We start from the raw sequence: 72,089 nt of genomic DNA, 5'->3' as shown, positions 1-72,089 counted from the left end.
AAAGAATCGGCAGTTCAAGAGTTAAGCAATATCCATCTTCAAATTAAGTAGAGACTGTATTCAACTAGAGTTAGGAAACAATGAGTCAGCTGGCATCTCCAGTGGTGCTTTAAACATAGCTGTGTGGTCGCAGGAAAACTACTTTGCCTCTCTGAGAGAAAACGTCAACCTGACATCCACGCCCAGAAGCCCTAATGGTTTCGCATAGTTGTGCATTTTCCATTAGCAACAGAGGACCTATGTCACTGATGGAGGATATGATGGTGCCAGGGATGGTAAGTACTGTATCCACGGCAAAATCTCTTCGTAGCGTAGTTTGATGGAACTATTTCCCAGGTTTTAAAGTTTGTCGACTGCGCAATGGCACTAACCATAGTTTTTAATATCTAATTACTGCTGTTCTGAAGAGTACATTATATAGTCAAATAATGGACTTTTGCTTCACATGTTATTTCTTGTTAAAAAGTAATTCAATTGGTCTTTTGACCAACAATGATTCATACAACCAGAATAACTAGTGTTGATGTACAATCAGTTATTACTGAAGTCACGAGTCCCACAAGATGCTATTTTTCCATAAATAGCATATACGTTACACCCCTCAGATGTTGAATTGTCAATAAAATGTAGAGGAATAGCATTGTATACTGACCATACTGCCTGTTGCTGCCATGGACATATCAAACGTCGTCTAGACGAACGTCCTACGGAATTTTAACGTGCTAGAATCCAGGCTAAGTAGATTCAAACGCTCGAAAAAGCCATCTGATCTCTCAAGACAATTTTCAGTTTATTATGCGTACTGAGAGGTTAACTTAGTCACTGAACAAAACTTATTCCGAGGCATTTTACGGTGTTACTGAGTAATATTTTTTCCCTTCAGAGTGATTATCGGCCTGTATGTCAAGGGCTGAGAAAGTAGTCCGAAGCGAGGCCTACACGTAAAACGTTGGAAGGCAAAGTCACTGTGTAGATAACTATTGAGGAGCCAGTTTCCCCATACTGCCCGAGCTTGGGTGACGTCTAAGGTATGTATGGGTGTGTATGTATGTATGTACTACATGATTTTAATTCCGAATGTGTCGACTAGCAAACTAGGTCAGAGTCGCTGGAAGAAAGCTTTTTACGCTGATCAGAAAATTACAGGCTGTCCAGACTGACAACAGGAGAAGAATGGGGGGGGGGGGGAATATAATTGAACAATAAGCTTTGGTGACATACGCCAAAGATTTCGTAGAACAAAATACTTCTGTCTTTGTCTGGTCTCCTTCCCCAAACAACCCAACCCAACTTCTGTCTTTGTAATTCATGATCTATTTGGCAGCTAAGATACAGTTGTGGTATTAAGATAGTTTCCTTTATTTCAGTTATTTGTAAGTTGTATTATCACAGCGCCATGATCACTCAGCATGTGAGGAAGAGAGGTAATTTTAGACATGGTGTCGATGGCCTAAGTAGTATTTGCAGCTAGAAGTAGTGAGTAGGCGAACTGTGTGTGTTGAATCAGTTCTAGGCCTTGGGCGATGGAGGTGTGGATGTGTGTTCATTAATTTCCATAATTTGAGGACAATTCATCTTCCTTACTTTGTGGACGTGATGTAATAGTTCGTGTTTCGCCTTGTAATTATGGCCTTCTTTAAGCATGTGCCCTGCAAAAGTAGAGTCTCCTTTCTAAGTTCCCAGGGTCTGTGGTGTTCCTTGAAGCACACAAATATTACCCTGAGTGAATGACCTAAATAGAGTTTGCCGTAGTTGCAAATCATTATATATATTCTACTCTTTTCCAAAGCTGGAGTGCTGTCTTTCCCATTGGGCAAACTTTTCCAATAATGTTGTGCACATATTTTACATTCCTACATTTATATCATTAATCTCTCTGGCTACAACCAGTGAGACTTTTTAAGACATGACATTGTTCATCATTTATTGCATTCTTGCGGTGGCGGATTATGTGCATGGTGAATACGGGTACTGGCCAGTTTTTTCCTCTTTTTGTGAATTATGGGATCCACTAAGATAGGATAGCCATTGTTTGAAGCAAACTCTGATGGTATTTAATTCCATTTGAGACAGATGGCATAATACCCATTCCCATGGTTGATGCAATCTATCCTAGAACAGCCAAAAACTGGTTCATGTAACAAAGAACAATGGTGTAATATACTACAGTACACATTATGTGCAATTCATTCATAATGCAGAAGATACCGATTTACTAATCGGTCAGATTTAAGTTACCAAGGTCCAAATATCCATATCCAGCCAATAGTACGGCACAGGCTTTATGAACAACATTCAGGACTTTGTTCAAATGGTTCAAAAGGCTTTGAGCACTATGGGACTTAACATATGTGTTCTTCAGTCCCCTAGACTTAGAACTACTTAAACCAAACCAACCTAAAGATAGCACACACATCCATGCCCGAGGCAGGATTCGAACCTGCGATCGTAGTGGTCGCGCAGTTCCAGACTATAGCGCCAATCCGGCTGGCGAATATGTTTTCACCAATGAAACATACATTGGAGTTTGTTTGCAGTCCTACATCGTGAACAATTGGTTGGTTTAATATTTTTGGTTTGTATCAGTGGAATGTCAGGATTTGTCCCCATGTCGCCTATATTGGGGTGAACAGTGGGAGTGAGAGTGAGAGATTTAGTAATATTCCCCGTAAATGTCTTCTGGCAGTGGAGTCCCAGGCAATTTACTCATTTTGTTCTACACAGACTCCCTTATGTTACGACTGATAACTTTGCCTGGTTGGTATTAGTTGTGTAGAAAACACCAGCCATTGTCAGACGTACAGCGACGCAGTCGATACCACCTTGGATGGAGGGGCTTCGTGTAATAGTCAATACAGTAAGGATTATTCTGCCGTCAGAATCACCAAATTACTCTTGCACCATGTTGGTGCCCAAGGCTGATGGGTTTACACCAGTCTTCCATTACATGGTCATGAATAAAAACTAAATAAAAAAGAACGAAAGAGAGCATTGCATTTGTGCCACAGCCCGATTTGCACTCATGGAACTACAAAAGCAATAATTCTAGGTATTAAATTTCTGTCCTAGATGTTACCAGATTCGGATAGCTGAAGAATCAGAACCACTTAACCCAGTTTCTGTATTATATTTCCTGTTACACAAATTTCCAGGTTGTTGCTCACTGTCTAGCTGGTTCTTTTCAGCAAATCGTCTGATAAAAAATAACGCATCAATTAAGCCTATCGAAGATTAATAATTCAGGTTTTCCTGTCCGCCTCCCCCTTTACCCGTTACCATTTCCCTCCCAGGGATGTCTTTTAGGACGCTTTGTCTCCAGGGAGAGGATTTAGATAAATAAGTCATCAACTAATGCGGCACGTAGTAATACATACTGACAGAGTAGACAGCGTCATACAAATGTGATACTTATGGACTACTTCGCTGACTTCGCAGTCAGCATACATGGAACTGCAATATCGACATATGACAAACAGACCCCGCAAAAGCACATCAGTTACTTAAGCCGTTCGTTACACGTCAGTGTACACTGGAGGGAGTTCGCGGAAATGAAGTGGTTTGGTTCTAGTGAGATTTATTACATGTATCACATCGCCCATACACCAGTGCTTTCTTTTACATGAAGCCAACACGCAGCGTTCATACTTTACACAATGGCACGATTTCAAAATTTGACAACCTCCCACTTCACTTCACTTCACTTCACTTCACTTCATGGGACTAACATTTGATCATCATGTACTACTGTTTTTCTAAAAAAAAACACATTGCGACATTGCTTAGAAATGCACGTCAACTGATGTCGAAATGCAAACTGTTTCCGTGCCACATGCTGCGGCTAAGTAGTTTGCATTTCGACATCAGTTACTGCTGGTAGTATCTTAGGAACTGTCCGTCATTTCCAGGCGCAAGACCCGGACACTTATTTTACACGTCTAGTTCCGTAGGACCAAACTGAGAAGCAAATCTTCACGGGCATAGAACGTGCCAGTACATGAAATTACAACATGAAAGACAAAACGGATTAAATGTTTATGTAAACTTACCGCTTGCGTTTTTTTTAGGTTCATAAACTCAAACAATAATTTCACACAGGAATTTGATTAGTTTTTCCAGGAACTCTTCGACAGAGTAATGGGAGTGACCCATGAGGAAACACTCGTTTCGATTTGAAGGTTAATGGATAGCTGCTGAGATCTTTTAAATTCGTGAGGCACCTTAATAAAAATGGATGAAAACTAATGAATAGGCACCACAAGAAGTTCATGAACTGACACCACTTCTTGCCCAAACCGCCCCTTCGGGAGCCGAAAATATCTGTGCGATTGAGAAGCGTTACCACAAACTAGAATACCATACGTTATAAGTGAATGAAAGTCAGCAAAATAGTTAGACTTCTTTTTTAGTCTATCACTACACATACCGTTCGAATAATAAAAATGGCAGCGTTAAGTCTATGAACAACATACTGAACGTGGGGTTTCCACAACACTTTACTACCAGAACACCTAGAAACTTGAACTGTTCAGTTTCACTAATCATATGTTTACTCTGTGAAATCTAAACGTGTGGCTATGTTGAATTGTTCGTTAGGAACTGTAAAAAAGTGAGTCTTCCTACAATTCAAAGTTACTTTATTTTCTACAAGCCATGAACTTATGTCTGAAACCGTGCTATTTGCAATGGTACCAACGTTGCAAGCAGCATCCTGTACTACCGAACTAATGTCATGGGCCGACAAATATTTTACGATCACCTGCAATACGAGAGAGCATATCATTTATATTGTCACGCAGAAGATTGTGTAATTAGACGAATGACGACGAAGCCTTCGTTAATTGAAGTTAGTGTTCATCACTTGCACATACAAGAGCACGCAGCGAACTGTCTCCGGCCAGAACACACACAGTGTAAATATACAGCAACAAAATAATCCAGTGCAATGATTCTAGACATTTGTGGATATTTTAGAATGTACTAAAACTAGAAATTAAAACTGTACAGTCCAGGTGAGTTTTGAACTCATGATACAAAACTATTGCATAAAGTTTCGTACTCACTACACCACTTTTGTCTTTTTAATATATGTTTTATAAAAAAATGTTACACATTCCACATACATACTATTCATGTACTAACCATGTTATACATGAAGTTAACTTTAATCTTTCTGGTAATTTAGTCAGTAACGCCATATTCTGTTGTCTTTAGCATCAGCGTAACTGAAATGATCAAACCGTTTTGTTTAAATTAAACATCAAGGAAAGTTGTTTTTTAAAGACATTCAAACTTCAACCTGAAGAAATAAAATCCGCACTTACAATTACATGAGCTTCAATTTTTACAGAAGCATAATTAGTTCTCAGCAAGTTGGTGGGATCATTTTAAATATAAAACAATTTAATAGTCATATTAGACAATGCATGAAATACTTGAGAACAGCGGAAAGGAGATATATATATATATATATAACGTTGACTAGCCTTCCGTCTACACTTTTTGCACATTAATTGAATGTTAAGTATCTGAAGTGATCAGACCTATATCAGTTCTCATAGAAATGTCCATATCATTTGGGTAAAATCATAAGGTTCTGTCTATTTCCAGATTTCTAATAGAAGCCAATAATGCACCTTTAATGTTTTGTGTTTTGACACTATTAGACACAATCTCTGAATGACACAAATAGTTTTTGAAATTTATAAGCTAATGTACAGAACTTATGATGAGTGATTTTTCTACTTCAGGGAGTATACCGTAAAATCTTGAATAATATCCTTAAGGTAACTACAATACATCACTGTCCACACAGTCTTTTTTATATTAACCAATGCCCATTCTTTCATATACCATTTTTAGCATATTACCGAGCTTTTTCTTGTGATCCGACTACCTTCCAATTTTGTGGAATTCACACAGCATGTGTACCTTTAACTCTATGATGCCATCGGATCATAATTTTTTAAAGACGTAATTAACAAAATTTCCCAGCAACCAGTACAAAGCGTTATTTTTTGCTTCCGGGAAATAGCGTGCTTCAGGCCTGTTTATCAATGACAGCGATATATACTCAGCTCTGATCAGAGGAACATCCCCTATTTGTTCCCGTATCCACCCCAAACTATTCATGTGACCGCTCTAAGTATATCTATGAATTAGTGTGTCAACTAGATGGAATTGTTGACATAAGTTTGTTTCACAGAGTCCGATTGCGTGCAGTCTTTCATTGGTGCTAACTATGTTGTTAACTGTCTTCTACCACGACGTTTTTATATTAGACGTGAGCACATTAGAACTAATGCTTTTCCATATCTCAGTCCACTCAATGTTTGGAAACTGTCGTTCTATTTTGTTCCTTCCTTTTCTTTCCTTTCGTTCCCGCATTATGGCTCTCTATGTTAAGTGTCGTGACTGCCTGAGCTCGACACTGACATAACTAACTCAACACAGAAAATCCTCACATGATGTAAGCGACTGTTAATATTCTGCACGTCAATCGGGGGAAGCAGGCTTCGAGGTTTAATGAACTCGAAAAGTTGGCTGGTTATGCTTTCTCATACTCTCTTACTAAATTAACTTGCCTTTTTATCAAAAAGTGCAGAGGCTTTATCCGTTGCATCAGTTAATCCTAGTCCACCATTTCTACGATTTGAAGTGGCTACTTTAGCAGGTACTCTGAACACCTCTCCACAAACAGTATTGGAAACACCTGGGCAGTAAAATAAGCTTTAGCAAGGACGCATGAGTTGGTTCATATATCAAGTTCAAAGAACACAGTATATCGAGTTGAAGTGCAAGGAGCCATTGTGGAGAATTGACGGCTTTAAATTGGAAAGTTACAGCAGATAATTTTCGTAGGGCATGCTGTCACAGCGATCCCAAGTGTTTTATGTTGTCTGACAGATTTAACAACGTCGAGTGGGCAAAATTAGAGGTTTTGATAATATATTACTTTTTTCCGTTTGCATTGGCTCCAGATGCTCTACAGTACGAATCAGTCACTACTGCTATACGGTTAATTACAAGGAATAATGACGAGGTAACCACGCTAGCGTCAGCATAGGCTCTTTTAACTATTTTATTTCCTTATAGTGTTAAGCCTTTTAATCTAGCATGGACATGTTGGAGGAAAGGTTCCAGCAAAATGGTGAAGAGCGACATGGACAGAGGACTTCCTTGAGGAACATCTTGCTGTATTTGCATCGGTCTGGATTGTTGACAATTCACCGCTACTTTAGCATTTATTCCAGTTGCTATGGTCTTAATAAACTGTATGACCCTATAGTTCAAACCTATTTTCTTCATGTTCATGATTTACTACATCGAAAGCTTTATAAAAATCTAAAAACAGTAAGGCACACTTTATATTTGTTACGTAAGTTTTTGCAATGATATTCCTGAAAATTTCTAGATTTTGAAAAATGGTTCTGCCTGGCGCAGAGTTCTGATGTTGACTAATAATTTTATCTGTAAGGCATGAAATTCTCTTGTTTACTATTTTAGCTATTAATTTATAATCAATTTTCGTCCAGTTTCATTGCTGAATTCAATTTAAATCTTTGTTCTGGTGCCACAAAATAATGGAAACAATTTTTCTCTCCTAAAATTCTGCCGGAATCTTTTTACCATGAATAACCTCATTTACAATGTCCGTGGTCTTCGCACTCACTATTGGCCAGTAACGGATGTAAACCTCTGCTGGCAGACCATCCGGTCCTGGGATTTTTTTGGTGGTGAGGCGCACAGACACTCTTACACGTTTTCTTCACTGACAACCTCGCGAAAATTTTCGTTGTCATCTTCTGTGACCTGCGGGGCTAGGTTGTCAAGGAATTCTTCCAAGGAAGAATCACTACTTTGATGTACAGAATATAGCTCGCTATAGCAACGATAAATCTCGACCATGATACCATGCTGGGTTCTGAAAATCTTACCGTGTTTTGTTCGAATGTCATCAGTAAGTCGTCCTCCCGTGTTTCGTATGCTTCACTAAATGATATAGGGAAGTAGTTTCATCTTCTGACACCGAATTTGCCTTCGATATTATTTTCAACCCCTCCATTTGATTTCTCTTGATATTAAGTAACTTGGCTTTGACTTTTTGATGTCTGCTATCCAAAGAGAGGAACCTGCTGACTTGATAATATAGATCTCTAAAAACGGAATAGTGATATTCAATACAGTGCCCAGAGCGCAAGGGAAATGAAACGCACTATAGAATACGAACCGTCCTCAACTTTAGCTTTGCCATTTTAATCCACCAGTCAAAAGCAGTGGCATATGTACTACGGGCGCACAGGCATATTGCCCATGTTTCTATAATAAGGTAATCTAAATCATGTTTTACTAACAAGGAAATGTTAGACGGTTCGCCGATTCAAGAATCAGTGGAAGTTTGTCTTGTTAGATTTATGCAATTTAAGACACTTGAATGGTCTGGAAAGTATGTAGGAATGGATTCCACTTCTGTCACGGAAGTTTCAAGATTTTTAGAAATATATAGTCTATCAATCCTGCTACGTCATGTTGCCGTGACATAAGTGAACTCAACAATGGAGGGGTAATTGATTTCCCATATATCCTTTAATTGTACCCCGTAACTAGTTGTTTTAGTTCACTTGAGAAATTAAAATTAGTTACCTAATTGTGGCCGGCCGGTGTGGCCGTGCGGTTCTAGGCGCTTCAGTCTGGAACCGCGTGACCGCTTCGGTCGCAGGTTCGAATCCTGCCTCGGGAATGGATGTGTGTGATGTCCTTAGGTTAGTTAGGTTTCAGTAGTTCTAAGTTCTAGGGGACTGATGGCCACAGATGTTAAGTACCATAGTGCTCAGAGCCAACCTAATTGTGTTTTAAATCTAAATAATCAAAATAACCTCCCAGTACTAACTGTCTTGAACTTGTGAAGGAAAAATCCATCTGTTCATCTTTGAAGAAACGTGCCCTGTCAGCTCGATGAGAACTTCCTGAAGGGACGTACAAGTTGATGACAGTCACATCATAGATCTTTAGTCCTATTCCCCTTCCGGATTCCAGTAGTTCCACCTCGCTTACTGTAATCCCTTCACTCACCAAAACAGCTGTTCCAACAATTGTCGCGGGAGACGCATTTATGTAACTGACAAAACCGGGAATTACTAAATTCGAAATTAGAACTTATTGCAACAGGGCAATATCAGTCTCGGATTCGTGCAAAAAATTTTTAAGGGGCGATAATTTAAAACCGGTCGTAATTTTTTCTATGTTTATACTGGTGACACTGACACCACAAGGACGCAATCTTGCTCTATGTTGTTGTTGTTTTGATGAAGTAATAGTTTTTTCGGAAGGCTGAACATGGAATAACACTTCAGAAGTAGAAAAAAAACTGGACAGTAACTAATAAACTGATGTTTTCTCTTGTCCCGCAAGCAGACTGATATCCTGGAAACTTTCTGATTTTTCCTCCAGTGATTCGTGTAGGACCGTTTCGGACCGGAAAGTCTTTGGGATTGGGTCGCCCCTACCGGATTTTCCCTTCCCTTGGTTACGAGCTACATTCTCATTTGGTTGCGTTGGTGTTTTACTTCGCGGCTTATCCGGAGTAGCAGCAGACGCTTTAGCAATTTCGGTTGCCGGCGCCTGCCCTGAGGTGCTGACCGTGATTTCAGTTTGGCCACCACTTCCTCGTTCTTTATTAATTTCACTCACTTCCTGATCGAGGGAAACAAATGGAGACTGCAGTTTCGCAACCTCTCCCTGAATTTGTTTATTAACAGACAGCTGCTGATCTTTGCAATCGGCTTTTGCACCTGTTGTTTCTTGCAAATAAATGCTGATTACACCCCCTTTATTTTCTGGTACCGCATGTGTATTATCTTTCTAGTCATTAGTTTCCATTCACGTTTTGCCTTCTGGTTCCTCTGCCTCCTCATCGCACTGTTTTTGCTTGCGAAGTGAGGGAGTGAGACAAAACACCTCGTCCTCTGAACAACAATCAGTTATCTCCAGAGGTCGAGTTTTCGGTTGCATTTCAGTTTCACGAGTAGTGGCAACAGTTTCCTTTTGTTGTTAACGGGGTAAATTGACTTATTGAGAAAGGAGACATCAGCTTGGCCCGCTGCGTTAACATCCTCAACCAGTTGTTCCGGGCTATTCTTTGGTAACCGATCATTTAAGGTAAGCTTCTGACGCTGTATCAAATTACTTTTAAGAACAACATTCCGCCGCGGACATTCCTGTCTGTTTATACACGTCAGGAATCTACATGTCATATATGTAACGAAACCGGCCACTTCAATTTGTGCCTTATACCCACAAACAGTTATGTGAGATGGACAAAAACGGTTTTGTAATGAACGTCCGCCCTATAGATGGAAACCTTACTTTTGTAACTATTTCTATGCACAAAATTACTTCATAGTCCCAGTTTCGTAACACTTTATCAGCAGTTGAAGCACTGATTTTGTCAAGTTAAACAGTACTTTTCCTGATCCAGTTGCCAGGTATGAACGGTTTCAGAATTTAGACCAATTACCCGTGTAATCCAGTCGTCTATTTCCAGGGATTTCGTCTGAATAGGACGGGATTCGTTGTCAAAAGCGAATACCAGAGCATCCTTCCTGAGGTCTGTATCCATGGTTAATCCAGCGAAGCGATTTCGGTTGAACAACCGAATTTCCTGTCAGCAGCAACAAGACCAGAAAGAGCGATCAGATCACCAGGAATAGGAACGAACACGGAAATTAACGGACGGACGGCACTCGGCGAAGCGCTAGTACAGCGATGTAAACACTGAACTGCAGAGCAACAGTTAACAGCGGCCACTCGCGAGCGCGGCTGAAACGGAATTGTTTATCATCATAACCACTACACCACGGTGCTACTCAGCTTCTTCTGCGACGTTGTTCCCACCTTAAGCGAACAGCGTCTCTGTGTTAGGTAGTCGTAGCCCGGGAAAAGTCATCGGTCCTGCGTACTCCGACTCGTGACGACCGATTCTCGTCCTTGCGGTGATCTAGAACTTCTTTCACCGCTACGCTCTCCGTTACTTCTCCGCTTTTTGCCTGTCGCTGGAGCTAAGAATTTACTCTGGGCTGCAGAATCCTTGTAGGGATCCATTCGAAGGACGCGGACCGTATCTCTGACCTTTCGTCGTCTTGTCTGATGATTATGCAGTTGAAGATTTTGACCTCGACATAACTGTCTTACAACCTTGTAAGGTCCAAAGTAGCGCCTGAGGAGTTCCCCAAATAGATCAAGCTTCCGAACAGGAGTGAAGATCCTGACAAGGTCACCAAGATGGTAGAAAACTGGGCGGTGGCTCGGGTCATACCTTCGGCGATCGTTTTTCTTGAGCCTGCAGTGTGCGGAGTCGAGCTAACTGCCGAGCTTCCTCAGCTCTGGTTAACACCTGGCCGATGTAGTCGTCGTCCAAGTCACCAGGATGTAACGGAAACACAGTGTCCATCGTCGTAGACGGCTCAGGCCCATGCACTAGGAAAAATTGCGTGAAGATTGCGTGTCTTGTTTGGCGGTGTTTTAGACCAACTTCACGACAGGTAACAGCTCATCCTAGTAGCTCTGCTCAACATTGACGAACATTGATAGCATGTCAGCCAAGGTCTTATTAAGGCACTCAGTAAGCCCCTTAGATTTCGGATGGTTGGCAGTCATGTGATGAGTAAAGTTGCACCGACGGTTTATCTCTGTCACAGAATTCCATTGAAAAACTTTCCTTCGATCCTTAATTAACGACATTGGGGCACCGTGTTTTAATACAATGTCTTCCACGATGAATTTGGCTACCTCGAGTGCTTCAGCTGTTTTTAAAGCTTTTGGAATGGAATAGGGTGTCATAATTTTTTGCAGTGATTATTCTTGTATTGACACTACGTTGGAAATCGTCGGAGGAGCGCAATCCCAACACGCTGGAAAGGCGTTTCGGTGGGTGGAATTGGTATGAGTCTGCCACAGGAGAGAGAGGCAGTTCCTCAGAAACCACCTGGCACTCTTGACAGTGCGACACCACCTGGCCAAGACATATCTCTTGCGGATTCCATAATATCTCTTAATTCCTAGTTGTCCGGCCTCAGATGTGTCATGGAATTTCTGTAGAACATCTAAGCAGAGAGTTCTGCTCAGAAGAGAGATCCTGATGAAGTCTTGGTGGTCTTGCAAAAAGGTTTCTTGAGAGACAGTCGGCATCATTGTGTTATCTTCCATTTTTGTACACTGTGGTAGTGTCATACTCTTGAAGACGCAGTGCCCACCTGGCGAGACGTCCACGTTGTTGGTTGACAGGTCTTAATGATCCAACAGAATGATGCTCTGTAACAACTGTGAATGGCCTTCCATGGAGGTACTGTCGACATTTGCACATGGCCCAGATCAGAAAGAGAGTGTCTTGCTGTGTAGTTGAGTAGTTTCTCTCGGCTTTTGTAAGCGTCCTAGAAGATTTGCTATAACCTCTTTTCCATCCGAAATTTGCCCCCTTTACCCGCTGGCATCTGTAGTTCTGCAGCTGCTCCCTCATCATACAGACAAAGTACAGCGTCAGTCGTCAGAGCTTTTTGCAGCACATCTAAATAATCTTGTTGAGCACCACCCCGGATTAATTTAGCATCAGCATTTAACAACTTTGTATCGAAGCCAGGCCACTCAAAGGTCTTTGATAAAACGACGGTAGTAAGAACGAAACCCGAATAAGCTTCTCACATATTTAATATTTTTAGGAATAGGAAATTCCGTTAATGATCTCACCGTTTCTGGGTCTGGCCCAACACCTTCGTTTGACACAAGGTGTCCAAGTATTCAGATTTCTTTTGCTCCAAAGAGACATTTCCTTGGATTAAGTGTCAGTCCGCCTTGTTGGAGACACTTAAGAACAGCCTTCAGTCTTTTTATACGTTCATCAAATATCTCTGAGAACACTATGTCATCTAAATAACGAAGACACATCGTCCACTTTAGTTGCCTTACAAGATTTCAACGGATGATGGGTAAAGTTGCTGCTGCATTACACAAACCAAACTTCATTACCTTAAACTCATACAGGCCCTCACGGGTGATGAATGCAGTTTTATAACCATCAGCCTTATCTACTTCGATTTTGCAGTCTATGGTTGAGAAAACCTGTGCCCCTTCAGACAATTTAGTGTACCGTCAATTCATGTAAGAGGTTAAACGTCCTTTTTACTTATCTTATTAAACTTCATGTAATCAACACAAAAGCGCCAGCTGCCATCCTCCTCCCTCACGAGGACCACTGGGTATAGCCATGGGCTCTGAGAAGGCTGATGGTTCAAATGGCTCTGAGCACTATGGGACTTAACAGCTATGGTCATCAGTCCCCTAGAACTCAGTTAGGTTTAAGTAGTTCTAACCTAAGGACATCACACAACACCCAGTCATCACGAGGCAGAGACAATCCCTGACCCCGCCGTGAATCTAACCCGTGAACCCGGGCACTGGAAGCGAGAACGCTACCGCACGACCACGAGCGGCGGACTGAGAAGACTGAATTGTCATTTTCAATCATTTTCTCTACGTCGTCGCGAATTATTCGACGTACCGTTGCTGACACACGGTATGCTCTCTGGCATACTGGTTGGTGGTCTCCAGTGATAATCCGGTGCTTCAAAGTCGATTTATCTAATTTGCTCTTCACTTGCCATTCTTCAAGATTTCTCTGAATGCTTGAATCCACAAGCAGCTTCTTCCGTTTGTATTCCGTGAGATCTGGTGATAGTAGACGATCTTGTCTCGTAGTTGCACCGCTAATTTCACCCACAGACTCGGCATCGGAGGTTTCTATGACGCTTTGCTGTTCTTGAGTTAGCAGCACAGCGTTTGCTACGCACTTAAGACTTTGAGGAATCTGCGGTTCTCTGCGACATTTAACTATCCGTAGTTCACCGAATCCGTTCTTAAACGAGACGGCGGAGACTGGGATGACCAAGTTATTCTTCAGTGGTATGCTTCTCTTACATTCCGCTTTAAGATCCATGGGTTGATGGTTGGATGACGCATGCCGGTTACCTTTCTAGCGCTGACCGCAGGAATGAACACTTCATGCAGCACACGTAGTCTCCACAGACTGGGATGCCCATCTTTCTGCTCGCAGTATCTCATCTCATGTAGCATAATATTCGAACGACCACTATCTTAAACTGCCTGAGAATCTTTCAAAAAGTCCAATCCGAGAATGACGTTGTGACTACACTGTTGTAAGACGATGAATACTAAGCGCTGTGTATGGCCACTTACAGCTACACGAATAACACGTCTTAATGTAGGTTTTACGTATTTCCCATTAGACACCATCAGCAGAGATTTTTGCTGTCGACGAATACGGTTTTCTGCAACCGGCGACAGTAGTTCTCCGAAATGATTGAATATGAAGCTCCCGATACCACCAGAGCTCGGGCTGATCGGCCATCCATGAGGATATCTGCGTAGTTTCATATAATTCTTTTAGTGATTGAGGTCACCAAAGAGAAATATCCTCCGCCGTCGCTTTCAAGGAAAATCACACCCTTTAGTTTTCCTGGTTGCGGCGGCTACGAAATGGCCTGGGAGCTTGTAAATGGCGATGGGGAGCTTCCTTCCCAGCGGATAGCTTACGGCGATGGTGACTTCCGTCGTTCTGCACCCTCATCTTCGTGTTTATCTTCGACGTCCCGGACTTTGCGTCGGCGTCGGCTAAGATCGGTCTGCTGCCTTCTGGCACGGGCGACATCAAATATCCGCCGCCTTTCTCGACAATAGCACACCACCTGTCCCGGTCGTCCACAGTGGAAACATGCTGGTTGGTTATCCTGGGTCTTCCGGACGTCAGGCTTTCTTGATGCCAAAATACGTTCCTCATGCGGCGTTGCAGGACCCTAACTCCGCCTGGGCCCCGTCATTTTCACCGTTTTAAAGGGAAATGAACGAGAGATTGGGTTCGATGTCTGTTGCACTTCCTCCCGTATTTGAATCTGGAAGCGCCTCCGGTTTTTGCTCGCCGTGCAATCCAATTGCCTTCTGAAGTTCCTCAATATCTGACGAAGAACACTTATGACATCAGTTGCTTCCTCCATCACAGCCATCGATACTTTTGGAAGCCGTTCAAACTTCTTGCGTGTAATTCTTTTTTTGATGCATTGTCTCGAAATACTGGCACCAGTTTATAAAGTCGTCTGCTGTCGAAATGTCGAATGTCCTCCGCAACCCCCTTCATGAGATGTGCAACCTTATTCTCCTCCTTTACAATAGGATCCACTATTTTACACAGCTCCAAGACGTCTGGAATGTAGGCTACTGTAGTTTCTCCTGGACGCTGTGCCTTGTACTTCAATTTATCTTCATCCTTGTTCTGTCGTCATGTGTATGAAATACTCGCGCAGTTCCGCCTGGAACACTTCCTAGTTTGTGAACTTCTCGTTGTTCTCATACCATTGCTTTGCAGTGCCTTGCAAGTAGAAAAATACGTTAGCCGAACACACGGTGTCATCCCATTTCTTAAATGTGGCTTTACGCTCATATACCTACAGCGACTTGTTTGGACCTTCCCCATATCCTTCCGGGTTTTCTGGTTGCAGAAGAGGACGTAACAATGACAGCAATTGTCTCTGATAGAATGGGATCTGTTGAATATTACTCGAACTCTAGTTTCTCGCCACGTAAACGGCGGCTCTGTCGTGGCCTGATGGGAGCCACTGTGTCGTCCATAATGTGTGGTATAACAAGTTCCAATACCCGGCGCCTCCACCTGAATAATGTCACGTAGAAGGAGGTTATTAGATGAATGACGAAGAGTAACTTCCCTTAACTAAGGTTTATTCAGCACTTGCACAGACGAGAGCGCGGAACGAACTGCCTCTGACCAGAGCACATACAGTATATATACAGCTACAGATCCTTCTAGTACAATGATTGTTGACATTTGTTGATACTTCTAGAATATACTCGAACCGAATATAGAAATTAAAACTGCACCGACCAGCTGAGATTTGAACTCATGACCCTCCATGCAACTGTTTAGGTCAGTGGTGTAGTGATTATGATACTACTCAGCTTCTTATGCGACAATATAAATGAGGAACAGGAATGGCTCCACTACTGATTCCTGGTGCACACCACTTTTAACCATGCCCCACTCAGACCCCACGTCATAGCCGTTATTACCACTGGGTAATGACACGTCAAGAAGAGACAACAGAGATCAACCAATTTTAATCTCCTCCGAGTATTCCATATTGCTCCAAATTCTGGAGCAGTATTTTGCGATCAACACAACAAGACGCCTTAGTTAAATCAAGGAAGACGAATAGCATTCGAAAACATTTGTTTAATCCGTTCTGTACCTCACACAGAAGAGAGAATGTATCGTTTTCAGTTATTGACCTAGTTCTAAACACAACTGTACAGTTGATAGCAAAATATTTGATACAAAATGATCGATTATCCTTACATACACACCCTTTTCAACAACTTTAGCGAACACTGAGACCTATTTCTAAGCCATCAACTTGTCCGCATTATTAACAAAAAAGTAAAGCGGCTTTACTAGTGAGTACTTTCAGAATGATTAATCGTTGAGGAAACTAAAGGAAAAACTACGAATATGTCCAAGAACAGGGTTAACATGTGCAGCACAGAACTTTAGTATTCTGTGGTGTACCCCTCCACATCCACGACAGTCCTTAGTCTTCAGTGATTTAATTACTGACTCACTATCAAAAAGAAGTAGTTAATACAAGGGGAGACTTATGTCAATCGTGGTAAGACACTTTGCATGTGAGTTGTAAGATTCCCATTAAAATCAACGTCTCTCATTTACCAGCTATGCTCAGAAAGTGATGGTTGATTACTGTACATATATGTGACTTCCCCCTCTCCATGAACCATGGACCTTTTCAGTAGTTGCAGGGGCAACAGTCTGGATGACCGAACAGGCCTTGTAACACTAATCAAAACGGCCTTGCTGTGCTGGTACTGCGAACGGCTGAAAGCAAGGGAAAGCTACAACCGTAATTTTCCCCGATGGCATGCACCTTTACTGTGTGGTTAAATGATTACGGCGTCCTCGTGCGTAAAATATTCCGGAGGTAAAATAGTCCCACATTTGGATCTCCTGGCGGTGACTACGGAAGAAGACGTTATCAGGAGAACGAAATCTTGCGTTCTAGGAATGGAGCGTGGAATGTCAGATCCTTTAATCGGGCCGGTAGGTTAGAAAATTTAAAAAGGGAAATGGACAGGTTAAAGTTGGATATAGTGGGATGTAGTGGGAATTAGTGTTCGGTGGCAGGAGGAACGGGATTTTTGGTCACGTGAATACAGGGTTATAAATACTAAATCAAATAGGGGTAATGCAGGTGTAGGTTTAATAATGAATAAACCAATATGAATGCAGGTACGCTACTACAAAGAGCACAGCGAACGCATTGTTGTGGCCAAGACAGACACGAAGCCAACGCCTACGACAGTAGTACAAGTGTATATGCCTACTAGCCTGCAGATGACGAAGAAATCGAAGAAATGTATGATGAGATAAAAGATATTAATCAGATAGTGAAGGGAGACGAAAATTTAATAGTCATGGGTGACGCATTCGATAGTAGGAAAAGGAAGAGAAGGAAACGTAGTAGGTGAATATAGATTGGGGAGAAGAAATGAAAGAGGAAGCCGCCTGGTGGAATTTGGCACAGAGCACAACTTAATCATAGGTAACACTTGGTTAAAGAATCATAAAAGATACATGGAAGAAACCTGGAGATAGTGACAGGTATCAGACAGATTATATAATGGTCAGATAGAGATTTAGGAACCAGGTTTTAAATTTTAAGACATTTCCAGGGGCCGATGTGGACTCTGACCACAATCTATTGGTTATGACCTGTAGATTAAAACCAAAGAAACTGCAAAAAGGTGGGAATTGAAGGAGATGGGACCTGGATTAACTGAAAAAACCAGAGGTTGTACAGAGTTTCAGGGAGAGCATAAGGGAACAATTGACAGGATTGTGGGAAAGAAATACAATAGAAGAACAATGGGTAGCTTTGAGGGATGAAGTAGTGAAGGCAGCAGAGGATCAAGTAAGTAAAAAGACGAGGGCTAGTAGAAACCCTTGGGTAACAGAAGAAATATTGAATTTAATTGACGAAAGGAGAAAATATAAAAATGCAATAAATGAAGCGGCCAAAAAGGAATACAAACGTCTGAAAAATGAGATCGACAGGAAGTGCAAAATGGCTAAGCAGGGATGGCTAGAGGACAAATGTAAGGATGTAGGGGCTTATCTAACTAGGGGTAAGATATATACTGCCTACAGGAAAATTAAAGAGACCTTTGGAGAAAAGGGAATCACTTGTATGAATATTAAGAGCTCAGATGGAAACCCAGTTCTAGGCCAAGAAGAGAAAGCAGAAAGGTGGAGGGAGTATATAGAGGGTCTATACAAGGGCGATGTTCTTGAGGGCAATATCATGGAAATGGAGGAGGATTTAGATGAAGATCAAATGTGAGATATGATACTGCGGGAAGAGTTTGACAGAGCACTGAAAGACCAAAGTAGAAACAAAGCCCTGGGAGTAGACAACATTCCATTAGAACTACCGACAGCCTTGGGAGAGCCAGTCCTGACAAAATTCTACCATCCGGTGAGCAAGATGTGTGAGACAGGCGAAATACCCTCAGGCTTCAAGAAGAATATAATAATTCCAATCCCAAAGAAAGCAGCTGTTGACAGATGTGAAAATTACCGAACTATCAGTTTAATATGTCCGGCTGCAAAATAGTACCGCGAATTCTTTACAGACGAATGGAAAAACTGCTAGAAGCCGACCTCGGGGTAGATCAGTTTGGATTCCGCAGAAATTTTGGAACACGTGAGGCAATACTGACCCTACGACTTACCTTAGAAAATAGATTAAGGGAAGGTAAACCTACGTTTCTAGCATTTGTAGACTTAGAGAAAGATTTTGACAGTGTTGACAGGTATACTCTCTTTCGAATTCTGAAGGTGGCAGGGGTAAAATACAGGGAGGGAAAGGCTATTTACAATTTGTACAGATACCAGATGGTAGTAATAAGGGTCGAGGGGCACGAAAGGGAAGCAGTGATTGGGAAAGGAGTGAGACAGGGTTGTAGCCTATCCCCGATGTTGTTCAATCGCTATATTGATGAAGCAGTAAAGGAAACAAAAAAAAGTTCCGAGTAGGTATTAAAATCCATGGAGAAGAAATAAAAACTCTGCTGTCTCTGACAGAATTACGTCATTGGCGAACCTCAAAGGATTTGGAAGAGCAGTTGAACGGAATGGACAGTGTCTTGAAAGTAGGATATAAGATGAACATCAACAAAAGCAAAACAAGGATAATGGAATGTAGTCGATTAAGTCGGGTGATGCTGAGGGAATTAGATTAGGAAATGAGACACTTACAACAGTAAAGGAGATTTGCTATTTGGGAAGCATAATAACTGATGATGGCCGAAGTAGAGAGAATATAAAATGTAGAATGGCAATAGCAAGGAAAGCGTTTCTGTAGAAGAGGAATTTGTTAACATCGAGTATAGATTTAAGTGTCAGGAAGTCGTTTCTGAAAGCATTTGTATGGAGTTTACCCACGTATGGAAGTGAGACATGGATGAAAAATAGTTTGGACAAGAAGAGAATAGAAGCTTTCGAAATGTGGTGCTACAGAGGAATGCTGAAGATTAGATGGATAGATCACATAACCAATGAGGAGGTATTGAATAGGATTGGGGAGAAGAGTTTGTGGCACAACTTGACTAGAAGAAGGGATCGGTAGATAGGACATGTTTTGAGGCATCAAGGCATCACAAATTTAGCATTGGAGGGCAGCGTGGAGGGTAAAAATCGTAGAGGGAGTCCAAGAGATCAATACACTAAGCAGATTCAGAAGGATGTAGGTTGCAGTAGGTACTGGGAGATGAGGAAGCTTGCACTGGTTAGAGTAGCATGGAGAGCTGCATCAAACCAGTCTCAAGACAACAACAACAACATTCAGTACGAATGCACCTTAGGTCAGAATTCCTGCTGGAATTAAGCTTTGCTGCTAACGGCAACGATGGCGGACAGGGGGGCGCTACTAAAGTGGTGCGCGATAAGATGGGCATTTGGTTTAAGCAAGAAGCGTATTCGGATGGCCGGGGCGACTACGGCGACCGCTGGCGTAAAGGAGAAATCCGGGTTGGAGACGTGTGTCTCCTCCTCCTCCTCGTCCTCCTCCTCCTCGCCGCCGCCGCCGCCGCCGCCGCCGCCGCCGCCGCCGCCGCCACACAAGTTTCACTAGTCGCTTCATACAGTTAAGGTCAATATTCCTCTTTCATCACCTATTCTTAGTATCCAGACGCTTCTAAAGTTATTTTAGTTTTATAATCAAACAGTTCAACATACGGTATTTCATGAATAAAAATTACAAGATGAAGAAATGTTAATAAAGGACATGCATAAAGGACATGCATAAAGGGCATGAACGAAGGACGCTTAGTAAAATTACATTGGTTTCCCTGTTACTTCTCTGACAATAAACCGTACTTCATTTCTTGACGCAGTTTGTTTTCATGTAATTCTTCGGATACTTTGCAATGTTCTCTTCATCAAACTATGTTCAAATGGTAAAAATGGCTCCAATGGTTCTGAGCACTATGGGAGGTCATCAGTCCCTTGAACTTAGGTTGGTTAGGTTTAAGTAGTTCTAAGGACACCACAAACATCCATGCCCAAGGCAGGATTAGAACCTGCGGCCGTAGCGGTCACGCGATTCCAGACTGTAGCGGCTAGAACCGCTCTGCCACCCCGGCCGGCGCAAAATACGTAACGGATGACAATTGCTATGTGCCTGATGTACATTCATTAATTTGTGTCTGTTTTCGTAACTTCAGCAAGCATGAACACTAAGTCAGGCTTTCAAAAGTAATAAGGGAAACGCGGAAAGAATGTCTTCTTGATAGGGATAAGCAACTCCTACAAAAAGAATTCGACCCCTGTCACCAAACACACAAAACTTCATTCCCATTCTACCTGAGGGGGAGGCTGCCGTCCTTGCACTGCGTAAGTGCCTTTGACCTGACTGCCCGTTTAACACACAAAACTTCATTCCCGTTCTACCTGATGGGGAGGCTGCCGTCCTTGCACTACGTAAGTGCCTTTGACCTGACTGCCCGTTTAACACACAAAACTTCATTCCCGTTCTACCTGATGGGGAGGCTGCCGTCCTTGCACTACGTAAGTGCCTTTGACCTGACTGCCCGTTTTAATGCAAGCAGTACACAGCAGTGTTCTGTAGTCTTGTACCGTACCTGCCTGGGCAAACTAACTTTATCATTTTAAACGTTTAAAATCTTGTCAGATTTAGATGAATCTAAAATTAAAAATAAAACTGAGCCGTGCGTGGCTCCTGTTCGTGCCACTTCTTATTTTACATCTTGTTTTTATCGTACTGCCACCTCGCTACGCTAATTTTCAGTGACATGTGTCACTGAGTCGCTGCCTTGACTGCCCTTGAGCGGCAGCATCAGCTATTATTGGTATAGGCCCTACCGCATAATCTTTGCTGGACTGCTATATCTTCCCGGTCGTCGTGTATTGTGGGTTATTTCGGACCTCGCAGTGTTTGAGTTGGCGTGCGGCAGAAGCTCAGTCGGAGCGTCATGACTCGCCCGACGGTAGCCGACACACATGATTGTAGTGGGGACGACTTTGGTTGGTCGCAGATCGTTTGTCTTGCCGGACACCGTGCATTTAGCTGGCGATCGCGCTTATGGGTTGGCTGTGTGCGCCGACTCTTGATTCGACCCTTTTATTGCACAGGCACTCCCGTTAGCATTGTCTAGTTTTTCGTCGAAGTGTTTGTGAAACTGTGTGTGGTTTATGTGATTTCGAGGGTCAAGTTATTTTAAATGTTATCGGTCGCCGTACAGCCTCTGAGGATTCGGTCGTTTGGCGTGTAGCAGTGAGAAATTCTCGGGGGGAGGGGGAAGGGAGGCGCATTTCGACCGGAGCCCGCTAGCGGTCTCTACGCGCTGTCGGACTGTGGTGCTGTTCCAATTGCTACGAGGTCCGTGGTTAACTGACCCTGGACACGAAAATTCAGTTTTGATTTAACCTACCATCAAGTCAAGACTTCACTGTGTATCGTGTGGTTCGGTTTTGGCTGTTCGGATATTCCCGCGAGCAACAACATGGTTTTCAAGTTGGAAAATTCTAGCCACCCTCCGGTGGAGTTGAATTCAAATAAACAAGTTAAGTGTACTAGCGGAATCTTCTGCCTTGTGGCCATTAACGTTCAAGTTACCTGCCCTGGCTGTTGACGTACATTTCAGGCAGTGTAGTTTCCTCATCGTGTTGTTGCTGCCCAGCACGGTGTGTAGTTTGACAGCTCCATGTACGATTGGTTGTGGACGCTAATATCTTTTACGTTGTTCCGTTGAACAACCTGTTGTGCCCTAGTCAGGTGGAGTGGAAGTTACCTTGTCGGTGGGTCCGCTGAGTGTCGGTCTGTTGGGTTGTCATCGGATCGTGAATGGTTGGCCCGACTGCCTGTCTCATTTAAGACAGCATTAGTGTTTGAATTACAGTCCGACCCTTGAACATCTGGGCGCTCGAGTGTGGACTGCCTTATTTTTTTTAAATTTGTTCTTGTTGTTGATACTTGTATGGCTGCTAGCCGATTTTTTTTTTTTTTTAATTAGAGTTCCTGAATTTAGGCTGAAGGCCTTAAGAGTGAAACAACTGTTTCACGTAAGGACTTAAATTCAAATCGTCTGAAGGTCGAACACTTAAAACCCCAAAACATTGGTATTTAAAATTAAACTTTTTTGCTTCAGCCTAACTAAAGGCATGTTTAAAAGCAAGTCTTACCTTAAAATTTCCGATTATGCCTGCGTTTTAAGTTTTGGCCTTCAGGCGTTTTAAAATTAAAGTGGCTTTCAGCCGGTAATTAGATCCCAAACCTTAAAGCTGTGTGTTTACAATTGACCTAATTTTTTTAATGTTTGATCAAATAATAAATTTGTTTGTTCGAGTGCAACTGACAGAATAAATTTTGGAAAGGGGCTAAAATAAAGGGCTATCTGTCCTGTCCTGCGGGTTAAGCAATGCAATTCATTTCAAAAACCTACTTTACATTTTAGTCCTTGTCCATTCCCTCATGATTGCTTCCCGTTTTAATTGTTTCTAACGAGTCCCGAGAAAAATCACCCGAATCTGTGAAATTTCTCTTTAGGTTCTGAGTGATATAATATAATACAGTTGTCTTCTCCACAACGCCCTTTGACATTATACATAGTCAACTGCAACGTTATAGCGGAAGAACTTGTCTAGGTTTAAGATATTAAACAAAAAATTTTTATTACTTTTTGTAAAAGTTCGTGAAACGACCTATAGTTATCATAGTAAAGTTAGGCAATGTCCTGCCATGGTGGTCATGCGTAGTGGAACAGATGTAAGCTGTGTCTGAGGTACGAAATAGTGTTCATTTTTCAGAAATCTGGCTTGGTAACCACGTCACTGTCCAGAATTATTGTTCTACTTTTGTGTAGGAATCGTAATGAACTACAGAGTACTGTCACATGCCAGCTATAATACACTTAATCACGAAAGGCAGTTCAGAACTACTCATCGCCTCTACCTGAAACGCTGAGTGACATCGCTATTACTCTTGGCAATCGCGTGACACGAAACTCCTGGTACACAAACAAGAACGAACCATGGTAACTACGTTTGTGTGATGATGTGACCACTCTCAATTCATGATTTCAGTTGTAACCTCACTGGGGCGAAGTAGAGCGGTTCTACCGAATGTGCAGTTTAGTTAAGCACTTGGTGCATGTCACCTGCAACGAGTGTGCTGAGGTCTGTTACGGAATCATCCACGCGAGCCATCCCCGGTGTCCACGAAAATAAAATAATTCTCTTCCGGCGAAATGATGCCCGACAAGAAAAAGTAAAAAACACGTTTTTCTATCTTTTCTAATTTTGGACCAGATCTTTTGGTCCAGCACTGTCTAAGAAGTACGTCTTTCTGTCGCTTATGTTTTGATTTATAAATTACACGATGCACGCATGAGCCCATAGGTCCATCCTCAGGTGCCAATCGCCGGATAGTCTCGAGCAAACATAAATTTTCTGAGATGAAATGAGTTTTCTTGTTATGAGATAGATACGTATTAAGGTTTGTATATCGTGAATCGAAGTCAGTAAATAATGCGGATCAGTGAAAAACTGGTCTATAATAGGAAGGGCATTTTTAGCATTCGGAGGTCACCTTAGCTTGGTTTATTCATTCTGTCGTGAATGATGAGTGACGACAGAATGATTCTGGATGTCATGAACTCTCAACCCCTTCCAAATAGCTCCAGTGTGCCAATATCGATTATTTTGGGGAGGTGCACATTATGCCTGAAAATGGCATACTAAAATGCCCAAAACCGGTAGCAAATATAAAGTAACTTCTTAATTTGCACGGCTGTTCGGCGAATTTCTGTATGAATGATTTGACTAGCCGATGTCCACAATGTATCGACAGAGAATACGGTGCAATATTACGCTCCCTTCATCATAATGATTTCCGTGGTGACCTCAAAACGTTAGAAATATTCTTTCCCCTTTGTCAGATAGGTTCTTCACAGCTTTTTCCGCCATTTCTTATTTTCCGCTGTCGATTCACGAAATGCAAAACCTGTCAACACGGCGTTCGCAATAAAGACAGTTTGTCACAATTTTATGAGTACACTGTCCGAGTATTCGTAATAAAGTTCCTTGCCCCACGGGAAGGTTCCCGTGCTAAAATTACTCCTGCGACCAAAAGACTGCTGAAAGCTGAGGTGATTAAAATTACATAGCTCTTCGAGTCATGGAATATATCAGAAAGACGGGTTAGTGGACATAGGAGGTGAAGTGTGCATTGCAGTTGACAAAAATAATTCACTGTATTGTGATCGAAGTTGAGTGTGACACTGAAGTTACCCGGTAGCATATAATAGGCGTATGTCAAACCATTTTAATTCCTGGGTGTTTTTGCCGGCTACCAGATTCCGCTGTCCTAGTGCTGGAGTCATTCGAAGGAACTCTACGGTCAGTAGCGCTTAAATACTCGTATCACGGGTTGCTAGTTGGCGGCGAGTATACACTGATGTCTATGGATTCACTGGTGTGGGGGGTGGGGGGGGGTGGAGAGAGAGGAGAACAGATTGGTAGTCGAGCGAAATGCTTTTGAACACGTTTGTCGGCAGCCTACTCGCCGTAGCTCACACAGTCCAGCAACAAACAGACCGGACCTTAGCGACAATGTCAGTATAGAAATGGGGATTAGCTATAATGTGATTTTACCAGCTAGTGATTCTGCTGGACAGAGCGGATATTAGCAAAGACAGTGGAATGATATCAGTTAGTCCTAGTGAGATGGATGTGTAACATGGAGAGCTGCATCAAACCAGTCTCAGGACTGACGACAACAACAACATGAATGTAGAGCAATTATGAGCAAAGTTGAAGCATACTGTGAATCTGATGAGTGATATGCCTAGTAAGTTGGTAAAGGATGGGAGAGGCCCACCGTGGCTCAATAACGAAATTCGGAAGAGGCTGAGGAAGCATAGGCTGTTGCACTCTCGGTTCTGAAGAGAATGCACTAATGACTGTATATCTTTTCACAGACGCACGAATCACTACTGAACTTCCTCTTACAACGTATGTTCTGCAGGCTTTCAAATAAAACAAAATTAAATGGTACTGGTGGCCCTCAACTACGTACCCTCAGATTTAGAGGTGAAATATCTAAGGTCTAGGCTGGTTTCGTTGTATAGGGGCTGGGATACGTAGTTTCCGCATTAGAAGCCAAGTACTGCTGGCTCTACAATATACAATAAGAACATACACATGAATCGAATGGTCGAAGGTTCCTATCACTCAGTACTTGCAGGTCATATTTAATTGGAATCTTTCATTTATACATTTGCATGTAACATTCAAAACTCTCAATTGCTATTTTAACGACGTTAAATGACAAGTATGGTAGCAGAAATACCTTTAAGAATGCCCTTTATTACTGTAAATCAAATAAAATACGAGTTGAATAACAGGGACCAATAGATTCCTACTCGACGTAATTAGTTAAGAACAACAACATCGCTCGCGAGATATTCTTTTCGAAACGCATGCTACTTCTTCACAGCAGTAGCCACGGAAATCTCTCAAGCGTACAAGCCGGCACTTGAAATATTTTCATCTCCCGCGACCATGGGCAAATTGCCCCACTCTCCAACGTAGTTCCTGCGACTGCCCGTCGCGCCTCCTCGTCCGGCACCTCCTTTCTCTTACTCCCCAGTACCCTCTGTTGTCCCACTTCACTACAGTCTCTCCATTAACGACCGTTGTGTAAGCTAGAGCGCTCCTGCCATGTCTTCAAGCCTACGCACATTCACAAACATATTAAAACACATACGAAATACTTCAACTTAAATCCAGTAACTTGGAATTAGAGCGTGTTTATTCCTATGGATGGAACATATTTATTTAACACACATGATTACATTCCCTTGATATATATTTATTTGGTTTGTTCATGTATTTAAACGAAAGGTAGGCGAGTAGCCTAATGTCTGTGCTTTCTAAAGCACAGTATATATTTAACGAATTCCTTCATGAATATTACTATGTCTGATATAAATAAAGACGTAGACGAATACATGTATTTACAAGCATGCTGCTACCAATTTTTGGTTTGTCACTATTGGCCTGACGCGATTAATACTAATCTGACAGTATGACGTCCACTAACTCATATACTATACAAGTGGAATACCTGTAATTTATACCACTTCCGGTTTACACTAATAGCTTTCTAAAAACAGGTCGATCGACAAACTTGGAGTAACCGCTTAGATTTTGTAAATTCGTTGCTGGGTATTACTTGCATAATTTATGGTCAGATATTACACTTTGAGCTAATGACGATATTGATGATCTGGTTAAAATTATTTGCACGACGATTCTGATTATGTAATGTACATGTTTCATTTTGAGGTATCATGATTTATCTGGCTACTATTAATTTCTATACGCACTGAAACGTCTCCCTAGAAAAATTAGTGAATTAGTGTGAAAATCAAATAAACCTCTTACGTTATCAGCAAACAGCTGAGCAGAACTGAACGTACTCAGTTGAGAGTTGATCAGAATACGTAGAGAAATTTCTGACATACAATATTTTTCGCGCAACGCAATCTGACTTTCAATAATCTCTAATGAAAGGCATAGGTTAATGTTGGTCAGGGCGATTCTTTTTTAATCACTTACCTCACAAAAATCGTCGTTACTCGAACCACTGCAATACAGCCAGCGCCACTACTGCCAGCTAAATAAGAGATTCATTTGCTAACTATGCTTAGCACTAGTTAGTGCCTTCAGTAGTTACAAAGATATTGATTGAGAATAAACATATATTATGACGTTTGAACGCTATTAAGGTTAACATTATCAGCTCATGATATCCAGTATTACACATTTACTCTTTCTGGCGGACACATGTCCAGATCATCCATTCTTAAAATTCTTCCATCTCTCCCCCTACATCCACCACTGCTGGCGGCTCACCTCCAACTGCTCAACGCTACACGTTGTTCACAGCCAACTGCCCAACACTACAACAGCGAATATTTCAAAGAAAACGCCAACCAGCCACAGACTGCACACAGCACAGTCAGTGGTTTTCATACAGAGCGCTACGTGGTGTTATCAACATAAAAACCTGAACAGCCTACTTATAGAACTGTGGCACTCCCAGCATGTCTCATTCATCGACAAAGATGGCGGACTAGTCTGCCATTAAGGTTTCGCATTTCACAGTTTAACCACGGAATTGCCAGCCACGTGGTCCAGCCGTTGTGCGGCATCATGCAGTTGCTAAAGGGACGCGTCTAGCCGAGCGGCGGCCGCCAACTCTGAACTCAGATTATTTTCAGGGCGCCACAACTTGCCGTTACCTCACAGTTCGAAGCATGCAACAGCTACCAGTATCGCCCCTAAGCAGAAGATAAGGCAGAGAAGCCGAGAAAATTCTGGTCCTGTGTAGAATCGCTAAGCGGATCGAAGGCCTCCATTCAGTCCCTTGTTGACCGGTCTCGTGCGGCAGTTGATTTTAGCAAAACGAAAGCTGCAGTTTAAAAGTTCACATTCAAGAAATCGTTAACAAAGGAGAATCGTGCAAACATACAGTCATTTGACCATCGGGCAGACGCCCGCTTGGATGACATAGCAATACACATCACTGGTGGAGAGAAACAACTGTAAGATCTGAAACAAAATGAATCACCAGGTCCGGATGGAAGTCCTATTTGGGTTTACCAGGAGTACTCCTCGGCATCGGCCCCTTGCCTGGTCTGCATTTATTGTGTATCTCTCACCCAGCACCAGGTGCTAAGTGAATGGAAAAAAGGCGCAGGTATCTTCCGTGTATAAGGTGGATAAAGGAATGGACCCGCAGAATTACAAATATCCCTATCTTTGGTTTGCTGCAGAATCCTTGCTCACGTTCTCAGTTCGAATGTAGTGAACTACAGAGAGAGAGAGAGAGAGAGAGAGAGAGAGAGAGAGAGAGAGAGAGAGAGAGAGAAGCTGATGTCCAAGATTCGCATGAGCGGTGCATTGTAAAACCATGCTGAATCTATGCTTGCCCTTCTCTCACATGATATACTGCGGACTATGGATGAACGTGAACAGATAGATCGACTATTTCTAGATTTCCGGAAAGCATCTGACATGGTGCCCCAATGCAGGCTTTTAGCGAAGGTACGAGAATATGGAGGAAGTTCACAGATATATGGGCGGCTCTAAGACGTCTTAAATAACAGAAGCAAGTCCTCAACGGCGAGCGTTCTTTAGAGACATGGGTAACGTCGAAGCTGTCGTGTACGGTGAGTTGTCGAAGTTGAGTGACTGTAGGAAGAGTCATCACACCAACTAGAATTTTGTTGAAGTAGAATGACAGGTAGCGCTAAATGTCGAAAAACGTAAATTCATGCGAATGAATTGGAAAAACAAACCTGTTATGTTTAAATATGTGGGAGTGACGGTGCAAAGCGATAAGAAATGGAGCTAGCATGTGAGATTAGTCTTAGGGAAGACGAATGGTCGACTTCAGTTTTTTTGAGAGAATTTTGGGAAAGAGTGGTTTACCCGTGAATGTGCTACCTATTTTGCAGTTGTTCGCGTGTTTTGCTTCCATACTACGTCGGATTGAAGGATACCATTGAAGCTATTCGGAGACGCATTGCTAGATCTGTTACCGGTAGGTTTGAGCAACACGTGTTACGGATATGCTTCGGGATCTACAACGAGAATCCCGGAGAAAATTTAGAGAACGGGAATTTGAAGCTCACTGCGGCCAACATATCTTCGTAGTCTTTATGCGAAGGCATATAGACAGTAGTTCTTCCCTCTCTCTGTTTGCGAGTGGAACAGGATAGGATGTGACTAGTGGTGGTACAAGGTATCCGCAATGCACCGTACTGTTCACTGCGGAGTATCAATGTAGATGTAACTTTCTCTTCACAAGAAACTCACTTCACCGGACTCAAGAGCAAATGCTAATTTTGTATTAGTCAGTTTGCACCTGACCATGGACCCGAGGAATTTGAAATGCATAGTGTATGTTAATAAAACATGAGAAAATGAGACAGCAGAAGCTTTTTAAAATCTCGTATGTACTGAATAGTCACGTTAACGGCTGCCAAATAAAGTGACATTTAAAAGCCTTTCACATGAACTGCCTACTTAATATCACGAAGATGAGTAGAAACTAATAGATCTCTGGCCGGGATCGACCATATTGTGTGAGGAATGAGTCACTATTTTTGGTATTCTTACTGGCACTCAGTCTCAATTGATATATATTTTTAGGGTACTGTATGATAGTGAAAAATACAGTAAATCAAACACACGTTTAGAAGAATTGATAAACTGCAGTCTCATTGCTGATTTTCTTCAATGAAAGTGTGTTTATGTGTTAGTTCATGCAAAACAGTGTCAGAATATGAAGAAATTTCACGAACTGAAATGCTGATCGTCTGAATTAACTTTTCGCAACTGTTGATAGAGATGAAGAGCTTAAACAATAATTCCGTCTAGTAGTGAGGACATGATCTCGTTGGCCGTGATATGACAGGTCACGTACTTGAAGAGTTGAAAGAACTATAGAATCCGTAACTAAAAAACTGGTACTCGTGCTAATTAACACCACACACAAGGGAGATATGTTTTTATTATTCAGAACAGAAATATTTATCACCAGGGAAAGAGAATTAACTTTTTAGTTAAGTGTACATTTTTAGTGGCAAACCCATTTGGAACTGCTGACTGTTGATGTTACTCGTTCAGCGCCCAAAACCGAGGTTATGGCGTCTCGCCCACATGTTACCATGGCAGTCTTTGCCTTTAAGATGATGCCGACTCTGAACTGTCGTGGTACATAATATGTATAGTTCCTGTTTCTTTTGAAGCATGTACTGAACGTAGATTGTGTTTTATTACTAGCAGGAAGAGAAAGCAGAATTATGTTAATGATAGGTGCTGAGGTAGAAATCGGCGTAATCAGTCACTGTTGGCACGTGATAGCAGGATGATGCATTGTCTTGAGAAAAACAAATTCGATGCCACAATTTACTTTGCGTTGCAATACATCTTTAAAGGATTCAGGATTTTGGCTTGAAAGAAGGGGGGGGGGGGGGATGGAACCAAACTAAGAGGTTACCGGTCCCTTGTGGCATAGTTTTATTAGGAACAAGTGAGAGAATAAAACAGACGAGACATAACACAAAACGGAAAGGGAGGAAAAACTACAAGAACGAAGGGAAGGCCACGGACACTAAAAGCAACGAAACATGACAAGAAAACAACAGAGAAAGACGCTAGGAACAAAGAGTAAGACAAAAAAGCGTATTGCAGTGGCTGGCCGACAACGAGAGTAGAAAGGTAAAGCCAGCCACCCTGCAACACATTAAAACATCTATCCTAAAAGCACTAGGGTGTTGGACACAGAGGGACATGCGATATATCTTAGCTCAAACGATAAAACCCACCCCCACGAGTTTAACTTTTACGTTTATCATTCAATGAGGAGTTGTCAGATAAAATGAGTGGCAAAGAGTCAGGTACCCCAAGATTTAGTCGCTGGGCAGTCAAAGTGGGACAGTACCACAATATGGGCCACTGTCAACCGGTCGACGCACCGACACTGAGGCGGGTCTTCACGGCGCAAGAGGTAACCGTGGGTCGCTCAAGCGTGGCCAATGTGGAACCGGCAGAGGGTAACTTATTCCCAGCGCGAGGCCTGCATGGAAGGCTTCTACACATTCGTAGTCTCCTTAATGACACGCAGTTTGTTGTGCGTACTGTTATGACATTCCATCTCCCAAAGCCGAAAACCCCTGCGGCGAAAGTCACAACGCATGTCAGGTTCACAGATGCCCATATCCAGAAACTGTTTCCGTATAGCCTGTTTGGCCAGACTGTCGGAAAGTTCGTTGCCTGGAATGCCGACGTGTCCTGTGGTCCACAGAGATACAACTGAACAACAGGACCGTTCCAGAACATTGATCTCCTCCTGGATGGAGGCAACCAAAGGATTTCGAGGGTAGCGCTGGTCGAATGCTTGTAGGCTCCTCAAAGAGTCAGTACACAGAAGCAACTATTCCTCAGGGCACGAACGGATATACTGAACTGCACGAGAGGTGGCAACTAGCTCTACAGTGACTACACTGCCGCCATTGGGCAAGGAAGGCTGTTCAGTATTAGCTCTGTGGACAAAGACGAAGCCAACATTACCATCCGCCTTCACGTCGTCGGTGTAAATCACTTCCGAGCCCTGGCAAAACTTCATAAATCGAGAGGAAGTGTTAGCTGTAGGCCGGAGCTCCTCCTGGACCTTTCGCATGGCCATAAGGACTCCGTTAACCCCGCCGCTCTCCGCTGACTCCAGACAGAAGCGATCGTACGCGAACCGCAATCGTTAGCCCAGGCCCTGGCCGCCAATGGAGGAGGTTAACCGCCGTGGTTGGGAATAGCGGTAGTTAGGAAGTTCAGGAGAGCTAGGAATGTGTGTCGAGCAGTTGTGCACGTCGTATCTTCAGTAGAGACTGCAGACTCCACCAGTACGTTCGTCATCAGACGTCCTAAAAGCTCCTGTCGCTAGTCTAACTCCAAAGCGGTGCAATGTGTTGAGCAAACGAAATGCTGAGGGCGCCGCCGAACAATAGATCATACTCCCATAATCAAGGTGGGATGAACCAAGAGTTCTGTAGAAATACAGTAGCGTAGAGTTATCTGCACCCCACGTGGTGTTGCTCTGGCAGCGGAGGGCATTGACGTGCTGCCAACACTTCCGTTTAAGTTGTTGAAGATGAGGAATCCAAACCAAAGGAGCGTCGAAAACTAGACCTAAGAATCGATATCTGTTCACTACAATCAGTGGATCGTCATTAAGGTGAAATGACGAATCCGGGTGAACGGTGTGACGTCGATAGAAATGCATGACACGTCTTCGTGGCGGAAAAGTGAAAGCTCTGTGCTAGAGCCCATGACTGCGCCTTGTGGCTGGCTCCCTCTAGGCGGTGCTCAGCAATACCAGTACTGGAGCAGCAAGAAGGCCATTGTCGATGCCCCAGGGGGGATTGGCATCCAGCCCTTGGCCTACGTGGGAAGTTAATTTCGCAAGCATCAGCACAGCGATCCCTGTGTGGTCAGGGGACTACAACCAACAGGTCACTGGCAGCCCCAACACAACTGACAGGCTAACGTGCTAAGTTCATGGTCATCGTCGACGCAGAAAGCAACAATGCATAGTGCATGGTGGAAAAGTCACACAGGAAGTTGTCATCGCCCAAGAGATTGAGATTGGGCAAGACGAGAAGAAAGTGGGCTAAGAATCTCTATGCATGATGGATACGAAACACCATGTTAGGCGCCCTTTCCCAACTGATTGACCTTCATTCTTCAAAATTTTGCCGAAGAGCGAAACCCTACAGGGACAATAAAATTAAGATCGAAACGTGTGGAACACCGCTTAGTCGCTTCGTACGATAGGCAGGAGTACCTCGGGCCTATTGTTACTCCCGGAACCTCAGGGTGTAACACATGAGGCTCAAAGAACTCTACGTAATCGTGAACAGGGAATGTACACTAAACAGGAGGGTGTCGAGGTCCATACAAATTACACTAATCGGACCTCTGATGAAATACGCAGCTCCTACACGTCAGCGATGCCTGCAGATCAAACAGATCAAAGTGGTACTCTGTATTAGCAAAGCTTAGCGCTATATCCGCACCGTGGGTCTTCATTAATGGTTTCAAGGCGGTGTTCATTGTGACGTATTGAAAAACCTCAGTACACGAATATACAGGAGAGAGTAAGGATGAAAGGATTGTTCGAATGTCTATGATCACAACCATAGGTGGAAGCGCAAGCGACCAGACGTACCAGTAGCTAATGCATAACCACCTACGGCGAGCTAACATACATCAACGAGTGACAATATCGGGGAGACCCGTAAAAATCAATGACTGGATGTGGCAGCTGCTATTAAATCCGACAAACATGCTACAGCAAGTTAGCAGACTAGTCCACAAACAAACCGTCGGCACTACCCTACTCTTAGAGTTAACAATACGCAAGTTATTGCATTACAGGGCAAAGGTCTACAACTTTGTAGTAAGTTACTGAATATTTATTACGTCCTCTGTTAAATATCTGCATGTCTTCACCGAAAATCCACGTACTATCGAGGGTTACGTGTGTCAAACGCAAGTAAAACCTCCTCAGATGTATAGCCGTCATAAATGCTCAGTTCCTTGGAACCAGAGACAGACCTGGAATTGAGGAAGATGCTAAATTGAGGATTCATGATAACATCTCTTTGGCCTTATAGCAGGCCACTATTATCCAACAACACCTACCGGATGTTGGTGCTCGATACGAAAGCCATACTTGAAATTATAATACCCGTTAGGACACGTTCTCAAAGCCCTGAAGGATACAGTCAATAATTCCGTAGTCTATACTATTGATCCACTACCGATCCCGTATCAGCATACTGGACGGTATTCATGTCTTTGCATGAACACCGAGCATCCCATTCGTTACTGCTGCCGGAATTGACGTTGAGATGGTACGAGTGGAAAGAACAGTGTGGTAACTGGCAATGATTTCGGAAGGCAAGATAGCGCATCAGAGATTTCATTATTAGCTGAAAAGACAATTTGAAACATCGTTAATATAGCAGCCCACTCACAGGGAAACTGATCTGAACATGAGTCGCAATATACGGAATTTCCCCACGTACTGTATAGTTTCAGTGGAACTTGTTTAAATCAGTTTCTACTGTGGTATTTAAATACTAGTACTGTACAGTCGACAGATTGTTGTCTTGTGTCATTATTTGTGCTTGTAACATGGTGACAGAAGTCCATGATATTGTGTCCAGATAGCTACAAAAAAAATGTGCTCCAACCGTCCACAACTACGCCAAGTGAATGTATTGAGTTAAGCAAATTCTTTCAACTAGCAACGCACTGACTGTATTCAACTAGTGTTAGAGAATAGACAGGATGTTAGCTACCACCTCTCCGCTGTTGTTGCAACATAGCAAGGGAAGGTAGCTGTCCTGTGAAGACCCTGAAGAAATATGGAGAGGCATTTGGAATGCCGTGACACACAGCGCAGGTAGCATCAAAAGAGCCAGTTGACGAGAGGATCTGGTTTGGACGACACAGGTTGACACTTTGCAACGGAGACTTGGAACCAGGAGAACATGGAGAACATGGAGGCGGGACGGATCTGGTGTGAAATGAACCACGCTCATGAGAAGTTCGAAAACAACAAAGAGAAAATATGTCAATCACATCGTCATTTATTTGGAAGCAGACCCTAGAGCTAAGAAGACCACAGCCATATTCCGACACTGACGTTCTGTAGTACTACTCCAGACAGTAGTGTGTCGAGGACAGAAGATAAAATCATACTCAGTTCATCACAGCTGGTGACGGCTGACGTACACCTTCCTTCTTTCGGCGAGTTCACTAATGTTAGTCGGGATTTTATTTCCAGACGAACAGCTGATTCAGGCTGCTCCCCACCCACATTCTGTGAGGTCAAAACGCACTTCTAGTTGAGAGGTCAGATGAATGCGGAATGCAGGACTAGGCGAACTAGGAAGGAAGCGAGAAAATCCCAGACCACACTGGCCCATACAAATAATTTTGACCAATGAATTACGATGAGAATGTTCAATTTTCCTGAAGTATTCAATCGTGAAGAGAGAGTGAGAAAAATTTTAGGCTATTGCTTTGGGAGCTTTTGCCCGATGGCACTGTGATAGATCGACGTGTACACTGGAAAAAGATATCTCAATACATACACCTGAGGGACAAAAATAAACAGCTAGTAACTAGTGCAACAGAAACAAACAACGGGCAGTTGAAAATGCACTGACATAAGTAACTCAATGTTCAATATGTTTAACGACTTATTGATAACATTCTCTGAGTATGTACGGACTTACTTTCTTGTTTAGTTAGTGCTTTGGATACAGTTACCGTAGATTAGACCAACTGTTACAGTAACTTCTGTTCAGTATCCCAGCGTATGACCACCTTCAATATATACAGTAGTGAGATACTAGCTGCTGGTTCCTGAGACAAATTTGTGGCTTCCAGGGGGCAACAATTTGCTTTTCCGTATTTTGCATAAGTAAGAGTGAATTTAGAAATTAAAATGGCATAAGCTATCGGTCAAGAGGTGTGATATTGTAGTAATAGCTTAATAGTATGAGAGAACTACTACCGTCAGAAATTACTTGCTGTCAGTAGAGTAATTTGAAGTGTCCCAGTTCCTGGACTTCATTCATCCAGTATAACAGAATGAGAGGATTTAGCTATTTCACGTTAACATGGTACGCGTAATGAAGTTCCGGAATAGTTTGAAATCAAATTTGAAGTCGCATAGTTAACAGAGGAACTCATTTACGAAGCAATACTGCGTTCGAAAAATCGAACTCCCATGTGTAAGAGAGATGCAAACAACTGGCTTTTTACTGGTGAATTTGTGAGACCTTGATTATAAGGTAGACATCTTTCACCGAGGAATTACGGAAACAAAGTAATATCACTGCAGTATCAAGTTTGTAATCGAATTATCAGTATAGTGACAGTAAGCACACCTACTAGTAAGCTGTAGCGAACTTTTTGCTGTTTAAGAGAGTAAATTTATGTTGCTGACCAATATCTGCATAGTACGGTTTATTTACGAACAGTATCAATGTACTTTTACTTTTACGGATAAAAATTTTCGTTTCAGATTCTACATCCATGCAATCATTGGTTGAATTCTTAATGGAAAAATGGCTGTCAATTTTACACACTGTGGTATTATACTCAGGAAAGAATCGAAACAGGCAGGCTTGTGGGCGTCACAGCACATTAACGTATTTTTATTAGTGCTATTTGCGTCCGTTATGAAAGATGAAATGAAAATTTGGAACGTGCTGCGCAGGTAACTCTCTCTTGACCCAAAGTTTTATAGATACCAAACTCCCAATTTTGTTCATTACATAACATCAAAATGAACTTTTGAAAACAAGCTTCAAAAGAATTCAGTTAACAAATCGACAAGGAAAAGTAATCTTATATCTGCACATAATTCAATTTCCTACACAGTGAATCACGTTTCAAAATTACATACAAATAGTTAATTACATAAGCGCAGTAACATTTACCATCCATCTGGTCAACAATACAGGGTGTTCCACAATTTGCATCACAGTCATCTAAGATTTTTGAGCAATCTTGGCAGATTAAATTTGTTAAGGAACTCATGTCCAGAAATGGAACAAGTGTCTCCTGCAAACCTGTAGCAGGGATTGAGGAACACCCTGTACACTAGGCCAACAGCGAAAGAAACCTGTAAATTTCATATTTTGTTTCGGATGCAGAGGAGGGTAAATTCATTCATTTTACCTCCAGCGGTTCCAGACAATGAAGACCAACAATAACTTAATGACCAGATAGACGTGTGGAATGGACTTTTCTTTAGGTATATGAGATACGATGATTGTATATAATGACTGACGTCCACTGAGGATGTAATACAGCTCTCTTCATACATTCTTGTGCAGCTGGCCAATCTTACTGCAGTGCTAGAACTGGTAAATACAGTGCAGTAGTTCATCTTTCTAAACAACTAAAATTCGGGAAGCTAAGGTTGAAATGGAAATTAGTTTTTACAATTTTTCCGATTGTCTCTCCACAATGCTCTGTTATTAGCAAGCATTATCAGAGCAGCTCTACATTTGTATGATCATCTGTCACAAACCACAATATTAAAGAAATATCATTCCAAGATTTATCATTGGTTAATTCAATGACTGGAATGACAAATGACAATGGAAAAAAATGTTTATCAGAATGCATATATATTGCTGTAATCTGGTAATTGTATAGGACAGATTGCATTACACGTTTTGTTTAACAACAACCACACCACGCCAGTCGATAAACATAGTTTTGTTAACAGTTTGATGTCATTTTACAACAATATAATCTCACATTTATGTATCAGCACTGAACAAGAGATTAAAGCAATAACCTGGTGTGGCGCAGTTTAATGTGTAAATAGATATCCAGAAATTTATTTCATTTGGCTCAATTCTGTAAACAGCGTATGCTACCTACCCCCTATTAGCACATATCTGTAGTTATATGTTGATCTACCACTGCACAATACGCACATCACATACCAAGTTTTAACTTTAGATGGTAACTATACTTCCTGCGTATTAGTATAAAATACATTACATCACCTGTGTTCGGTTGGTCATCACCAGCTTCTCAACTCCATTATTGTTGCAGAACATAGAAACAGGGTAATGCACACCTCTAACCAAAGAACAAAATGCATATAAATAGTTCAAACACTTTACAGTTAATGAGCCAATCGAAAATAGACCTGCAGGGAAGGACACTATTAGTATGTGAGGTATATAGGAAGTGAAACTAGACGATTTTATTTCCCAATATTGCTGCCTGGGGTCGTTGAATGTTTTTATCCTCCTAATGAACACAACTGATGTCATATCACATGTATCACCTCAGTGATATCTTCTGCTCATATTCCACTGAAGGTAAATTAACTGAAGTGATCAGGAGACAGTTTATTCCTCGTGATAATTGGTTTCTTTGTATCTCATCCTTTATCACATATTATAGACAGTGTAGTCTAGGATAAAACCACAAACAAGACGTTCAGACCAAGGCTCTTGTCACAATACACTGCACTGTTGGTCGTCACCTTGAAGGATTTTGGCACAAATGGTGTCACGGCGAGTTTGAAACACCACACAGCAAACTGCAGTTGTTCTTCCGATCTTGTGCAACGTATACACAGGGAGAACTAGACAATGTCTGGCTGGAAGGTCCATGGAACATCGGCAAGGAAGTTCTACATTTGGGGTTCTTGGCTACAGCTGGCTTCTTCCAGAGTGTTCTAACGTGGCTGCTTCCATGTTAAACGAGTGTCCTAGTCCACCGGTACTGCAATCAGCCGATTACTCGTTGGGATACCAAGTTGTGCTGCAAGTAACTGCGATGTCCAAGTGTGCTGCAATATCCACTCCATGTAGTCAAAGGCATTCGTGAACCATTCTTCGTACCTTGAGACGCTGTCACTTGTACTGCTGGTCATTTTATGAATGGGGAAGAAGGTAAATGACTAAGACGTATGGTGCCCGGCTGAAAGAGCGACTGATACGGCATCGTTTTATACTTTTGTCTAAAGATGTTGGGAAACATATCAACTGCCCGTAGGATAAGTTGAAGACTGCAGGTGAAAATACTTCGGGCATCTACTCAATTGACAGAAACTCTTTTATACCTGTTAGCGGAATGCAGATCTTCTACAATGAGGAAGCACCATGTTCTCCCAATAGTATTAACAGTAGCAGTAGTCGCATCATCATCATCAACTCTCCAATAACAACTCTTGATACACTATCTTCTGGGAGCCTGTGTACTGAACAGTGCTTTGGAATTACACAGCTACCCTTGGTACCTTCAGCAACGCTCCGCCACCGTGTTCTGTCCTGATTTTCACTTCCGTCTTCTCGCCACATCTGGCAATCAAATAATTACTTGGTTCTGTCCATCTAGAATAGCTAGTCTGGTGCATCGTGTCACTGGTATTTTGAAACAGCAACCTAATCCGTCTCACATTTATTCACTTGCGATGAGGGTCACTTCAGTGTTGTCTATAAGTGCTGTGCGTTTCTAGAAGACTGTCCATGTAGTTGTGGAACCAACAATGGGTTTCCGGATCCCACGTAACTTAAATATTTCTTTTGGTGATGACATCTGTGAGCAGTAACGGTTCCCGTTGAAGGTCGTTCACATCCTTCGATATAGTGAACTGTCTGCAACTGCGAGAAAGTGAAGCAGGTGGAATGGATAGAGATTTCCTCACAATGATCAGTCGTTGCAAGTCACATTTTGATCCATTTTTGAGTTCACGTGTGTCACCGTACTCCCACTCATGTCTACACACCGATTATGGTCTCTACTGACCCCAAAATCTTTTCCCCAGACTTTATATTCGGAGACTTGTTTTCGGGCTTCAGTGCATGTATAGAGATTCTTGCATAGATACGTTACTGGTCATACCATAGAGACCCCAGCTTCCAAAACTAGGCTTCCTCTTATCAGCTTGCGCCCCTTGCAGGGCTGGCTTCACCCTACCTGAAGAGTCCTCCTAACGCTGCTTCCCCACATAAGGTAAGAACACAGGACGAAAATGAATGACACCCTCGGGCCTCGCAACCTAATACCGTCGGGGTCGAAAAAGCAAGAGTTGGCCAAGGGAGGCCGACAGGAAAGACAACAGAAATCGGAAAGGTAAGTAGGAACAAAGTTTGACGAATAATCTTTGATTTATGTATTAGCTTAGTTGCAGTCGAATATATGAAGCTCTTTTGGCAAGTGGTCAAAGGAAAGAAATACTGGCGTATAACTGATTAGGCTACAATCGTCCATGACGTATAACATGGCCTCTGGAACTGACAGTGTTCTTATGATGGTGCATAGATAAGGTGGTTTTATCACTGTAACAGCACTTATGTTCAATAAACGTGAATTTATTGAGATAAAATAATATATATATATATTAATACATCGACATTCTTCCCCCAAGAACCATGGACCTTGCCGTTGGTGGGGAGGCTTGCGTGCCTCAGCGATACAGATGGCCGTACCGTAGGTGCAACCACAACGGAGGGGTATCTGTTGAGAGGCCAGACAAACATGTCGTTCCTGAAGAGGGGCAGCAGCCTTTTCAGTAGTTGCAGGGGCTACAGTCTGGATGATTGACTGATCTGGCCTTGTAAAATTAATCAAAACGGCCTTGCTGTGCTGGTACTGCGAACGGTTGAAAGCAAGGTGAAACTACAGACGTAATTTTTCCCGAGGACATGCAGCTTTACTGTATGATTAAATGATGATGGCGTCCTCTTGGGTAAAATATTCCGGAGGTAAAATAGTCCCCCATTCGGATCTCCGGGCGGGGACTACTCAAGAGGACGTCGTTATCAGGAGGAAGAAAACTGGCATTCTACGGATCGGAGCGTGGAATGTCAGATCCCTTAATCGGGCAGGTAGGTTAGATAATTTAAAAAGGGAAATGGGTAGGTTAAGGTTAGATATAGTGGGAATTAGTGAAGTTCGGTGGCAGGAGGAACAAGACTTTTGGTCAGGTGATTACAGGGTTATAAATACAAAATCAAATAGGGGTAATGCAGGAGTAGGTTTAATAAGGAATAAAAAATAGAAGTGCGGGTTAGCTACTACAAACAGCATAGTGAACGCATTATTGTGGCCAAGATAGACACAAAGCCCATGCCTACTACAGTAGTACAAGTTTATATGCCAACTAGCTCTGCAGATGATGAAGAAATAGATGAAATGTATGACGAGATAAAAGAAATTATTCAGGTAGTGAAGGGAGACGAAAATTTAATAGTCGTGGGTGACTGGAATTCGTCAGTAGGAAAAGGGAGAGAAGGAAACATAGTAGGTGAATATGGATTGGGGGGAAGAAATGAAAGAGGAAGCCGCCTTGTAGAATTTTGCACAGAGCATAACTTAATCATAGATAACACTTGGTTCAAGAATCATAAAAGAAGGTTGTATACCTGGAAGAATCCTGGAGATACTAATAGGTATCAGATAGATTATATAATGGTAAGACAGAGATTTAGGAACCAGGTTTTAAATTGTAAGACATTTCCAGGGGGCAAATGTAGATTCTGACCACAATCTATTGGTTATGAACTGCAGATTGAAACTGAAGAAACTGCAAAAAGGTGGGAATTTGAGGAGATGGGACCTGGATAAACAAAGAACAAGAGGTTGTAGAGAATTTCAGTGAGAGCATAAGGGAACAATTGACAGGAATGGGGGAAAGAAATACAGTAGAAAAAGAATGGGTAGCTCTGAGGGATGAAGTAGTGAAGGCAGCAGAGGATCAAGTAGGTAAAAAGACGAGGGCTAATAGAAATCCTTGGGTAACAGAAAAAATATTGAATTTAATTGATGAAAGGAGAAAATATACAAATGCAGTAAATGAAGCAGGCAAACAGGAATACAAACGTCTCAAAAATGAGATCGACAGAAAGTGCAAAATGGCTAAGCAGGGATGGCTAGAGGACAAATTTAAGTATGTAGAGGCTTGTCTCACTAGGGGTAAGATAGATACTGCCTACAGGAAAATTAAAGAGACCTTTGGAGAGAAGAGAACCACTTGTATGAATATCAAGAGCTCAGATGGCAACCCATTTCTAAGCAAAGAAGGGAAGGCAGAAAGGTGGATGGAGTATAAAGAGGTTTTATACAAGGGCGATGTACTTGAGGACAATATTATGGAAATGGAAGAGGATGTAGATGAAGATGAAATGGGAGATACGATACTGCGTGAAGAATTTGACAGAGCACTGAAAGATCTGAGTCGAAACAAGGCCCCGGGAGTAGACAACATTCCATTAGAACTACTGATGGCCTTGGGAGAGCCAGTCATGACAAAACTCTACCATCTGGTGAGCAAGATGTATGAGACAGGCGAAATACACACAGACTTCAAGAAGAATATAATAATTCCAATCCCAAAGAAAGCAGGTGTTGACAGATGTGAAAATTACCGAACTATAAGTTTAATAAGTCACAACTGCAAAATACTAACGTGAATTCTTTACAGACGAATGGAAAAACTGGTAGAAGCGGACCTCGGGGAAAATCAGTTTGGATTCCGTAGAAATGTTGGAACACGTGAGGCAATACTAACATTACGACTTATCTTAGAAGAAAGATTAATAAAAGGCAAACCTACGTTTCTAGCATATGTAGACTTAGAGAAAGCTTTTGACAATGTTGGCTGGAATACTCTCTTTCAAATTCTGAAGGTGGCAGGGGTAAAATACAGGGAGGGAAAGGCTATTTTAAATTTGTACCGAAACCAGGTGGCAGTTGTAAGAGTCGAGGGGCATGAAAGGGAAGCAGTGGTTGGGAAAGGAGTGAGACAGGGTTGTAGCCTCTCCCCGATGTTATTCAATGTTGTATATTGAGCAAGCAGTAAAGGAAACAAAAGAAAAATTTGGAGTAGGTATTAAAATTCATGGAGAAGATGTAACAACTTGAGGTTCGCCGATGACATTGTAATTCTGTCAGAGACAGCAAAGGACTTGGAAGAGCAGTTGAACGGAATGGACAGTGTCTTGAAAGGAGGATATAAGATGAACATCAATAAAAGCAAATCGAGGATAATGGAAGGTAGTCAAATTAAATCTCGTGATGCTGAGGGGATTAGATTAGGAAATGAGACACTTAAAGTAGTAAAGGAGTTTTGCTATGTGGGGAGCAAAATAACTGATGTAGGTCGAAGTAGAGAGGATATAAAATGTAAACTGGCAATGGCAAGGAAATCGTTTCTGAAGAAGAGAAATTTGTTAACGTCGAGTATAGATTTAAGCGTCAGGAAGTCGTTTCTGAAACTATTTGTATGGAGTGTAGCCATGTATGGAAGTGAAACATAGACGATAAATAGTTTGGACAAGAAGAGAATAGAAGCTTTCGAAATGTGGTGCTACAGAAGAATGCTGAAGATAAGGTGAGTAGATCACGTAACTAATGAGGAGGTATTGAATAGAATTGGGGAGAAGAGGAGTTTTTGGCACAACTTGACTAGAAGAAGGGATCGGTTGGTAGGACATGTTTTGAGGCATCAAGGGATCACAAATTTGGCATTGGAGGGCAGCGTGGAGGGTAAAAATCGTAGAGGGAGACCAAGAGATGAATACACTAAGCAGATTCAGAAGGATGTAGGTTGCAGTAGGTACTGGGAGATGAAGCTTGCACAGGATAGATTGGCATGGAGAGCTGCATCAAACCAGTCTCAGGACTGAAGACAACAACAACAACAACAACAACAACAACAACAACAACACCGACATTACACAGTCGTTCTACATGGTTTTTGTATTTGGTTTTATAAACATTAAGGACGTCAAACATCGAAGTTACGTGTTGTGTAAATCTCAACTAAAGATAGAAGGTATATAAGTTACAAAGTATATCTATCTAACTTGCAGCTTAAAGAAATATACATCATGTTTGATCTGGTCATAATACAAAAATAATATTCCTCACATAAATGTTAATTTTTCGAAAAGCGTAACATTCTTTGCTAGAATAGTAGATTAAATACATATCTCTTGACAACACGATTTGTGATTTCTTATGATGCTTCTCGACAGACATTGAAAGTTGGGAGATGGTAGAAGCGAGTTGGCTTATTCAGTTGAAACACGTTTTGTAGAGAAATGTACCGTCACGGTGGTAGAATAATAAATATGTTATTGAAACAACTGACTTTAAGAACGGAAAAATGTTAATCCATGTTCACAGGTTGTACGACAGAAAGTAGCCTTCTCCAAGTTCGTGTGTTTCTATAGTACTAAGATAAAAATTGAAGTTTCCCGACATTGACAAAGTTTAGAAGCTAACAATCATATTTACAGGTTTATTAAAACATTCACGAATGTATATACACCATCTTCGTAAATGGTTGATGAAATTGTTAGCCAGGTTTGATGGTGTTTTGTTATGCGTCTACAGGATGCAAATATTTTTTAAAAATAAACATAGTTTCAGACTATTTGTATACCATGTATTGATTGCACTATTGGTCAACTTTTACTACGACATTATGAAGCGCCTTTAAAAAATTAGTAACATAGAATTGAAATATGTGACATATTTTGTCGCTGGAAACTCAGGCTCTTCTTTTCGCCCTATCTTCATTACGTCTAAGTTGTAGATCGTTACTTAATTAACTGTGTGCACCGTGTAGCACGAGATGTTGCCCATGAAACCAAATCAAATTCACATGTAAAGCCACAAGTGCATAAGAGTATGTTCTGTACGAAATATAGACGAAAGTGCATTACAATATGTGAAAGATCCATATGTAGTTGTATGAAGGATGTAGATTCTGTCCTTGCACTGTATGACTGTATCATGTGTGTTAACAACAAGTCGTGTACCAGTTACACCAAAATACAAAATTAATTCTTATTCCGCTATTTTAACTACAGCCAAAGGCACACTGTAACACAATATACAAGTCTATCAATTTATGCCCATGCATATTACATAGTTTGTTGGTACTCCAATTAATGAGTCAAATCTTCCACTCCAAAATACAATATTCGTAATAACTGTTGCATTTAAAACGTTAAAACCCAATTACATGCATTTGTACAATATTTACAAATAAACTGAACCAATATGTGTACATTTCCATTAGAAGTATTTCTCAGGATTTCCAAGTAGTACGTAGTACATCAACATTATAAAATACACATTATAGTACTCTAGCTAATAACGAGATGGAATTTAAGGAGGACTGAATTTATTAAATTACTTGTCCCAGTTGTAATGCACATAACAGCAGACATGTCAGCTAGATATGAATGATCGAAATTTTAGTATTATTTGCAACAAACTTATCTCCACCACTGATCCATGAGTACAATTATTAGATTAACTTTTAACGAGAAGTATGGTATCAATAAACATGCATCTTATGTGCTAAAAGTGAACATGTATTTAACGAATAGGGATGAGTTAGTGCATTTCAGGCACAAGTGACAAGTAAGAATGTCATAAAAATATTGTTTAATTTTGTGAAATGCAACAATGCCAACTGTGCATTACATGATCGGTAGAAAACTATTGTACGCTCTATATGAAATTTTAGAAGTTTGGTATTGATGTAATGATGTGGACAGAGACAAATATCTCCACCAATCAGTTTGTTACAGTTCAGTCAGATAATGCAGTGTCATATTTTATCTATAAAAGAATCTTTTACAATGCATCCAACATTTGACACTAGCTTAAAAATGCCACTTATGATCAATGGTTGTGGTACATTTCCAACGACAGGATATTCAAATGACAACAAAGTAGCAATAATCCGATAAATTTATTTAACAGTTGTTTTAAAGTTTTCCTCTCGATGTGAAATAGGATTGTTGTTCCTTTGTACAGTAATCCTCCAAGCAAATCAGAAATTAAGATTCCATTAACAACTCCACCAGTCGGATGAATTTTGTATCAGGTTATAAAAGATAAAACAAAGTGAAAAATCATCCACTTTTACAATTTCCGTTCTATAGCTGTCTTTATCGATTGTAATTGTATTAAAATATACGGAAATTCAGACCGACATTTACCTAAAAGTCTACATTAAAAGAAATATCAGAAGCTGTGAAATGTTCATGAATTTATCCATGACCCCAATACAGTTAGAATTTCCCTTAGTTCACATTCATGGTCACAAATGTTTGTCATGAGGCAACCTCTTTCGTTTCGTGATGTTCTTCAGACCGGTAGCGAAGTATGGAAGAAACACTAATACACAAGCAGATTGTCAACATCTTAAAGCAATAAAGTAGTCCACAGTTCTATTTATTACTCACGTACAAGTGCATTTGTGCGCTTTGAATATGAAGCGACATTCCTGTGGATCTTAAGATCGTCAATGTAGACCGAAATCAGAAGTGTTATGACAGTAATTAATTTCCTTCACTTCTCGTCTTTGGACACCAATTTTTTTTTCTATGTTAGTCCATTTTAACTAAAAAGGCAAACAGCCAGAGAAGTGCAACATGGCAGCAGGTATGTGCTATAATCCCACATGAACCGATGTTGTACTAGGCAGAGATATATTAGAGTGGAAGCTGATACTGAAAGTATCATCAAAGAAGGCCCAGTATGAAATATTTAGAAAAACTTCTGAATGAAACAGCAACAGCCATTAAAAAATAACCGATTAACCCCTGATTATTTAAAGAATCTAACAAATTTTTCGAACAGCTGTCTTTCGAATGCTTTGCAGGTAAGTTGAATTACATTTGTGACCGTAAACATCTAAGCTGGAAACTAACTGGGATCATGATTTCAAACGCTTACAAATTTTGTTTGCCGCCAGTAAGTTATCTCAGTATGATATAGTTGATGAACAGAGTCTGGGTAATTTGCACTCAGATACATATACATAGATCATAAACATGTATATGGTAAAAACCGAGCATTTGGGTGAAACTGAGTGCAAATTATCCAGACTATGTATATAGATCTGTGTGTCTTACATTGACCTATGTCTGTAGTTGTGTTCTGTGGTATGTGTCGATTATGTCTGCGAAATGTTTGGATATGCTAAGTAATAGTAGTAAGGAAGTAGTAAATTAAAACGTCATGTTTGATGCTGAAAAGCGAATATGTAGGAAGGGATAAAATTTGTGTGTTTTCATTTTTGTTTAATGTTAGGTAGCGAGATTAGGTTTCGTAGAGCTTCGCGACTGCCAACATACGTAGAGTTCCCCTTTCTTTAATACTGGGCGAATATTGCGCGGAAGTCTTGCGGCAGCACCGCTCGTGTTACACCAATTGCTTTGTTCCTTACAAATGTCTTTTTGTTATGAATCTGTGAATGTAAGATTACATTTGTTAATAGTTTATGATTACCATTTCATTTTTAAAATAAGTCAATATTTATGTGGAATATTTAAAATTAAATGTCCGTTGGCCCTGGAAGCCGTTAAAATGGAAGCACAAAACTGATACTGGGTCTCACGAACCGGTGTAGCGTTTCAGTAATACCGATGATATAGTGTGGTGAAAATGCCTGTCCTGGATCCTCCATCTCCGATGTGTGCTAATGATCAGAATCAACTTAACTATGCTGGGTAGAGATAATCATTAAAATGTAGAGTAAACATCACACTCAACCAGCAATTTAGAGAGTTGGCAACGCCACGTTCCAATGAATTCACGTATACTCCGCAATACGATGGGAACGTCAAATTAATCAAACTACGAACAGTCAGCTGCAGTACATGACCTCATGTCATTGGCTTGTAGAAAATCAACGTTAAATCACAGTAGCACTCAGTTTCTACACTTTCTAACACAAGTCAACAAAACCTGACGTTTTAATCTCACAAAATGGGCGTAGGATTAGTGAAACTGAACGGTTCCAATTTGTAGGTGTTCAAATAGATAGTAAACTGTCGTGGAAACCCCACCCCACGTTCAGGATCTTGTTCAAAGACTTAATACTGCCATTTTTACTCTTCGAACGGTATCGAAAGTGAGTGATACTTCGACACGTACATAAGTCTACTTTGCTTATTTTCATTCACTTATGTCGTATGGTATTATGTTTTGGGGTAACTCTTCACATTCTAGAAGGGTATTTTTGGCTCAGAAACAGGCGGTTCGGGCAATAAGTGGTGTGAGGTCACGAACCTCTTGTCGATCTCTGTTCACGAGTCTGGGTATTTTGACAGTGGCCTCCCTATACGTATACTCCTTATTGCCTTTTCTTGTTACCTATATTAGTTTTTCCCAAGAATAAGCAGATTTCACTCTGTTAATACTCGGTAGAAACCAAACCTCCATTTGGATCGGATTTCCTTAATTCTTGTGCAAAAAGGTGTGCAGTACACTGCTACATCCATTTTCTATATGCTGCCACTCGAATTCAAAAACCTTAGAATAGGAGTGACCCATGAGGAAACTCTTCAGATTCGATTTGAAAGCGCGTGTATTACTGCTGTCGAGGAGTTCCTTGCAAAATTAAGCTGATTCTTATTGTATTGCTGATATCGTTTAATTAAAAATAAATGTTCATGAACCTGAAAAAAAGTGTCCATAAGTTCGTGTGTTATTAATTTTATGTTGTAATTTAATGTACTGACACGTTCCATGACCTTGGATATTTGCTCCTCCATTTGGTCCTACGGACGTCGACGTGTAAATAAATAAAAAATAAACTTTCGACGAAAACACTCCATATCAGAGTCTTAACTGTCACTACACAGAAGCAAAATAAGCTGTTTCTGTATCAAGTCATACAGAATTATGTTGCAAGCGAATCCTCCTCTTGCTCGAACTATCTATATTGCTTAATGGAGTCCTTACAGACTTGTGTAACGAAGTCCAAGAATCTCCTGTTGCGACCCCTTTCAGTTAACAAAATTATCAATTGAAGCTGTGAAAAATTATGTTCTGTAATATGTTATGTTACTAAGCAGTGTAATGTGTTTGCGTCTCCCTGCATCAGGAACATACTACGTAACTTATTCTTACGTTTGGTGTCAGACATACCAACTGCTATGTTGTGCTCAATGTACGCTGCTGCAAGAATTTTCATTCATCCTCCCACTGAGCTTAGAAACATCACACTACCAGTTGGAGAGTGATTCACTGAAAAGCAGAGAGATAGAGCAGATGACAATTACAAAGCCTATGGACGACTCATGTTCTGCTTGGCCTGATACAAGGCAAAGAGCTCTGATCTACATACTGAGCAGTGCGACGGAAGCCTATGTCTAAAAGACGTGTGTGCCAATGACGAAGGCGCTACCGACACCACGGTCAGCCAGAGAGCCACCCACCGAGAAACTTGCAGATACCTTCAAGTTAAGCCGTCGGAGCAATAGCAGAAAGCCTACCCCAGGAGGTATCCGAGTAGAGGGATGCACCCCATACTGGCGATCAAAGGAATCATCGAAGGAGGACGCAAACGATGGGTGGCCACACATGGCAGACAAACGGCATGCATACCTGCTGAGGAGAAGATCACCGTAATATGACAGTGTTAGTTAAGCAGCTTCAGCTTACCGACTCTCAATTGTGCTAGCGTAGAAGGCGCCTGTGGCTGAACGGATGCCACGATAACAGAGTATTGAGATGGAGTAAGAGCGACGACGTGCATATACACTACTGGCCATTAGAATTGCTACACCAAGAAGAAATGCAGATGATAAACGTGTATTCATTGGACAAATATATGATTACATTTGGACGCACTTTGGGTGTATAGATCCTGAGAAATCAGTACGGCCAGAGGTGGTGGTTCTGGGTAGCAATAGCTTTGATACGTGTGGGCACTGAGTCAAACAGAGCTTGGATGGCATGTACATGTACAGCTGCCCATGCAGCTTCAACACGATACCACAGATCATCAGGAGTAGTGACTGGCGTATTGTGACGAGCTAGTTGCTCTGTCACCATTGGCCAGACGTTTTCAATAGTGAGAGATCTGGTGAACGTGCTGGCCAGGGCAGCAGTCGAACATTTTCTGTATCCAGAATGGCCCGTACAGTACCTGCAACATGTAGTAGTGCATTATCCTGCCGACATGGAGGGTTTCGCAGGGATCATATGAATGGTAGAGTCACGGGTCGTAACACAACTGAAATATAACTTCTACTGTTCAGAGTGCCGTCAATGCAAACAAGAGGTGACCGAGGGGTTTAACCAATGGCACCCTATTACATCACACCGGGTGATACGCTAGTATGGCGACGACGAATACATGCTTCCAATGTGCGTTCACTGCGATGTCGCCAAACATGGATGCGACCATCGTGTTGCTGTAAACAGAACCTGGGTTGATCAAAAAAAAAAAAAATGACGTTTCGCCATTCGTGCACCCAGGTTCGTCGTTCAGTACACCATCGCAGGCGCTCCTGTCTATGATGCAGCGTCAAGGGTAAATGCAGCCATGGTCTCCTAGCTGATATTCCGTGCTGCTGCAAACGTCGTCGAACTGTTCGTGCAGATGGTTGTCGTTTTGCAAACTTCACCATCTGTTGACTCGAGACGTGCCTGCACGACCCGTTACAGCCATGCGGATAAGATGCCTTTCATCTCGACTGCTACTGATACGAGGCCGTTGGGATCCAGCATGGGGTTCCGTATTACCCTCTTGAACCCACCGATTCCATATTCTGCTAACAGTCATTGGATCTCGACCAACGCGAGCAGGAATGTCGCGATACGGTAAACCGCAAACTCTATTGATTACAATCCGACCTTTACCACATTCGGAAACGTTATGGTACGCATTTCTCCTCCTTTCACGAGGCATCACAACAACGTTTCACCAGGCAACGCCGGTCAATGCTGTTTGTGTATGAGAAATCCGTTGGAAACGTTCCTCATAAGCACGTTGTAGGTGTCGCCACCGGCGCAGACCTTGTGTGAATGCCCTGAAAAGCTTATCATTTGCATATCACAGCCTGAAAAGCTTATCATTTGCATATCACAGCCTCATCTTCCTGTCTGTTACATTTCGCGTCTGTAGCACGTAATCTTTGTGCTGTAGCAATTTTAATGGGCAGCAGTGTATATGACTGAAGACCCATACTCTACTGTCGGACGGACAATAGAGGAGAGTGGTTTGAACTGCACATTAGCAAGTACTATTGATTACACTAGTACATTCAGGGACTGCATACATCGGGGTACCGGATAATACAAGTTCAGGACCGGGGAAGTTTCCTATCGAGCATGAGCTCCACGAATGTCGTAGTTTGCACAAATGCAAGAGCAACACGCCAGAGATGCGCCACCAGTAAATCATACAGACAATTTTGTCTGTGGAATAACGAAAGCCATTGTGGATGGTCCAGGGCTGAAGACGATCACGACCTTCCTGAAGACGCCGCTCAGACAGGTATGTGGAGAACTACAACAGATGGCAAAATCGTTAACAAAAAGGGAGCCGGAGACGCCCGGCTGGAATCAGGCCTTTGTGTGGCTAATAGCGAAAGCGAAGAGGACGACGAGCAGGACGGAACCATGAGGTACACCATTTTCCTCGATAATGGTGTCCGACAAGGCAGAACCCACACGCACCCTTAAAATTAGGCCTTTTAAAAATTCCTGAAGGAGATAGTACAAGCGGCCATGGAAGCCGCACGTGTGAGGAGTACTGAGGATACCAGTCCTCCATGTGGTGTCCTAGGCTTTCTCCAAATCAAAAACTAAGGCTACACTCTAATTTCCTGCAGAAACCCATTCGCGACATTTGTGGACAAAGTGACGAGATGGTCAAGTGTACAACACTACGCTCGAAATTCGCAATGTGCATTGGTCAGTAAATTTCGGGACTCTAGCCACCATACCAGTCATGCATGAATCATACCGGCTGGTCCCGACGGAGGTTCGAGTCCTCCCTTGGGCATGGGTGTGTGTGTTTGTCCTTAGGATAATTTAGGTTAAATATTGTGTAAGTTTAGGGACTGATGACCTTCGCACTCAAGTCCCATAAGATTTCACGCACATTATTCATTATGAATCATACGTTCCATCACCTTGCAAACACGGCTGGTGTGAGAAATGGTGCAGCAGCTGGAACGAAGGTGTTTGTCACACCCAAACCTTACCTAGGTAAGAACAGTTCTTTCACGGGGAAACACTGCCTCTGCTTACACTCGGCTGTACATACATTACTGAGCAGAAATTGTTTGCCCCAAGAGACATCTGACTGTTTACATTGTCTGGCCCAGGCGAAGAGGATTGGTATGAAGTCAGAATATGATCTACTCCCTCATAGTAGAAGTGGCATTGTAGCACACGCGATTCTAGGGGTAAAGGGTAACACCTGAGTCGTCTCCACTTGTTTCCCATGGATGAAGATAGGGTGATAGTGGGAGAACTAGAAATTTCCGCAAAATGGCGGCCCAGGGTATTGTAGATAGCAATAGAATCCACTATAACATCGTCTGCTACTGGCAGGCTGGACAGCGGAGAATTGATCTTTGTCCCAGATACCCGCTGCAGGTTTGCGCAGGAACAAGTGAATGAAGTCCAGCTAGCTGATTTCCTATCCCTAAGAACGTGACGACATTATGAACTGATTTTTTTTTACAATGAATGCAGTTTGCCATGCTACAGTGGCAGTTAAAAAGGCGCAGAGTACACATCACGCGGTTTGCGCTGCGGCACGCGGCAGCTCACCAAGAGACTGGGACACGGCGTGGTAAATAGCAAGCGCGGCGAATGGAACCTTCTGCGGCGGTAAGGGTAACTTTTGTTAGATATTCTACTTAGACGAACAAGATTGCCCCAGTTGTGATGACAAAGGTCGCCTGGGAAGCGTAAAGCCTCCTGTCGGCCTTAGTAAGCTGCCATTTCGGTGTGCACTTAGCTGGGTTAGGCGTCTGGAAAATGTTAGCACATCGAAAATGGTCTCACTAATATCTGTCCCAACTGACCACTCGAGACGATGGGCAAGCTGAGGTGTGCAGAAGGATATGTGCAAACGGGAATAGCTGTGTGAAGACTCCTGTGGAACGTGGGTGTCCCTGTGTGAAGGCAGGAATTAGGTTGATTGAGGTGGTCAGTTAAGAGGGCATCTCTCAGGTTTTGGCGGAACCCTGATGAGGATCGTGCTCACTGCAGGAAAAACCGGCCTGGAAGAAATGCGACAGATCAAAGTGGTCGTGAGGACGCAATTTCGTTTCCTGGAAGCAGAGTGCAAGTGGGCGCTGATATTTTAAGAGCAGTCTTGTGTCCGTTTTGTCGCATCGAAAGCTGCGAACGTTCCAGAGTCACGAAGAGAAAAAAAATGAAAGGTGTGACCTCGGCGGCTGCAAAGTGTCAGCTTTCGAAGACACTCTGCTACAGGGTGGAGAAGCTGGAAGCCCTTCTCCACGATATATACAGAGGCGCCGGCATTTTCCCTCTCTGTCGAGTCCAATACCGAAAAATCGTTGGCACTCGCACTGGCGACACGGAGTTTGTCACCATGAGATCCCTTCGCCTCGACACAGTCTAAGAAGATCCCAGTTCGGCTAAGGAGACAAAGATATAAACCAAAGGAAAATTAAGAGACAACGGCCTTGCCGCAGTGGATACACCGGTTCCAGTGAGATCACCGAAGTTAAGCGCTGTTGGGCGTGGCCGGCACTTGGATGGATTACGATCCTGCCGCCATGCGTTGTTGCCATTTTTTGGGGTGCACTCGCCCTCGTGATACCAATTAAGGCACTACTCGACCGATTAGTAGCGGCTTCGGTCAAGAATCCCATCATAACGACCGGGGGAGCGGTGTGCTGACCCCACGCCCCTCTTACCCGCATCCTCCCCTGAGGATGACACGGCGGTCGGATGGTCCCGGTAGGCCACTCGTGGCCTGAAGACGGAGTGCTTTTTTATATCTTCAAGCCTTTCTGGCTGGCAGACGAAGACAGATGTTTCTTGGTTGCAGGGACGTAGGAAGCATTTGTTGGGTGTATTCCTTCTCACTTTTCTGGCCTGCTGATTGTGTAGCAGGTGACATCGCGACGTGAGGCGAAATCTTGTTGGGTTGTTGCGTAGTTGAAGGAGGAGTGGGGATGATACTAAGATGGGTTGGGTTGTTTTGGGGGAGGAGACCAGACAGCGAGGTCATTTGTCTCATCGGATTAGGGAAGGACGGGGAAGGAAGTCGGACGTGCCCTTTCAAAGGAACTATCCCGGTATTTGCCTGGAGTGATTTCCGTAAATCACGGAAAACCTAAATCAGGATGGCCGGACACGGGATTGAACCGTCGCCCTCCCAAATGCGAGTCCAGTGTGCTAGCCACTGTGCCACCTCGCTCGGTCGATGATACTAAGACACTGTATCATTTTTCACCCGCTCTGCTCAATTGGAAGTCGCATGTTTGCGTGTCCATGTCCTTCATGTAGCGAGATATAGCCATCAGTTTAAGTTCTGGATGGTAGAACGTTGGGTTTCTGACTACCAAAGGAATAACGATCGACTGGGCAAGGCACTTTTTCCTTCACCTCGATCACTTGGACGGCCTGCTCGTCGATATACACTGGACGGGGAGCGGTTGACACAGGTGCAATCTGCGCTGTCATCTCAAATTCAGATCTTAAGCAGTCTGGGCGGTTTGCCATCGTATGGTAGTCCGACTGTTTGATTATCTTTCATTTTCGACTACGTCCTGTCAATTTTTTTTTACTCTAGTAGTCAAAACGTTGAGAACGTCAGACGTCATTAGTCACATAATGCTTGTTCCTCATTACACCTTGAAACGCGTATTAAGCCATCCAGATAAACGGAACATCGTATGTAATTTTATGACATAAGCACGTACGTATTCGTTTGCCATGATTTGTTTGAGTAGCATTAACATGTCTGAATTTAGTAATGTGGCTCTTGTAAAGGACTTTTACAAAAATTTCTACCCAAGCAGACCTGATTCTGCACTTCTATGGCGTGAAACCGGTTGTACCAACCTGAGCGACGACAGTAAGACAGCAAACGCACGAATTGGAGTGAATGTTACCAGTTTTTTTTTTTTAATTTGAGAGTGCTCCTTTCTTTATGCGTGATTATTTTAGCTGTGGATGCCCTGCTTAAGAGGTAGCTGAGATTGTCAAATGTACCGCCAAAGTTTGTCTCTGCTCAGAAGTGAACATCTCTTAAGTTCGACCACGCACACTGCCAACACTCCATGCTTGTTTAGATCTGCAGAGGCAAGTTAAACTTTGTGCCTTGGAATGGCAGGATGTGTTACTGCCCACGGAGATCAGACGGATGATTTTACTTAGTCGTCCTGGATATAGAGTTCTTTGGCGCTGCTTTGTGCTGAAGCACGCACTGTGACCACGTATGAACTCGTCTCTTCTTTGTTATTCCTCCCTCCCTGTAGAGCCTGATTCGAAATACACACACTCCATCATACATATTAAAATGCATTCCCACACAATGCACAAGTCTTGTGGGTTTCTGGGACAGAATGTGCCACACCTGCGACGCTCTGAACCTACTAATATACTTGTACAAAAGTTCCCTACACACAGTAAACCACTTCGGCAAAGGCGTCGCTGAACTGGAGAAAGTGATAAGCAACGTTAATAATAGCTGCCTATCATTTCAGTGTAGATTACCCACAACCATAGCAGCCACCTGTAGTACGTATCACGTGACTGCACATACTTAGAGAGATGAAACATCACCTACGCTAACGGGAGGAAATGAAAGTTCTCGGTGGTGTTTCATGGTGTCGTTGAGATGAAACAGAACACATACGGGCTGTCGACCTAATGGCTGTTTTGTTTCTCACATTTTGACGTTCTTGTATCAAGCAGATCGTGCCTTTTGGCCCCATGCTGTGGAACTATTAATAAAAACGTGTGGTTTTAAAAAGAGTTATTCAGTCCAAAGCCGCGACCTATTGCAGCAATTAAATCTACATTCATGAAACAGATGGAGACTGCGAAAATGAAAATTAATTTGTCTCAGTATTCTACACTTGCGGTTCTAGCAATGCACAGTAGTATGTCTCGAAGAAGCACTTATGAATGGCGCTCTTATAAATTGATTGTAGCATTCGAGTAGCGGGGATGCCTAACTTTTCAAATGTTCCTTCATACCGATTGCAACGAATAGTGGAGGATTACTGCAATGGTGACATTCAGCTAAAATCTTTGTGATACATTTCATCAGACACTGGATTTTCATTTCGTTTCACTCTGTACTAAATTTTCCAGATTTTGACCTTGAGGACGAATCTAACGATGTAGAGGCTTATCTCACTAGGGGTAAGATAGATACTGCCTACAGAAAAATAAGAGATCTCTGGAGAAAAGAGAACCACTTGTATGAATATCAGGAACTAAGATGGAAACTCAGTTCCAAGCAAAGAAGGGAAAGCAGAAAGGTGGAAGGAATATATAGAGGGTATATACAAGGGCGATGTACTTGAGGGCAATATTACGGAAATGGAAGATGATTTAGATGAAGATAAATTGGGAGATACGATACTGCGTGAAGAGTTTGACAGAGCACTGGAAGACCTGAGTCGAAGCAAGGGCCCCGGAGTAAACAAAATTCCATTGGAACTACTGACAGCCTTGGGAGAGTCAGTCCTGACCGAACTCTACCATCTGCTGAGCAAGATGTATGAGACAGGCGAAATACCCTCAGACTTCAAGAAGAATATAATAATTCCAATCCCAAAGAAAGCAGGCGTTGACAGATGTGAAAATTACCGAACTATCAGTTTAATAATTCACAGCTGCACAATACTAACGCGAATTCTTTACAGAAGAATGGAAAAAAATAGTAGAAGCCGACCTCGGGGAAGATCAGTTTGGATTCCGTAGAAATGTTGGAACACGTGAGGCACTACTGACCCTACGGCTTATCTTAAAAGCTAGATTAAGAAAAGGCAATCCTACGTTTCTAGCATTTGTAGACTTATAGAAAGCTTTTGACTATGTTGACTGGAATACTCTTTCAATTTCTGAATGTGTCAGGGGTAAAATACAGGGAGCAAAAGGCTATTTACAAGTTGTACCGAAACCATATGGCAGTTATAAGAATCGAGGGGCATGAAAGGGAAGCAGTGGTTGGAAAGGGAGTGAGACAGGGTTGTAGCCTCTTCCCGATGTTATTCAATCTGTATATTGAGCAAGCAGTAAAGGAAACAAAGGAAAAATTTGGAGTCAGTATTAAAATCCATGCAGAAGGAATAAAACTTTGCTGGCTCTGACAGAATTACAATGTCATCGGCGAACCTCAAAGGACTTGGAAGAGCAGTTGAACGGAGGATATAAGATGAACATCAACAAAAGCAAAACGAGGAAAATGGAATGTAATTCCCTCAGCGTCACCCGACTTAATTCGACTAGAGTAGGAAATGTGACGCTTGAAGTAGTAGAGGAGTTTTGCTATTTGGGGAGCAAAGTAACTAATGATGGTTGAAGTAGGGAGGATATGAAATGTGGCGTGTCAATAGCAAGGAAAGCGTTTCTGAAGAAGAGAAATTTGTTAACATCAAGTGCAGATTTAAGTGTCAGGAAGTCGTTTCTGAAATTATTTGTATGGAGTGTAGCCATGTATGGAAGTGGAACATGGACGATAAATAGTTTAGACAAGAAGAGGATAGAAGCTTTCGATAGTGGTGCTACAGTAGAATGCTGAAGATTAGATGGGTACATCACGTAACTAATGGGGAGGTATTGAATAGGATTGGAGAGAAGAGTTTGTGGCATAACTTGACTAGAAGAAGGGATCGGTTGGTAGGACATGTTCTGAGGCATCAAGGGATCACCAATTTAGTACTGGAGGGCAGCGAGGAGGGTAAAAATCGTAGAGGGAGAGCAAGATATGAATAAACTAAGCAGTTTCAGAAGGATGTAGGCTGCAGTACGTACTGGGAGATGGAGATCTCCATGATACCCTATCTTGTGCAAGCTGCTTCATCAAACCAGTCTCAGGACTGAAGACTGCAACAACATAGGCCCTCCTAACAGTAACACCGCAGATCCCTGAAATAAAAAACCAAGACCAGTGGTTGTAGAGAGCACAGGCGATCAAACCCGTCTATAGGAGTAGTACATGCTATTCACAGAATTGAGTCCATTGACCCTGACATGCGATTTTTAGATCCCAGAACGTATTCGAAGCTCAAAAGCAATGCGTTATCCGTGGTCCCCTTCCACCATGCCAATCACACGATTCAGCAGACACTTATCATTTGAAACCTAGGTCGCATGTGTGTCTAGTAACACCCTGAAAGCCATGGGTCAAGTCAGTCAGGTACGAGCCGTGAATCTTGGCTTCTTAAACTCATTCCACTACCTAAAACGCCAAAACTTAAGCAAAATAAATAACCTTAAACATCGTTGGAAACATATGCGCTATTTTGTCCCGACCCATGTATAAACTTTCACGTATTCGTATGTACATGCGTATTCAAGTAACTTCCATTGTCTTGCGCATGTGCATAGGTAGCGGGTCAGGCTTTTATGTGAGCGACCGTTTGTAGCTGCAGTTTTGGCGCGTCATGGCCCATCGAACATACGCCGGTGTGAGGTGGAGCGTACACCATTTAATTTGACTTTGTACACATGTACTGTCTGTGTTTTCCTTTTCTTTTTCGTTTATAAATGCATTGCTATGGTGTTCTTTTAATCTTTGACAAAGGTCTTATTAGGTACCTGTGGATTTTATTATTGTTCTGAAGAAGGTGTAGTTACATACGCCGAAACCTGGGTTAACAATTAACACAAGGTGCTTTTCTCGCAATCGAGGCGGGTTTTTAGTTTTTTGATAACTTAAGCGAAATACAATGGATCCCGTGTCAAACTAGGAAAGTACCACTGTACATGGTATCGGAACTTATTCATTGGTAGAGCAGACACTAGGTTGTTGGGAGTGGCTGATCATCGGCAGATGAAGACATACCTTCACGGAAGTCTGGTGGCTTGCTGTTAGTGCTGCATATTAACAAGCTTGTCGACCATCTCCATAGTACGTCAGGATTTTCACACACTATGCATATATCTATTATGAAGAAATATCGGAGGACGAGTATGCGCAAACATTCAGTGGGGTCGCGGTAATTTTTCGGAGAGGCGCTAAGATTGGCAACTCCAATCTTCAAAAATGTTAAACTATGTACATGAGTTTATAAACCCTTCGTAGGCAGGGTTTCTTATACACTAGGCCGAATGCTTTAAGGTAGCATTTCCAACCAATAATAATCTGGTAAGAACTTTGGACCATACACTGCTGGCATCACATGACTATTTCGGTCTGGTGTTTTCTAAGATCACCTGTGAGGACTGCTCTAACTATTATAGAGGTCAAATAGGCAGAGCCATTGCTACTATATATAGGAGCACATTCCAACCAAAAGTGGTGACGGCACACGAGGTTCCACCTTCGCCAAACACCTAATCCAAATGGCACATGCGCCTAATGCCCTAAACAGCATGGAGCTACTTCATAATTAAATTTGCTAGATTAAACATCCTGGAAGAAATGGTGGTTATTAAACACCTGCAACTTGATAAATAACCTTCTTAATGATCAACTTCAGTTAAACAGGAATTTTTTGAATGTTTTATGCCATTATTTAGAATATGACTACAAGATAACGCTTGGTTGGAAGGAGCCGATCAGTATTTCGGTTGCGGTGTAACACAGATGGTCGGTGTTCGATGTACTTTATTTTGGACATCCCTTAAGGTAGTGGCTAGCATGCGTGCATTTGAGCACCTGACAGTTTGGTATACGATTCTCATCAGGTGGTCTTTCCACATACTGTGTTTATAAGGTAGCTCATATGGTTTTTGAATAATGAAGAGGCCTGCATCAATCCCAGACACAATTGGTTATATTCGGCGTCTTAGAATCTCAGCGTCTGTTCAATCTCCGCAACCAGTATACGAAATTACATCCCCACGACTGCTCTGAGTTCTCGCATTTCTTCCCAGTCCATTTTGACACACCACCCCCCTCCCCTCCCCCCCGTCGTCTTCCCATCTCCTAAGGGTGTTGTGGGTTGACATTCATAGTCAACCTCTGCCCCTCACTACCCACGTTCAAGATTTTTAGATCATCTTTTCCTTCCTAAGTTCACCTTTTCCCTTTCTTCTATCCATTTGCTGACTCCTAATCCACTTGCGCACAAACCCAAATGCCAGCTTACTAAAGCTGACTGGAGGCTTTACTCTTCCCTGGCGAACTTTCTTAGTTGTAAGGGCCAGGTGGTATATCCTACCAACATTACCCTTACTGCCGCTGAACCTTCCGTTCCCTGCACTTCCTATTTACTACGCAGTGCCATAGTCCCATGGTGGAGTGAAGCTTTGCGTCGGGTGAAGCATTTCGCGCTTGGAGGTGTGCTCTCCACATTTGTTAACGTCATCTTCTGATTGCAAAATGCATTAATTAAAATCAGAAATGTGCACAGTATCATCGTGTTTTTCGGGATAGCAAAAAAGCTAGCTGGATTTCATTCATTAGTTCCGTTAACTGTACTGCTCCCTCTTCCGCCTAGTATGCCTACCTCCGACGACCCTATGGGACCATAATCCATTCCCCAGTTTCCTACTTGACACTAGCAGACTATGTTATCTTTGACACTGTTGCTATCACCACCACCTTAGGCCGCCATTTTGCGGAGATTTCGGTCTCCCACATTGTCACCCTGCCTTCCTCCGTAGGAAACGAGCGGAAGAGGCCTGGGCGATACCCCTCCTTTCTCTAAATCGTGAGTGCCACAATGACGCCATTACTATGCGGGAGCTAGATCATGCTCTTACTTCGTCCTGATCCTCCACTCCAGGGTCAGACGCAGTTAAAATTAACGTGTAACAGCACCTTTTTCTTGCGGGCAAGCACTTTCTGCTTAATACGTGCAACTGCATCTGGGCAGAGGTCATGTTTCCCGGTTGTTAACATGTAGCCACCTCACACACGTACCTAAGCCCAATAATGACTAGAACCTCACTTCTAGCTACCACCGAATTTCTCTCACCAGCTGTGTTTGTAAGGTTATGGAATGTATGATTCATGCCCTGCTGGTATTGTGGCTAGAGTCGCGCAATTTAGTAACCACAGCACAGCGTGGGTTTCGAGCACGCTGTACCTCACCCCTCTCGTTTTTTTATTGCCTCCGATGATGCTTGTATTGCCGTCTGTCAGCAGGTGCTGTCACGTGGGCATCAAAGCTGATGCTTCCTTCATAGGAACCTTGTTATCAAGCCTCTCTCAGATGTTTGAACTACCTCCTCTCGCCGCGAAGAGAGCATTATAACTAGGTTGAGTATTGGCCACTGTCCTGTTAGCAATCACCATTTCCTAAGTGGAGCTCCCCCACCACTATGTGCACACTGTGTTCACCTTTTGTGTCTCTCTCATTGCCTGACGGAATGCCCTTTCTTTGCCTACGTTCCCTTTTTTTTGTTTGCTGTCTGAGTTATCGGCCATTTTAGCGACCGATACGCTGACTCTCAACCACGTTTTACTTTCCATCCGTCGTAGCAACATGGCGAAGGCCATTTTATTTTTTATTTCTGGACCTAGTTTCTCTCTGTCTTATTTTGTAGACATTTCTCCACGTTTTAGCTGTGTTCCCTTCCATGGATTGGGATTCGGGTGTAGTCGTTTTGACTCCTCTGTCTTTGCATTCTACAGTTTTGACATGGGCGCGTATGACCCCAGATGCTTTTGCTCCCTAAAACCAGACGAAACAGCAGTTGTGTCTTGCGAATGGCCTTCGTGCTGAGAAGAGGTAGCCCACATGTACTAGTAATAAGGACTACACAATGAATGCGCCAAGGAATCTACGAGGGCTATTCCGAAAGTAAGGTCCGATCGGTCACGAAATGGAAACGACTATGAAATTCCGATAAAGCTTTGCACAGATGTGTTGGGTAGTGTCTCTAGTATACCCCAGTTAGCATCACGTCGCTCTTCTCATTTCTGAGCTCGCAGTGAGTGCGTAAAGATGTCTAGAAAATAGTGTCTGCCGCCAAGTACGGGGGCCTGGTGAGAAATTTCCCCTGAAGCTATGCAGCTAACATTACATAACTGTCGTGCTGTTTCGTCTTCAAGACAATTCTCAGCCGCATTCTGCAGGGGCAATGAAGATGCTCCTGCATCGTTTTCAAATGGAAATGTGAGAGTACCCACAATACAGCCCGTTATTGTCTCCCTCTGAGTTTCAGCTCTGGTCACATGAACCGCTGGTTATGAAGACAACATTTCGGCACAAGACAACGAGCCGTAGGCCAGCGTAGAGAATTGGCGGAGAGCACTGGCGGCTGCCTTCTATAGCGAGGGTATGGGAAAGTTGGTACAACGCTACGATACACGTCTAAGTCGGGTCGGCGACTTTGGAGATAAGTAGCTGCAAGGTGTATCTAACTGTTGCAAATAAAACATTTTTGATTTTTACCGTGGTTTCCATTTCGCGACCTATCGGACCTTACTTTCGGAATAGCCCTCGTAATACTCGTTTGGCAGTGGCGGGGCCTGATGATGAAGGCAGCTTGGTGCTCGAGCTAGTCGTCTTAGGTAATGAAGTCCATTCTCAAGATACAGCTGTGGTGGTACTTTATCTGATACATGTCTCACCACCCTCGTCCATGCAGTAGGACGGAGTCCATAAATCTTAAATGTGTTATTTGAAGGTGTTGCGTGTGGCATAAAACGTAGTGGTAGGGGCAGATGAATCACCCATTATGTGTCTGGTACCGCGCGCCATGGAATTTGAATCCCTGCCAGACGTCATGGACGCCTAAGACCCATAGAGGTCTCTGCTCCATCGCGCCGTAAGCTGTGGCGGAGCGCGCCTCCTGGCCCACAATTAGAGTAGCGCCAACCGCAGTGGAGCACGTGGTTGCAGTGGCCAATAGTGGCATCCTCGGTGAAGTACTTAAGCGCCTGCCCGTCGCTCAGCCTGCTCAGCTTAGTCCGACGATCACTTGTGGAGCTGATGGCGAACCCCTCCTTAGAAATACGGGGAGTCTGCCACATCTTCAAGCCCGCCAGCCCCACCCGCCTGGTACAGGTGTTCTCAGAACTTGCCCCATCCATCGACCGGCACCTGTAGGAGGGTGCCATCCTTTTCCACCAACAGTACAAGGTCGAACCCCCCCCATTCCCCTCCTCACTCCCTCCACTGCCAAAGGTGTCTGTGCTATAACACACATCCTACATCTGAATGCCACGAGGCCCCTGTCTGCCCGCACTGTAAAAAGGCGCACTTCCTCTGGCAGTGCCCCAACCTACAGTCCCCTCCCTCCTGCACCACTTGTTACGTCCCACATCCCACTTACTCCCAGAAATGAAAGGCCTGACCCCCCCACCACTCCTGAACTCACCGTCCCCATCCGCCCTCTGGACGCCCCCACCCCTCCTGGCAATTCTCTCCGTCTCTCCACCCCACCCAAATGCTGAGGATATCAGATTCATAACCATCGTCCTTCAAAATGCCCACCCATTCCAGTGCCCCCACACCCTCCAGGAGATATCCCTCGCCGCACAATCCATCTTCCACCTCAACATGTATGCCACCTACTACCGTAAAAAGGTCCATTTCACTTTCTCCCGTCTCTACGCCCTCGTCTAAATCCCTGTCATGGCACGACAGCACAGTATCTTATTCAATAACATCCGTTCCCTTCCCACCAACAAGAACCTCTTCCTGCACACCCTCAACCCACCACGTGGATGCCTTCCTCCTCAATGAAGCATTTCCTCTGCCCTAACAACACACCGTAAACACCTCGCCCTACCCCCTTCACTGCTCTGATAATCCCCTCCTGATAATGTGTGGCGGAGTAGCCATTGGTGACAACCACCAGATCCCTTTTCTGCACCAACCTCTCCTTCCCGACCCCACAGAACACCTGATCCTTTGTCTCTTCTTCCCTGGCCATCACCTGCACCACCATCTAGGTCCACCCTAACGCCCCTATTCCTCTCGACTTCCTCTCCCACATTGACCATACCTTCTATTCCTATGTGATCGCCACCGACCTCAACTTCCATAGTCGTTCCGCCACCCAGTTACGGCGGTGGCATTGGTTCCTCTCCTCCATCCAAGGTGACCTCATCCCCATTCCCTAGCACACCCGCCCTGAACCCAACTCCACTCCCGATGTCATACTCTCCTCCCCTAGCCTCCTTGGCTGCATAGCGGTTTATATCCTGGACCCCACTGGTAGTGACTATCTCCCTGTCCTCCTAACCGTTTCTGATGGTTGTCGCCCCCGTCCCATGTAATGACTCTCCCCCGAAATGCATCTGATTATTCCCATGCCGACTGGAATGCCTACCGTGATACCCTCTCTACCCAGGTTGATAGCCACACCTTCACCAGGCACCACCCTGGTGATATTACCCATGCCACCTTTCTCCAGCAGACCTTGTCTGAGGCCATGGAGGCCCACGTTCCTTCCATTGCCATCCACCCCCACCATCCTACTTTACCCCCACAGCCTGTCCTCCTCCTCCTCCTCCTCCATGAATCCCGCCGTCTCTACCGTGCCTTGCTTGACATGCATGACCCGGACACACTATGACGCCACCGGCAACTACAACAACTCATCAGAAATTTGCTCGCAACTAAGAAACGCCGGGACTGGCGACAGACATGCACCCGTCTTAATGCTACACTTACTATCAAGTCGTCCTAGTACTGGTCAGCCTTCCGCCGCCTTACCGGATCTAACCTCCCCCTTCCTACTACCCTCTCCTTCATGATAATCAACCCTACCCTGCAACCTTAGTAAGGCCAATCACTTTGCCTCCTACCTCTCTGATGTCCTTACCATCCCCGACGATCCCCAGTTCAATTACTCCCTCCTCCCAGATGTTCGCGATCGAACTGACACCTCTGTCCCTCCCCTCGCTCCTGGTTTCCAGTACTTGGACAACATTGCTCACACCAAACTCAACGCCCCCATCACTACTCAGTATATCATCGCTACACTCCGCACAAAACGCAACACTGCTCCCGGTCACGATCGTGTCACCTATCGTGAAACTCCTGCCTCCTTCCTCTCCACCCTGGCCATGCTCTATAATGTAGTCCTGTCCACCGGCTACTACCCTGACCTGTGGAAAACCTCCCACATCCTGATGTTCCTTAAACCCGACCAACCGGCTTCCGCTGTCTCCTCCTACCATCCCATCAGCCTTACCTAGGTCTCAAGTGAGGTCCTGCAATCCATCCTTACCCGACGCATCCACCAGCATCTCCGCCAGAATGGCCTCCTTCCCATAACCGTGACTTTCGCCCGTCCTTCTCTACTGATGGCCTTCTCCTTCATGTCACTCATCTCCTCTCCGAATAGCTGAATTCCCGTCGCTCCGCTATCTTCCTCTCCCTCGACCTCTAACGCGCCTATGACCGTGTGTGGCTTTCCAGTCTCCTCTTCAAGTTCCAAACCTACGCCCTTCCTATTAACTACATCTGTCTAATAGGTCGGGTCCTTTCTTTCCTAACGCCCTTCCTACGTCGACATCCATAACACTGTCTCCTACACCTTTTTCCCCCTCCGTCGGTGTGTCGCAAGGTTCCGTCCTCTCTTCTCTTCCGTACCTTTTGTATACGGCGGAGATGCCGCCGCCTTCATCCGCCCCCATCCACTTTCTCCAGTATGTCGATGATACGGCCTTGCTTCCCTTGCACCCACCTTGCAGCGCTCCCAGCACCTTCTCCAATCCTATCTTGACCGGTTCACCACTTGGTGCAACCAGTGGTTGCTGAAGGTCAATCCTCCTAAAACCCAGGCAACATTGTAGGCAAAACCACCCCTTCCTTCCGTCTCCTCGATTTCTATATCACCATGTATGGCCGTCCCGTCCTATCGCCCTCACCCCCACCTGTAAGTACCTTGGCGTCACCTTTCACCATCGCCTCTCCTGAACCCCCCCAATATCCAGACAATCCAAGCCAAGGCACTCTCCTGACTCCATCTCCTCAAGCTCCTTTCTGGCCATACATGGGGTCTGGACCCCTCCACCATCCTCCACATCTATAAATCCGTCATCCGCCCTATCTTCTGCCATGGCAACATAGCCTGGATCTCTGCCCCTCCTACCTTTTACAAATCCCTTCAAATCCTCGAACACCATGCTCTTCGCCTTTCCTATTGCATCCGTCTCCCCTCACCCACGCAGATCCTGTACGACCTTATTCTGTTCCCCCACCACATCCTTTTCCTCGAACGGATACGGATCCTCTACACCTCCCGTAAACTAGATCCCCTTCACCCACTTCTGTCACATCCTCTCCCACCCCCATCTGCTGCTGCATCTGTATTTCCATGTCCCACCTGCTCTTCATCTCTCCAGTCTCCTTACCCTCGCCCAAGGTGGCTTTGCCAGCTCCTGCTCCCTGATGCCCTCCTCCCCTTCATCTATGTCTCCTATCAACTTTGATACTCCCCTCCCACTTCCTGTGTTTTTTCCTGAGGGCACCCGCTCTCCCTTCTCTCTCCCAACCCTCCCTCCTCCCTCCCTCCCCCTCCTCACCCCCGGCTTCCCCTTCCCCATACCTTCATTCCTCCCCATGTCTCCTCTGCCATTGTCATCTCTGTTCTCCCCTCTCACTTCCCTACTACCTTTTTCCCCCTCTTGGCAGGTCCTCGGACTCGCACACGTTGAGTGGACACATGCGCGCCGGAGATCGCCACCTGTTTATTGTGTGTGCCGTCTTGTTTATGCCTCAGTGTTTTTCGCCGCCCATGCTCCATCGTTCACGTGTCGTCTCCATCATCAGTGTCCATGTTCAGTGCTAACAGTTTCTTTGGTTTTCTTCTCGTATGAACGGCTTCGTTTTTTTTTTCGTTACAGTGTCCGTTTTTGTCCTCCCCCCCCCCCTATGTTATGTTTATTCTGTGTCTCCATTGTTTTTCTTTTGTAATACCTGCGGCTGAAGAGCAGCGTTCTGTGCTGCTGCCTGCCCACCTTACGTTAGGTGTGAAAGAAGGCCACACTGAAGGCAGAAGCCCACATTCCAGTCTAACCTCGCCTGCGTCTCAGGACATATCGACCCGCGGTTCCCGCCGCGCTTTCAGTCATTCCTACCCAGCAAACGTCCCAATCGCCTTTACAACAATGTGAGTTGTCTAATCTGATATGTCCGGAAAAAAAAAAGAATCAACACATACAATAATATATTTACGCCTTAATGTTATTTTCGATGTATCTAATACATATTCAATGTGGATGCACCCAAGATCAGACTTCTTGCAGGAATTAAGCTAATGCTCTGAGACGCGACGATGGCGGACAGGGGGCGCCACAAAAGTGGTGTGCGACAACGTGGGCGTTTGGGTTGAACGAGAAGTGCATTCCGATGGCCTGTACGATTAAGTCGACCGCTGGCATAAAGGAGAAACCTGTGTTCGAGTCTCTGCCAGGAGCTGGTTTTCACTTATCGGCACTGAATTATTTCAACGCCCTCATGCAGTTCAGCTCAATATCTCTCTTTCATTACGTATTTCTGGTATACAGCCGCTTCTGAGGTTATTTAAATTTGAATATAAAATACAGTGCAACATACCGCATTCACAAACTTTTGTTGCTGTGGTCTTCTCCACCATACATCACGGCACCTAGATTATCAGCAACCAAACTGACAGTCTGCAGTCACGGGTTGCCCGCTTCACAGGCACACCGAAGCACTACACAATCGACAGGCAATATTGATGAACGGCCACAACAACAACAACAAAACAACAAAACAACAACAACACAACAACAACACAGCAAAAACACCAGCGGCCATCAGGTGCCACTACCGGCCCACATAAAAATAAGGAAGAGGTCGCAGCAGATCCTGGAACTATTTTCACGCGTCAAACCACGTGATGGAAATTAGTTCCGAGGTACTCATCCGTCGAAGCACTGTAATAGCCGGCACTCGGTCGCACACCGGCAGTTCTTCGACCGCCAGCAGACTTGCATAGATGCCGCCCCGGCAGCCCAGCTTGGATGTTCTCACTGATCTCTGGATTTGGCTTGGTATATCGGAGAAGTCTCTGGCGGAGACTAGTAGGAAATTATTTCAGTTGTTTTATATATTCTTGTATGTAGTTGTGATTCGAAGATGGATCACTGTTTTGTGTTGGTGTTATACTTGGAGAATTTCTTTTGGTTAATTGAATAGTCTTATAAATTGTTTTTGGACTTTGATCGTTGGTTCTTCTGCTTACGCAGACATCATTTGTAACATTTCTTCCCAATCTTGCAAATCAGGGCGATTTGCCAAGGGCACATAGGAAATCTACATTGTCTTCCCTGCTACGTCTTAAATATAGAGTCATAAAGCAGTAATTGTTGTCGGTTACTGTTTTCATGTAAGTTCTTCCGATAGTTTGAATGTAGATCAGGTGCATCAAATTGTAACGTTGATTTATTTTCGTAACTTCAACGAACACCGACAGTGTCAGGCGTTCAAAATTAAGGGAAACGCAGGAGTGCCTTGTCGATACGGACCATCGTTCGAGTCGCCAAAAACCCCTATTTAAAACAGGAAATATTGATCCTGATGGCCAACCCATTTCCACATTCGCTCCTGTTGTACCTGAGTGGGAGGCTGCCGGCCTTACACTGCGATGGTGCCCTTGCCCGTTGTACTGCAAGCAGCACCCATCAGTCAAGTCAGTGTTCTGTAGTCTCGTACCATATCTGCCTGTGCAAACTAACTTTTCGATAATTCTAAACGTTTCAAATCTAATCAACATGAGGTGCAGCTAAGAGAAAATAAAACATACTTTACATTTTAGTCCTGGTCCATTACCACTTGTTTACTTTCTGTTTAAATTGTTTCTAACGAGCCCTGAGGAAATCAGTCGTACCTGTAAAATTTATCCCTCAGAACCGAAAGAAAGAAATGTAATATAGTTGTCTTCTACACAGCGCCCTTGGACATTCAACATGGTCAACTGAAAGCTTATAGCGGAGGAACTGTTATCTAGATTTAAGGTATTAATTAAGAATTTTGTATTACTTTTACCAAAAGTTTGTGAAGAGAACTATCGTTATACTAAAGTGAGGCAATATCTGGCCATGGTGGTCATGTGTATTGGAACAGGTATAAGCTGTGTCAGATACAAAAGTGACATTTTTTACACTAATTTTCTGAAAAATATAAAATATCTAGAATGGTTGTAGTACACTATGATTCCGACAAATGTAGGACCGAGTACTGGCACATTCCAACCATAATTTTCCTCAGTAATTTGTTTATTTCCAAGTGAAAGTAAATATGCCATGCTCTACCATCGTTAAGTGTCATAACACAGCAACCACACGCAGTAGCTTTCCTAAAATACATAATGCGACAAAGCAGCAAAGGCACTATAGCACTTATCGGAAGTCATGAGAAAAAATCTCACTAATCGCCTCTACCTGAAACGCTGATTCACAACGCTATTACGCTTGGCCATCACTCAACACAAAACAACTGATACAGCAGCAAGTAACTACGTATGTGTGATGCAGCAATCCGAGACAATTCATTCCAGGTGGAACCTAACTGGCGCGAAGTAGAGCGTTTCTTTTTACGTGCAGTTTACTTATACCTTGGCGCATGTGGCATGCGAACAGTGTGCCTTCGTTTGTTACAAAATCACCCGCGCGAGACATCTCAGATGTACACGAAAATAGAATACTGTTCCAGCGGGGTGATGCCCAACTTGAGACCAGGAAAAATGAACTGAAGCACACGTTTCTCATCCTTATTTTGGATTCGATCTTTTGGACCAGCACTGGCTAAGTTAGAAGTACGTTTTTCTGTCGATTATGTTTTGGCTCATAAATTACGCAGAATTTTCTAGAATAACGCCTTCAGTATTAGGCGATTAACACCTAACGATGGACCTATGGGCACAGAAGAGCATCGTGTAATTTATTAAAACACCAAAAAATTTTTACTAAATTTACATTTGCTCTTTAGTGTGGTGAAATGCCTTTTCCTGTTATGAGAAAGTTAGATTTTAAGTTTTGTATTTCGTTACTCGTTGACGGTGCATAATTAGGACCAGTGAAAACATTATCTACGATACGAAGCGCATTTTTAGTTGTTCCGAGGTCACCGCACGTTGGTTTATTCGTTCTGTGTTGAATGTGGCGTGATGTGCAACTACAGAATGGAAACACTTGAAAATTCAAGACATCCAGAAACAGATGGCTCCAGTGTGCCAATGTCCATAATTTTTGAGGGGGTATATGAGGCCTGAAGAGGGCATACTGAAGTGCCGAAACTGGTAGCGAAAACAAAGTAACTTCTGAAAATGCACCTCTGTTTGGAGAATGTCTTTGTTAAACGTTTGACCAGCTTCTGTCCACGTTCAAAATGGATGGACAGAGGATACTTTGTAATTTTAAGCTCCCTTCATCAAAATGTTTATCTGTGATGACCTCATAACTTTAAAATATTCTTTCGTGTTTGGAAGGTAAGTGCTCCACCGCCTCTTTTTTTTTTTTTGGTGTTTATCATTATATTCCTCTCCCGATTTACGAAATGCGAAACCTGACACAAGGGCGTTATGCTTAAACACACTTAAACTGTCGTAATTTTATCAGTACACAGTGTAAGTATTCGCAATAATGTTCCCCTATTTACTGCCCCCACTGAAGTCCTCGTGCTCTAATTTTTCTTGCGATCGAGAGGTTGCAATGGAGACTTCTCCTATGGCTAATAATATTGTTCTCGGGTGTGCAGCGGGATCATAACGTCTTCATGACAATATTTCCGCGGTCCAACTGGCAGCCATCTTCAGGTGAGAGTGCTGGTGCACGATCTCGCCGGAACTGACTTCCCCGCGCAAGCGGCGGCCCCTATGTAGGCCGGAGAAGGCTCAAAACGCGTGCGTGAGAAAGTGCCGTAAGTGCCCTCTAGCTCAAATAAACATTCAGAATTCTGAGAAGGTATCATATCAAAAGTATTTTTCGTCCGCTAGCCAAGATTAGAGTGCTTCTTGGCTCTGTTAAGGATGACATGGGTTTGAGGCAGCCCGGTGTGTACCAGATCCCTAGCCAATGTGGGAAGGCTTATATTTGTCAGACAATCCGGACCTTTCAGGACCGATGTGTTTAGCACCAGCGGCACACACGGTTGCTTCAGCCTGAGAAATCTGCAATGGCGGAGCACTATCTCACCGAGGGACACAGATTGCTATATGACGAGACCCAAATGGTTGCCCCAGCATCTCGCTATTGGGACTGTGTTTCAAAAGAATCCATGGAGATTCGTTTATGTCATAATCTTATTAAAAGAGACAAGCGATATCTTTTAAGTAAGACTTGGTACCCAGTCTTATCAGACATTAAAAAACAACGGTCTGTTTCGAACGTCGGAATACAATTTTTAAATTTTTTAATTTTTGAAAGGTGAAATCGAGACATCGCTGTTTCCACCACTGGCAATGCGGTATGTTTATTTGCGCTAGAGGGCAGTTACGGCACCTTCTCGCGCACGCGTTGTGGGCCTCCTGCGGCTTATATACGGGCCGTCGCTTGCGCGGGGAAGTTGGTTCCGGCGAGATCGTGCACCAACACTCTCACCTGAAGATGGCGGCCAGTTGGACCGCGGAAATATTGTGTCAAGATGACGTTATGACCCGGCTGCACACCCGAGAAGAATATTATCAATTATTACGCCGGGAAAGCCTTCGTAGTCACTTCTCCTATGGCCTCTAACCTGATGTATGTTCTATCGCTTGACAAGTATCTCATAGCTAGTCACCTCGGGGTTCAGTAGTTGACAAAAAATTTCTATTGACATCGACGTTGAGTGAGACAGTGAAATTTGCTTTACGAGTTTAACAGGCGTATGCGAAACCAAGTTATTTGTTGAGTGTTTTTACCGGCTACCCGATTCCGCTGTGACAGTTCTTTAGTCATTGAAAGAAACTGTACGGTCAGTAGCGCGTAAACCTATCACTACTGGGAAGAGAGTATGGACTGGGATGTCTATGGCTTCATTGCGACGGGTACAGATATGCAGGCAAGCGAAATGGTTATGAACACGTTTCCTGAAAATGTGTCTTTAGCAGCTAGCTCGGCAAACATGATATGGAAATATCTTACACATTGTAGCAACATACAGGCCGGACCTTATCGACAATGTCAGTACAGAAGCGGGAATTAGCTATCACGATATCATACCAACTATGATTACGAAAGTTAATGAACCAGTCAAGATGGTTAGGAGCGACTTTCTACTAGACAGATCAGTTCAGATGTTATTATCATCTCAGTGAAATGGCATTATTTAGTTCCAGTAAGACGAATGTACAGGCATTATAAGCGAATTTTAAGCACATTGTAAATCTGGAGAGTTATACGCCTAGTAAGTTGGTGAAGGATGGAGAAGACCCACCGTGGTCCAATAACTAAATTCGGAAG

This window comes from Schistocerca nitens, chromosome 1 (genome assembly GCF_023898315.1).
Source record: "Schistocerca nitens isolate TAMUIC-IGC-003100 chromosome 1, iqSchNite1.1, whole genome shotgun sequence".
Classification (NCBI taxonomy): domain Eukaryota; kingdom Metazoa; phylum Arthropoda; class Insecta; order Orthoptera; family Acrididae; genus Schistocerca; species Schistocerca nitens.
Note: the sequence above shows the minus strand (reverse complement) of the source record.